We start from the raw sequence: 72,089 nt of genomic DNA, 5'->3' as shown, positions 1-72,089 counted from the left end.
CTGTTCACAATATGCCTATGAGAAATGTTGTTAATGTTCCTAGGAGAGTTAATGAACCTTCTACAATATATCATGCTTTGAATGCTTCCTTTGCTATTTGTAGAAAGGATAGGAAAATAGTTGCTAGGAAATTAGGGGCCAAATGCAAGGGAGACAAAACTTGCATTTGGGTCCCTAAGGATATTTGCACTAACCTTGTAGGACCCAACATGAGTTGGGTACCTAAGACCCAAGCCTAAATTTGCCTTGCAGGTTTATGCATCCGGGGGTTCAAGCTGGATTATCGACAGCGGATGCACAAACCATATGACGGGGGAGAAGAAGATGTTCACCTCCTACGTCAAGAATAAGGATTCCCAAGATTCAATTATATTCGGTGATGGGAATCAAGGCAAGGTAAAAGGGTTAGGTAAAATTGCAATTTCTAATGAGCACTCTATCTCTAATGTGTTTTTAGTAGAGTCTCTTGGATATAATTTGCTATCGGTTAGTCAATTATGCAATATGGGATATAACTGTCTATTTACAAATGTAGATGTGTCTGTCTTTAGAAGAAGTGATGGTTCACTAGCTTTTAAGGGTGTATTAGACGGCAAACTTTATTTAGTTGATTTTGCAAAAGAAGAGGCCGGTCTAGATGCATGCTTAATAGCTAAGACTAGCATGGGCTGGCTGTGGCATCGCCGCTTAGCACATGTGGGGATGAAGAACCTTCACAAGCTTCTAAAGGGAGAACACGTGATAGGTTTGACTAATGTGCAATTCGAAAAAGATAGACCTTGTGCAGCTTGTCAAGCAGGTAAACAAGTGGGAGGAGCACATCACAGCAAGAATGTGATGACCACCTCAAGACCTCTGGAGCTGCTGCATATGGACCTCTTCGGACCAGTCGCCTATCTGAGTATAGGGGGAAGTAAGTATGGTCTAGTTATTGTTGATGACTTTTCCCGCTTCACTTGGGTGTTCTTTTTGCAGGATAAGTCTGAAACTCAAGGAACCCTCAAGCGCTTCCTAAGGAGAGCTCAAAATGAGTTTGAGCTCAAGGTGAAGAAGATAAGGAGCGACAACGGGTCCGAGTTCAAGAACCTTCAAGTGGAGGAGTTCCTTGAGGAGGAAGGGATCAAGCACGAGTTCTCCGCTCCCTACACACCACAGCAAAATGGTGTGGTAGAGAGGAAGAACATGACGCTAATCGATATGGCGAGGACAATGCTTGGAGAATTCAAGACCCCCGAGCGTTTTTGGTCGGAAGCCGTGAACACGGCTTGCCACGCCATCAACAGGGTCTACCTTCATCGCCTCCTCAAGAAGACTTCGTATGAGCTACTAACCGGTAACAAACCCAATGTATCTTACTTTCGTGTATTTGGGAGCAAGTGCTACATTCTAGTGAAGAAGGGTAGAAAATCTAAATTTGCTCCCAAAGCTGTAGAAGGGTTTTTATTAGGTTATGACTCAAATACAAAGGCGTATAGAGTCTTCAACAAATCATCGGGTTTGGTTGAAGTCTCTAGCGACGTTGTATTTGATGAAACTAATGGCTCTCCAAGAGAGCAAGTTGTTGATTGTGATGATGTAGATGAAGAAGATGTTCCAACGGCCGCTATTCGAACCATGGCGATTGGAGAAGTTCGGCCACAGGAACAAGATGAACGAGATCAACATTCTTCCTCAACAATGATGCATCCCCCAACTCAAGACGATGAACAGGTTCATCAACAGGAGGCGTGTGATCAAGGGGGAGCACAAGATGATCATGTGATGGAGGAAGAAGCGGAACCGGCACCTCCAACCCAAGTTCGAGCGATGATTCAAAGGGATCATCCCGTCGACCAAATTCTGGGTGACATTAGCAAGGGAGTAACTACTCGGTCTTGATTAGTTAATTTTTGTGAACATTACTCCTTTGTCTCTTCTATTGAGCCTTTCAGGGTAGAAGAGGCCTTGCTAGATCCGGACTGGGTGTTGGCCATGCAAGAGGAGCTCAACAACTTCAAGAGGAATGAAGTTTGGACGCTGGTGCCTCGTCCTAAGCAAAATATTGTGGGAACCAAGTGGGTGTTCCGCAACAAACAAGACGAGCACGGAGTGGTGACAAGGAACAAGGCTCGACTTGTGGCAAAAGGTTATGCCCAAGTCGCAGGTTTGGACTTTGAGGAGACGTTTGCTCCTGTGGCTAGGCTAGAGTCCATTCGTATCTTGCTAGCATATGCTGCTCACCATTCTTTCAGGTTGTTCCAAATGGATGTGAAGAGCGCTTTCCTCAACGGGCCAATCAAGGAGGAGGTGTACGTAGAGCAACCCCCTGGCTTCGAGGATGAACGGTACCCCGACCACGTGTGTAAGCTCTCTAAGGCGCTCTATGGACTTAACCAAGCCCCAAGAGCATGGTATGAATGCCTTAGAGATTTCTTAATTGCTAATGCTTTCAAGGTTGGGAAAGCCGATCCAACTCTTTTCACTAAGACATGTGATGGTGATTTGTTTGTGTGCCAAATTTATGTCGATGACATAATATTTGGTTCTACTAATAAAAAGTCTTGTGAAGAGTTTAGCAGGGTCATGACGCAGAAATTCGAGATGTCAATGATGGGCGAGTTGAACTACTTCCTTGGGTTCCAAGTGAAGCAACTCAAGGACGGCACCTTCATCTCTCAAACGAAGTACACGCAAGACCTGCTGAAGCGGTTTGGGATGAAGGACGCCAAGCCCGCAAAGACTCCGATGGGAACCGACGGACACACCGACCTCAACAAAGGAGGTAAGTCCGTTGATCAAAAGGCATACCGGTCAATGATAGGTTCATTACTTTATTTATGTGCTAGTAGACCGGACATTATGCTTAGCGTATGCATGTGTGCTAGATTTCAATCCGATCCTAAGGAGTGTCACTTAGTGGCGGTGAAGCGAATTCTTAGATATTTGGTTGCTACGCCTTGCTTCGGGCTCTGGTATCCAAAGGGGTCTACCTTTGACTTGGTTGGATACTCAGATTCCGACTATGCTGGATGTAAGGTCGATAGAAAGAGTACATCGGGGACGTGCCAATTCTTAGGAAGGTCCCTGGTGTCGTGGAACTCTAAGAAACAAACTTCCGTTGCCCTATCCACCGCTGAGGCCGAGTATGTTGCCGCAGGACAGTGTCGCGCGCAACTACTTTGGATGAGGCAAACCCTCCGGGACTTTGGCTACAATCTGAGCAAAGTCCCACTCCTATGTGATAATGAGAGTGCTATCCGCATGGCGGAAAATCCTGTTGAACACAGCCGCACAAAGCACATTGACATCCGGCATCACTTTTTGAGAGACCACCAGCAAAAGGGAGATATCGAAGTGTTTCATGTTAGCACCGAGAACCAGCTAGCCGATATCTTTACCAAACCTCTAGAAGAGAAGACCTTTTGCAGGTTGCGTAGTGAGCTAAATGTCTTAGATTCGCGGAACTTGGATTGAATTGTAGCATACATGTGTTTATGCCTTTGATCATGTTCATTCTGCATTTTGTTGCTTATTGTGGTGCTCAAGTTGTACAAACATTCCCCGGACCTCACAAGTCCTTGTGTAAGTGATGCACATATTTAGGGGGAGTTCTGCTACAACTTGACCCTTTGAGACTAACCATATGCTTGAGTTTGGTTGTTTTAGCCTCAAAGAAGGATTGAAAGGGAACAGGTGGACTTGGACCATGAAAGACTTCCACTGCACTCCGATTAGAGGGTAACCTATTCCAAGTTCATCTCATGTACTCTTATTGCCTTTGTATTCTTATTGAAGATTTTGGTGAGGCAATGGGGTTAAAGGGCCAAGATTGATCCCGTTTTAGTGCTTGATGCCAAAGGGGGAGAAAATAAAGGCCAAAGCAATAGATGGATCAGCTACCACTTGAGAAACTTTGAAAATAGTAGAATAGAGCTTTTGGTTTGTCAAAACTCTTGCATTGTCTCTTTTGTCAAAAGTTGGCCTCTTGTGGGGAGAAGTGTTGATTAAGGGAAATAGGGGGAGTTTTTGAAATCTTTGATCAATCTCTTTTGGAATGACTCTCTTTATGCTTCAACATGTGTGTTTGACTTAGAGATAGAGATTTGAGTTTGATTTGCAAAAACAAACCAAGTGGTGGCAAAGGATGATCCATATATGCCAAAATTGAATCAAAATAAATTTGAGTTTTATTTGAAGTGATATTGCACTTGTTCTAGTTGCTTTATGTTGTGTTGGCATAAATCACCAAAAAGGGGGAGATTGAAAGGGAAATGTGCCCTTGGGCCATTTCTAAGTATTTTGGTGATTGAGTGCCAACACAAGTGCTTAAATGTGAATTTATGCTCATGGATGGACAAAGTGCAAATCAAGAGTAAAGGTATGTTTCTAAGCCTTAGTACATTGGTTTTGTGTACTAATATACTTGTCTAAGTGTTAGAAACAGAAAGAAGAAGAAAAGAAAAGAGGTGAAAAAGGCTTGGCTGTGAACAGCCAAGACTCAGCTCAGTCTGGCACACCGGACTGTCTGGTGGTGCACCGGACAGTGTCCGGTGCGCCAGGCTGACTCGGCGTGAAGTGGCCGCTCTCGGGAATTCGCCGACGGCGTACGGCTAAAATTCACCGGACTGTCCGGTGTACACCGGACTGTCCGGTGAGCCAACGGTCGGCCGGGCCAACGGTCGGCCGCGGAATCTGCGCGCGACACGTGGCCGGGCCAACGGTCGGAAGGGGGCACCGGACTGTCCGGTGTGCACCGGACATGTCCGGTGCGCCAACGGCTCCCAGATCTGCAACGGTCGGATGCGCCATTTAAGGAAAGAAATCGGGCACTGGACCGTGTCCGGTGTGCACCGGACTGTCCGGTGCACCCGACGACAGAAGGCAAGATTGGCCTTCCAGATTTGCTCTCAACGGCTCCTAGCTGCCTTGGGGCTATAAAAGGGACCCCTAGGCGCATGGAGGAAAAACCAAGCAACCTTAGAGCATTCTCGATCATCCACACTCAGTCTTTGCGCATTCGTTTGTCATTCTCAGTGATTCGAGCTCCGTTCTAGTGAGAACTTTGAGATAGTCTTTTGAGCTCGATTCTTGGCCGTGTGTGTGCGCATATTGCTGTGGATTTGTGTGTGTTGCTTCCCTCCCTTACTCCGTGCTTCTTTGTGAAATTCAATTGTAAGGGCGAAAGACTCCAAGTTGTGGAGATTCCTCGCAAACGGGAAAAGATCAAAGTAAAGAAGAACACCGTGGTATTCAAGTTGATCATTGGATCACTTGAGAGGAGTTGAGTGCAACTCTCGTCCGTTGGGACGCCACAACGTGGAATAGGCAAGTTTTGTACTTGGCCGAACCACGGGATAACCACCGTGTCATCTCTGTGATTGATTTCTTGTGGTTATTGTGTTTTGGCTCCTCTCTAGCCACTTAGCAATTATTGTGCTAACGATTAACCAAGTTTTTGTGGCTATAAGTTTAAGTTTTACAGGATCACCTATTCACCCCCCCCCTCTAGGTGCACTCAGATAGGAGATATTCTAGGAATGTTCATTATGATAGGAGTTGTAATGATTACAATTCAAATGCCATGATTGCTTCTAGTTCTTCTATTATGCATGATAGAAATATGACTAGGAAAAATGTTATGCCTAGAAGAAATGTTGTTCATGTTTCTAGCAAAGTAAACAATGAACCTTCTACGATTTATCATGCTTGCAATGCTTCATTTGCAATTTTTAGAAAGGATAGGAAAGTGATTGCTAGGAAACTAGGGGCAAAATGCAAGGGTGATAAGACTTGCATTTGGGTCCCTAAGACTATTGTGACTAACCTTGTAGGACCCAACATGAGTTGGGTACCTAAGACCCAAGCCTAAATTTGCCTTGCAGGTTTATGCATCCGGGGGCTCAAGCTGGATTATCGACAGCGGATGCACAAACCACATGACAGGGGAAAAGAGGATGTTCTCTTCCTACGTCAAGAACAAGGATCCCCAAGATTCAATCATATTCGGTGATGGGAACCAAGGCAAGGTGAAAGGCTTAGGCAAGATTGCAATCTCAAATGAGCACTCTATTTCTAATGTATTCTTAGTTGAGTCGCTTGGATATAATTTGCTATCTGTAAGTCAATTATGTAATATGGGATATAACTGTTTATTCACAAATGTAGATGTGTCTGTCTTTAGAAGAAGTGATGGTTCATTAGCTTTTAAGGGTATATTAGACGACAAACTTTATTTAGTTGATTTTGCAAAAGAGGAGGCCGGTCTAGATGCATGCTTAATTGCTAAGACTAGCATGGGCTGGCTGTGGCATCGCCGTTTAGCTCATGTAGGGATGAAGAACCTTCACAAGCTTCTAAAGGGAGAACACGTAATAGGTCTAACAAATGTTACTTTCGAAAAAGATAGACCTTGTGCAGCTTGTCAAGCAGGGAAACAGGTGGGAAGCTCTCATCATACCAAAAATGTGATGACAACATCAAGACCCCTGGAGTTACTTCATATGGACCTCTTCGGACCCGTCGCCTATTTGAGCATAGGAGGAAGTAAGTATGGTCTTGTTATAGTTGATGATGTTTCCCGCTTCACTTGGGTATTCTTTTTGTAGGATAAATCTGAAACCCAAGGTACCCTAAAGCGCTTCCTAAGGAGAGCTCAAAACGAGTTTGAGCTCAAGGTGAAGAAGATAAGGAGCGACAATGGGTCCGAATTCAAGAACCTTCAGGTGGAGGAGTATCTTGAGGAGGAAGGAATCAAGCACGAGTTCTCCGCTCCCTACACACCACAACAAAATGGTGTGGTAGAGAGGAAGAACAGGACGCTTATAGACATGGCGAGGACGATGCTTGGAGAGTTCAAGATCCCTGAGCGCTTTTGGTCGGAAGCCGTGAACACGGCTTGCCACGCCATCAACCGGGTCTACCTTCATCGCCTCCTCAAGAAGACTTCGTATGAACTACTAACCGGTAACAAACCCAATGTTTCGTATTTTCGAGTTTTTGGGAGTAAATGCTACATTCTAGTGAAGAAGGGTAGGAATTCCAAATTTGCTCCCAAAGCCGTAGAAGGGTTTTTGTTAGGTTATGACTCAAATACAAAGGCGTATAGGGTCTTCAACAAATCATCAGGTTTGGTTGAAGTCTCTAGCGACGTTGTATTTGATGAGACTAATGGCTCTCCAAGAGAGCAAGTTGTTGATCTTGATGATGTAGATGAAGAAGACGTTCCAACGGCTGCAATGCGCACCATGGCAATTGGAGATGTGAGGCCAATAGAACAAAAGGAGCAAGATCAACCTTCTTCCTCAACAATGGTGCATCCCCCAACTCAAGAAGATGAACAGGTTCATCAAGAGGAGGCATGCGATCAAGGGGGAGCACAAGATGATCAAGTAATGGAGGAAGAAGCACAACTGGCACCTCCAACTCAAGTCCGAGCGATGATTCAAAGGGATCATCCCGTCGACCAATTTTTGGGTGACATTAGCAAGGGAGTAACTACTCGATCTCGATTAGTTAATTTTTGTGAGCATTACTCCTTTGTCTCTTCTATTGAGCCTTTCAGGGTAGAGGAGGCCTTGCTAGATCCGGACTGGGTATTGGCCATGCAAGAGGAGCTCAATAACTTCAAGAGAAATGAAGTTTGGACACTGGTGCCTCGTCCCAAGCAACCCCCTGGCTTCGAGGATGAACGGTACCCCGACCACGTGTGTAAGCTCTCTAAGGCGCTCTATGGACTTAAGCAAGCCCCAAGAGCATGGTATGAATGCCTTAGAGACTTTTTAATTGCTAATGCTTTCAAGGTTGGGAAAGCCGTTCCAACTCTTTTTACTAAGACTTGTGATGGTGATCTTTTTGTGTGCCAAATTTATGTCGATGACATAATATTTGGTTCTACTAATCAAAAGTCTTGTGAAGAGTTTAGCAGGGTGATGACTCAAAAGTTTGAGATGTCGATGATGGGCGAGTTAAGCTATTTCCTTGGGTTCCAAGTGAGGCAACTCAAGGATGGGACCTTCATCTCCCAAACAAAGTACACGCAAGACTTGATCAAGAGGTTTGGGATGAAGGACGCCAAGCCCGCAAAGACTCCAATGGGAACCGACGGACACACCGACCTCAACAAAGGAGGTAAGTCCGTTGATCAAAAGGCATATCGGTCTATGATAGGGTCTTTACATTATTTATGTGCTAGTAGACCGGATATTATGCTTAGCGTATGCATGTGTGCTAGATTTCAATCCGACCCAAGGGAATGTCACTTAGTGGCGGTGAAGCGAATTCTTAGATATTTAGTAGCTACGCCTTGCTTCGGTATCTGGTATCCAAAGGGGTCTACTTTTGACTTGATTGGATATTCAGACTCCGACTATGCTGGATGTAAGGTCGATAGGAAGAGTACATCGGGGACGTGCCAATTCTTAGGAAGGTCCCTGGTGTCATGGAGTTATAAGAAACAAACTTCTGTTGCCCTATCCACTGCTGAGGCCGAGTACGTTGCCGCAGGACAGTGTTGCGCGCAACTACTTTGGATGAGGCAAACCCTCCGGGACTTTGGCTACAATCTGAGCAAAGTCCCACTCCTATGTGATAATGAGAGTGCTATCCGCATGGCGGATAATCCTGTTGAACACAGCCGCACAAAGCACATAGACATCCGGCATCACTTTTTGAGAGACCACCAACAAAAGGGAGATATCGAAGTGTTTCATGTTAGCTCCAAGAACCAGCTAGCCGATATCTTTACCAAGCCTTTAGATGAGCAGACCTTTTGCAAGTTGTGTAGTGAGCTAAATGTCTTAGATTCGCGGAACCTGGATTGATTTATAGCATACATGTGTTTATGCCTTTGATCATGTTCCTTAATGCATTTTGTTGTTTATTTATGGTGCTCAAGTTGTACAAGCACTCCCCGGACCTCACAAGTCCTTTGCAAGTGATGCACAAATGTAGGGGGAGATGTGCTACAACTTGACCCTTTGAGACTAACTGTGTGCTTGAGTTTGATTGATTTAGTCTCAAAGGAGGTTTGAAAGGGAAAAGGTGGACTTGGACCATGCAAGACTTCCACTGCACTCCGATGAAATAGTAACTTTTTACCAAGTTCATCTTTGTACTCCTATTGCCTTTTTACTCTTAGTTCAAGGTTTTGGTGAGGCAATGGGGTTAAAGGGCCAAAGTTGATCCCGTTTTGGTGCTTGATGCCAAAGGGGGAGAAAATACGGCCAAAGCAAGAAATAGATCAGCTACCACTTGTGAATTTTGAAAGTAGTAGAGTTATAGTTTTTGTTTGTCAAAATACTCGTGTTTGCCTCTTATTGTCAAAAGTTGGTCTCTTGTGGGGAGAAGGCTTTATTATGGGAAAAGGGGGAATTTTTGAATCCTTGATCAATTTCTCGTGAAATATCTCTCTTTATGTTTTAACATGTGTGTTTGACTTAGAGATAGGAAATTGAGTTTGATTTGCAAAAACAAACCAAGTGGTGGCAAAGAATGATCCATATATGTCAAATTTGAATCAAAACAATCTTGAGTTCTTATTTGAAGTGATTTTGCACTTGTTCTACTTGCTTTATGTTGTGTTGGCATAAATCACCAAAAAGGGGGAGATTGAAAGGGAAATGTGCCCTTGGGCCATTTCTAAGTATTTTGGTGATTTAGTGTCCAACACAAGTGCCTAAGTGTTTAATGGTGGACAAAGTACAAACCAAGTATAAAGGTATGTTTCTCAGACTTAGTACATTGTTTTAGAGACTAATGTATTGTGTCTAAGTGCTAGAAACAGGAAAAATCAAGTTGGAATTAAAGATGGCTTTGTTCAGCCAAAGTCAGCTCTGTCTGGGTGCACCAGACTGTCTGGTGGTGCACCGGACAGTGTCCGGTGCGCCAGGCTGGCTCAAGCGAACTTGCTGCTCTCGGGAAGTGATTAACGGCGTACGGCTAAAATTCACCAGACTGTCCGGTGAGCCAACGGTCGGCCGGGCCAACGGTCGGCCGCGCGATCCGCGCGAGACATGTGGCCGAGCCAATGGTCGGAAGGGGGCACCGGACTGTCCGGTGTGCACCGGACAGTGTCCGGTGTGCCAACGGCTCCAAAGCACCAACGGTCGGCTTTGTCAAATAAGGAAGGAGATCCGCACCGGACTGTCCGGTGTGCCAGGCGACAGAAGGCAAGAATTGCCTTCCTGGAATGCACTCAACGGCTCCTAGCTGCCTTGGGGCTATAAAAGGGACCCCTAGGCGCATGGAGGAGAACACCAAGCAACCTTTGAGCATTGTTGATCATTCACACTTCACTCTTGCGCACTAGTTCGACATTCTTAGTGATTTGAGCTCTGTTCTAGTGAGAACCTTGAGATATTGTTTTGAGCTCAAGTCTTGATCGTGTGTGTGTGTACTTGCTGTGGTTTTGAGTGTGTTGCTTCCCTCCCTTACTCTTGTGCTTCATATTGATTCTTATTGTAAGGGCGAGAGACTCCAAGTTGTGGAGATTCCTCGCAAACGGGAAAAGAGCAAAGTAAAAAGAACACCGTGGTATTCAAGTTGATCATTGGATCACTTGAGAGGAGTTGAGTGCAACTCTCGTCCGTTGGGACGCCACAACGTGGAGTAGGCAAGTTTTGTACTTGGCCGAACCACGGGATAAACCACTGTGCCATCTCTGTGTTGATCTCTTTGTGGCTATCGTGTTGTGCAAGTTCTCCTCTCTAGCCACTTGGCTTAATTGTGCTAACTCCTAATCAAGTTTTGTGGCAGTAAGTTTCAAGTTTTTACAGGATCACCTATTCACCCCCCTCTAGGTGCTCTCACCGGGCAAGGGGCATGTGACGAAGGGCATGGTGAGAAGGGGGAGATGTTTTCCTTTTTCTTACTTTCTTTTCTGTTTTTGAATTTGATTCCCCCCTTTGAATTCAAACCCAAATATGTGACACAAATTTAAATGGATAAACATCAAGCTAATGCATTTGAAGGACCGGTGAGACGACCCGAGGGGGTGAATTGGAGCCACTAAAAATTCTCATCTTGCTAGCACGTGACTTTGATCCCAAAGCTCAACCTAGAAACCCTCAGGGACTCAAAGCAATGAATCAGAGTACAATGCAAACCAATATCGTTTGACTGTACCAAAAACTTGAAGACAAGCAGGCCTAACTTCTTGTGAAAAAATCAAAGTCAAAAACACCATGAAGCAGGAGCCCAGTGCCGACCTTAGGTCTGGCAGTGCTACGCACACGGGTGACAGTGCCAGGCAAAGAAAAATGCCTAGAGCAGGCTCAAACTTTGTAGATAGTTTACACGAGGGTAAAGATGTCCATTGATGAAGTATAACCCCAACAACCTAGAAATCGAAGCGCATATTGAAAAACCTGAGAAGAATGGGGTTTTGTTGGGGTTTTCTAGAACGAACTCAAAATGAGACCGAAGGAGATCATAACCACAAATAGCACCGTCTAGGCGTAGTAGTGATCCAAATAGTAAATCTCATCCACCAACAAATCCCAATAGCACCGAAGCATTCAAGACTTGATGGTTCTCCAAAATCATCAAGAACAAATAGATGATGAACTCAAAACAAAAGACTTCAGAAAATCAGCAAGGTACAAACTGAATTTGAGGACAACCGAAAGTTGTGGGATGTAATGGTGACCCTTCCTCGGATTAAACTTGCATATCACAAACACAGTCGAGAGTTACAAAATTGTTATGGATCCCTCAACTCAACTGATGACTACCTAGAGAGAAAAGTAGGAGTTCTAAAACAAGAAGCCTAAACAAATGACAGCCAAGAGATGCTAAACTAATCAATCCTCCTCTCTATTTACTATTTCCTAAACTACCCCTATTTACAAAGAGTCTATCCACTTCGTGAGGGCAAAATAGACCAACTCCTAGGTTTTCGATCCGACGACCACACACTCCACATGAAGTTGCTTCGCCTTGACGTACCCCTCGTTGTGACGCCATGTGCCGCCACCAATTCCCTCCGGAACCGACACCGCTGAGTTTTGAGGCCCAAACTCAACAAAACTCGCCATCCATAGCACAGGGTGGTTTTGAAGCTCAACCACCAAACCGTCGTGATTATCACACCGCGTGCACGTCCCCCACATTCTGGACACGTGTCCTACCAGTCCTCGATCATGCCGGCAACATGGCTCGCTCTGCCACGTGCGAGTGCGTGTCCCAGGTTTCAACCACCATGCTAGTCACCCGGCTGCTCCGATCCATTAGCCAAGACCCAACACTCGTCCTTCGCTGTTCCTGGTGCTCCACACCTACACACCACAAATCGGCCGACATGGTTGTACATACATAATCTCACGCCTTGGTCAATCCACGACTCGACCCGGGATGCTATCCGTTGACAATCACTCATCATCAACCCAAACCACAAGGAATAAGTCAACCTTGTGTCCGTAGCATCAAATAAAAATACGAGTTCCATCATGTGATGCAACACTTGATAATTCCCTTAGGGTTATACTTATCAATTACATAACCAAAATAATTCTCCTCTCCTAAGAAAAGGAGAAAAGGGGTTATGAAGTGAGGCAAAAAGAAGGGTGACACCTAAATTTCCCTGGATAATAGAAAATAAATTCTATACCCCTAACTCAGGGTGTTACATAGGTCAAGTCTGGTGGCATGCCTAGAACCCCAACCGTAATCGCAATCAGTAGGGATGATAGTAGCAGTAGGGCTCCTTGTGTGATGGCTACATGGGCGATCGATCAAAGGTTTCCCACATTCAACCAAGATAGCATGCAGTTAAGGAATCATGGATTGCTACCACTAAATGTGCAGCGTAGCAGAAGAACACGTCGATGTAGTGGAAGTAGTTGAACGTCCTCGCATTTACGTGTCCTCAAGTTTGTTGCTAATCAACAATGCAACAACAACAACATCGACACGGTATCCACACGTGTAGGTGAGAGCACCTAGAGGGGGGTGAATAGGTGATCCTATAAAATTAAACACTAAATAGCCACAAAACTTAGTTATAGAAGTGTTAGTACGACTAAGTAGTTTTGAGGTGAGTTCTTGTGGACAAAACAATCACAGAGAAAGCAATCACAAGAGACACGCGATTTTATCTCGTGGTTCGTCCAAGTAACACTTGCCTACTTCCACGTTGTGGCGTCCCAATGGACGAGGGTTGCACTCAACCCCTTTCAAGTGATCCGATGATCAACTTGAATACCACGGTCTTTTCTTTTAGAGTATTTTCCCGTTTGCGAGGAATCTCCACAACTTGGAGTCTCTCGCCCTTACAATAGAGATCACAAAGAAGACACAGAGTAAGGTTGGGAAGAGCAACACACACAAAATCCGCAGCACAACCACGCACACAAGTCATGACTTGAGCTCGAAACACAACACACGGAGTTCGCAACTCAAATGGAGCTCAAGTCACTAACACAATGAAGCGAATGCGCGGGAGTGAAGTCTGGATGCTTTAGAATACTTAGAGAATGCTTAGGTCACTCCTCCATGCGCCTAGGGGTCCCTTTTATAGCCCCAAGGCAGCTAGGAGTCGTTGGAGGCAAACTTGGAAGGTCATCCTTGCCTTCTGTCGAGTGGCGCACCGGACAGTCCGGTGCGCGATTGCCTTCCAAATAGGGAACAGTCGACCGTTGCAGCTCCGGGCCCGTTGGCGCACCGGACACTGTCCGGTGCACATCGGACAGTCCGTTGCCCCGTGCCGACCGTTGGAGCTGCCACGCGTCGCCCGCAGATTTTGCGGCCGACTGTTGGCGCTGGCGACCGTTGGCTCACCGGACAGTCCGGTGTACCACCGGATAGTCCGGTAAATTTTAGCCGTACGCCGCTGATCCTTTTCCCGAGAGCGACGAATTCGCCGCGGATGACTCACCGGACGGTCCGGCGATTTTTAGCCGTACGCCGCCATCGAATCCCGAGAGCGGCAAGTTCACGCGGACCAGCCTGGCGCACCGGACACTGTCCGGTGCACCATCGGATAGTCCGGTGTGCCAGACCGAACTGAAATTTTGCTGCACACAGCCAAGTCTTTTGCAATTCGATTCTCTTCTTCTCAGCACTATTTCTAGCACTTAGATAACCTCATTAGTATTCAAAAACAAATATACTAAGTCTAGAAACATACCTCATGTCTTGATTTGCATTTTTCAACCTTTGGCACATTAGGTCTTAAAGAATATGTGTTGGTCATCTAATCACCAAAATACTTATAGAAATTGCCCAAGGACATATTTCCCTTTCAGTAGGGATGAAACGTTGCGACATTGGTGTGCTAGCACCGTGCATGTAATGAAAGAAATGAGGGCAGCGGCTTGAGTGCACAGAACCCTAGGGCGAGAAACGACAACAACTAGAATGATCTACTCAAACAAGTCAAATCCTTTATAAATCCTTATATGTATAGATCTTTATTTGCTAATGGGCTTTCACTCTAAAAGTTTATTAATGTTCTTATGATGATTGCATCTTAGGCATAAATTCAACCGTGTGGTCATCTAATTGCCTACGCGTCTCGTATCGGTCGTAAGTGTTCCATTTTAAATGTTTAAAAACTTATCTTAATGAAACACATATCAACAAACGTATTCTTATTTTTCAGAACCCGAAATTTCACAAACCCGAATAGATCGAACCAAATTATCCTAATAGACCGAATGCTCAGTCCTAGATTGAACATTACCCCATGCCCTATTTAGAAAGGAAAACTGAAATACTACCTGAACCCAAAGTCTCCTAATCTATACGGGTAGCATAGAATCCCCTATCTTTTTTAGATTGCTAAAACCCCCTATCTTAACAGAGCATCCGTCACGTAAAATCTAACAGGCTCATAGAGTCATAGCCAATAGGTGTTCTAAAGTTGCCACACCACCGCAAGAGTACTTTTCAATGGCTCTATTCATACTTTACATGACAGGTGCCCGTGCACATGAAGTCACCTATGGTACTAACCCTTTTTGGTCTTTGGGTTTTCTTTCCCTTAATAATTCTCCTGTTCGTAGGGTGTCAGCGACAGGCATTAGCAGACAAAGGTGACACGCTGCATCATATCAAAATGCTAATGATCTAGGCCCTCACAAAGTGGTGGCACCCGTAGCATAGCTACCTGTGCACAGTCAAGCGCTTGATTTGACTACCATACACACAGGCCGGTTTTAGAGATTTCGGCGAGGGGGTTGACAAAAAACTGTACAGGCTTGTTCGGTTACACGAATCCAAAAAGGAATTAGAGGAGTTTAAATCCACTACTAGTCATTTTTTGTTAGAAGGGGATTTAAATCCCTCCAATCCTCTTCTGAATTGGTGTAACCAAACATAGCCTACAGGGGCTATATGTAAATAACATCGAAAGGACTACAACACATAATTTTACACTTGCATACAAAGGTCTGGTTGCATAGTAGTCGATACCATATATATGCCTTCAAGTTTATAACATATGCAACTACTATTTTTAAATTTAAATAAGTTTTTAAATAAGACAAATTCTCTGAACAACTTTCTAAATAAAATCATTGGAAAAATTACATGAAGATAGACAGGAAATTAGAGATTAGGGTCTGAAAAACAAGACTAGACGAGACACAGAGCCAAGGGGCTTAGGGCCTTAGGGGCACGTACCAGCTTATAAGCCTACTTGGCGGCTTGGCATTAGCTGGCCATCTAGGATATCACGAATTTCTCCATGAGAGGGTCCCATACGCATATGACGATGACATCCACGAGAGCGCCACCACTCCCATAAAAAAGATGAGACATGAACTAGAGAAAGAGATAAATTTATTCTACTACTGAATCTAGGTTAGACTCATGCTAGTTTGGATAGGCCGTAGGCAATGGCCCTCTTGACTCTAGAGGTCAAGGGATGATGATAACAGATCGTGTAAAATAGAGGATTTACATTATAGATGATACTATTTGCAGAGTAAATTTTAAAATAGAGATAGAAGAGAATATGATAGGGTAGCTACTAAGTGGCCGCACATGCGCCCACCCTCAGCATTGGCCATGCATGCACAGCGTGTCTCTTATTCAAGTTTTAGTTTACCATAGATGAATCAGATAATGCCTTTGTCGAAAAAGATATGCATATTATTTTTCCGTCAAACTATTTTAATTTTTTTGATCAAATTTATAGGAAAACGAATCAACATTTATCATTTTAAATAAGTATATTTATAAAATAAATGTTATACTTATTTGGTATTATAAATAACTAGATATTTTTAGACTGTTTATAAAAATGTTTAGTTTGATAAATCACTCTATTTTAGATGAGTTGGTGCATAATATGTTTATTTATTAAATTTAGTCACATAAATATTTTCTTAATAGTGGTACTAGTTATTATTATCTTTTGATAAACGAACCGATAAATCAACTTATTAAAGGGCCTCTAACTGAGTTGGTTAGATCATCTGAGTAATACTCCTCATGTTCCAAGTTGAATTTTAGGCTACACTTAAAAAAGCTCCTTGTCTATCACATGGGGAAGCACAAGTCAAAGCATATGAGTTTAAGAGGAAATTGAATATTTTTTGGGTACTCCAATCATTTATTTGGTGCAAGCATGCAACCAAACTAGTGGTCGATCTAGGATTTTATTTAAGGGTATACCATTTAAATTTTTTATACATAATTTATGAAACTTATTTTATAATTATATAATAATTATAGAATTTGCATCATGATTCATTATATATATATATATATTAAGTAACACAATAAGACCTAAATTCAAGGATTAAGTTAAAATCATCCACTAAGTACAATCTAAATAGTTTAAAATTTATATCAATAGTTCTAATACAACCATAAAAGAGTATTATAGACTTATAATACCATGTTTGGATAAAAATATTGGAGCACGGAATTAGGAATTGGAATCAACTTTCCAGAATTCAATTGTTTGGTTGCACATGGAATTGAGATTTGAAATTAGAGACCCAATTCCGTGGAATTGGACTATATAACTAGAAACTCACTGTCCCAATATAGAATATCACTCCTTTGTATTGTGTGGAATTGGACCACACAATTCTAAACTCTAATTCAGTGACATCCAAACAATAAAATTGGAATTACATCTCATTTCAATACCATGCTTGGTTAGGTATTGAACTAAATTCAATTACATGTCCTCTAATATTGGCATCCAAATGAAGCATAACATTATTTTTCTTAAGGAATATAAATGTCTTGGATATATCATTTTATCAACTTTAAAGAAAATATCCATTTCAAACAAAAATGACTAGTCTATCATAAAAAAACATAACCTCTTACCTTATTCTTAATTTGCTTTTTTTACTAAAAACATATTTTTTTCTCTTTCTTATTCTCTCCCCCTGACTTCAATCAAGTAGATTATATTAGAAAAAGTATAAAAGATAGTTTGATAACTCTATTTTTGCAACGATTCTCATTTTTCTAAAAAAATGAAGTATTTTTCCAGAGAAAATGAAGACCCCTTAAAAAAACAGGGTTGCCAAACTAACCCTAAAAGAAGCGGTGTAGATATATCTGTTGTCGTATTGTATCAAGATTGTCTGTCCCGTGATGTTGTGAGTGTGTTTGGTAATTTTGTACGCGTGCACACAAAAAAATAGACTGTACAAGCAATAACAAGTATACACGAAAAATAGATTTACTAAATATGATTGATAGTATAGAATATTTTTCCATAAAGTATACCACTAGACTAAAATCTAGTAGTAGTCTTGAAAATATCATGAGCAATAACAAGCAAGCAGAACAAAACATTCACGATATGGTTCAACGTAATGTTAGTTACAAGTATACACAACTGAACAGTATTTCCAGTAACTTTCAAATGCATATCCAAATTCGATGACGGATATTTGTTTCATGCCATCGTCGTGCCGTCCAAGAAATCGCGTGGATATATAAGCAGAGCAGGCTCGTATCGTAGACACGACACATGGGTAATGGGCTCGTATCGTAGTTAACGAAATGCGATATGGCTTGTGTAGTGGGCCAATTCGTACACGTGAGACTGGACCGGACCTGCCCAAACAAGGCCCAAGAGAAATGTGCCTAGTGTTACGATCGAGCTGATGAATCCATTTCGTGATAGTGTGCTAACCATATACTCCATCTATTTTTTTATTTGTCACAATTTAGTTCAAAAATAATTATTATACGACAAATATTCGAGAATGAACATAACACTATACAGTCAATTAATCATGCAAGGCGATCATGCTGTTATTATTCGACTTGTCGTGGCACGAACGTAGGGATTAATCGAATTTAATCAATTTGCCGGCATCGCTTTCATGCACGGTGGCAGCCTTGATCACAATAGTCTACCGTGGAAGACCGGGACACTATCATAATTCGATTCTTTGCTGAATACCAAATAATTTACCGAATTTTTTTTCGTACTCGATAAAGAAGTTTTTTATTAAGTGTCAAACAAAAAAACACTCAACAAAGGGTTTGCTTGCCGAGTGTTTTATTTTTGACACTGGACAAATAGTTTCTCCGTCGGGTGTTTTATTTTTGACACTCGGCAAAGTGTTTTGTTTCCGAATGTTTTTTTTCAACACTAGACAAAGACAATTTAAAAAACACATTTTGAAGCAGTAAATTAATTCAAATGAAAAAGTTTTCAGCTACAAATTTTTATAACTCATCAAGATGTACAATTTATATTTTTGTCATTTCTTCATATGACAAAATAAAAGTAAATTTGTTCATAAAAACTGTATCTCTCTCGTATTTTATGAAACTACAGGAGAGATGTATAAGATTTGTGAATAATGTTAAAACTAATATGTGGTATGAATAAATGACCAAAAAATTAAAATAAAATTTGTATATCTTGAAAAGTTATAGAATTTTATAGTTGGTAACCTTTTGATTTGAAGTCACCTTAGCAACGAAAACTACGTCTGAATTTTAAAAATTTTAAATTCGAATTTTTAAAACGACCTCAAATGGAAAAACAACCAGAATGAAAGTTGTAGGTCTTAAAAGTTATGAAACTTTGTAGTCGACAACATTTTGGTTTAAAACCATCTTTTCTTGCAAAATTTTGTTTGAATTTTAAAATTTGAATTTTTCAAATGACCTTGGATGGAAAAACCACCAAAATAAAAGTTGTAGGTCTTGAAATGTTATGAAACTTATAATTGACATTTTTTTATTTGAAATCATGTTGCCATAGAAAAATATGTTTGAAGTTTTCAAATTTAAAATTTAAATGTTGTAAACGAAGGAATAGTGGTTAGCTTGAAATTTGAAACTATCAATATGAAAGTTATAGATCTTGAAAAGTAATACAACCTTAAAGTCGACAACATTTTCATTTAAATTTATTTAGTACCTCAAATAATAATTTAAATCTTGATTGGTTATAATACATGTGGAAAGAAACTCTACGATCATAGTAATGGTCAATAAAATCTGATATGTAATACATATATTTGGATAACAATCTACCATGTAATGAATTGAAGAATCTCAGTAACTGATAAAATTATTAATATCAACATCAAATGAGTTACCATAAAAAATATATGCAAAAGTTATATAAAACTACCGTAAATTATGATTATCCAAAAAATTATAAGAAACATATATTTTTTTGGGTCCTCTTGCTACTTGGGCCCTAGGCGGTCGCCCCTCCTGCCTAGCCCTGGTCAGGTGAGAGTCTCAGATCGGACGTGCTAACCGTCACGAATTAAAAGAAGCTAACCATTATTCCTTCGATAACTGATTGACCATTTGCCCAATCATCGAGCCAATAAAACTAGTTTGTATGTGATTCCCCTCTCCTCCCCTTAGGACTCACTTGTCAGCTTAAGTGGGGTATCCCCAACTAATGGTTTAGCTCTTCACACACACACATTCACTCCTCTCTACCCCTCTCTCTTAAGGGTAGAGTCGTAGAGAACACAAGAAAGAGAGAGAGAGAGAGAGAGAGAGAGAGAGAAGAAAAGAGAAAGAAGAGAAAGAAAACAAGAAGAATAAAGAGAACCAAGCTCCATCCCCTCAATAAGCATGGGAGTCTAAACGTAATCATTACTCTCTTTGTTCATGTCTTCTCGTGCCGATCCTCAGTCTTCGTAGCATGTCCTTCTAACTTCCTTCTGTCATCTTGTGCGCTTAGTAGGGCACCAGGAGGCTTAGGCAGGGGGCCCATAGGTCATGATTGGGCTCAGCCCTAGGGTTCATAGGTCATGAGTGGGACACAGACCTTGGACCCATAGGTCATGAGCGGGAGGCGGATAGGCTCTCTCTGAAAGGAAAATGGCCTTAAACCATTTATTATATTTTGGTGCTTGACGACCTTCACAACCATTCGGACTAACTAGTTTGCCTAGTCTCTGATTCACAGGTTCATAAGATCAACAAGTTTAGTTTCTAAGTCAGAATTAGCTCAGTTCAACCAATTAGGGATAAAACATGGAATATATGTACTACCAATAGTTCTACTCTTTAGATAAGTTCTAAATACCCCAAGGAAATTATTCAACACTTCTAGAAAGGTTGGAAAGCTCAAAATCAACATATAACTATTTTGGAGTTAGTATTGGGCAAAACAAGATATATGAGTGAAAGAATCAAAATACAAAGAGGATTGGACTAAGGCAATCAGGATGCAACACCTCAAAAGAAGACATAAAAAGAAGTAGAAAAGTCCAAGACTCAAGAACAAAAGAAGCCCAAAAGAATCTGATAGTCGCCTAGAGGGGGGTGAATAGGGCGAAACTGAAATTTACAAATATAAACACAACTACAAGTCGGGTTAGCGTTAGAAATAATAATAAGTCCGAGAGAGAGGGCGCAAAACAAATCGCAAGCAAATGAAGAGTGTGACACATAGATTTGTTTTACCGAGGTTCGGTTCTCGCAAACCTACTCCCCGTTGAGGAGGCCACAAAGGCCGGGTCTCTTTCAACCCTTCCCTCTCTCAAACGGTCCCTCGGACCGAGTGAGCTTCTCTTCTCAAATCAAAACCGGGAACAAAACTTCCCTGCAAGGGCCACCACACAATTGGTGCCTCTTGACTTGATTACAATGGAGTTTTGATCACAAGAACAAGTGAGAAAGAAAAGAAGCAATCCAAGCGCAAGAGCTCAAAGGAACACGGCAAATCTCTCTCGCTAATCACTAAAGCCTTGTGTGGAATTGGAGAGGATTTGATCTCTTTGGTGTGTCTAGAATTGAATGCCTAGCTCTTGTAAGTGGTTGAGAAGTGCAAAACTTGGATGCAATGAATGTTGGGGTGGTTGGGGTATTTATAGCCCCAACCACCAAACATGACCGTTGGTGGAGGCTGTCTGTCGTATGGAGCACCGGACAGTCCGGTGTACACCGGACATGTCCGGTGCGCCAGCCACGTCACCAAACCCGTTGGGATTCGACCGTTAGAGCTCTGACTTCTGGGCCCGCCTTGATGTCCGGTGGCGCACCGGACATGCACTGTAGAGTGTCCGGTGCGTCAGTATGGGCATGCCTGACGCCTGCGCGCTCTGGCGCGCATTAATTGCAGTTGCAGGCGACCGTTGGCGCAAAGTAGTCGTTGCCCCGCAGTTACACCGGACAGTCCGGTGTACACCGGACATGTCCGGTGAATTATAGCGGAGCAGCCGTTATGATTTCCCGAGGCTGCCAAGTTCCAGAGCCGCGTCTTCTTGGCGCACCGGACACTGTCCGGTGTACACCGGACACTCCGGTGAATTATAGTGCGCCGGCTCTGAAAATTTCCCGAGGCCGAGGAGTTCTGGGCGAAGTCCCCTGGTGCACCGGACACTGTCCGGTGCGCCACCGGACAGTCCGGTGCGCCCGACTAGGGAGCTTTTCGGGATGCCTTTAGCTCTTTAATTTGAACCCAACTTTGGTCTTTTTAATTGGCCTGTTGTGAATCTTTGACACCTGTATAACTTATACACTAGAGCAAACTAGTTAGTCCAATTATTTGTTTTGGGCAATTCAACCACCAAAATTATTTAGGAACTAGGTGTAAGCCTAAATTCCTTTCAATCTCCCCCTTTTTGGTGATTGATGCCAACACAAACCAAAGCAAATATAGAAGTGCATAATTGAACTAGTTTGCATAATGTAAGTGCAAAGGTTGCTTGGAATTGAGCCAATATAGATACTTATAAGATATGCATGGATTGTTTCTTTGTTTTTAACATTTTGGACCACGCTTGTACCACATGTTTTGTTTTTGCAAACTCTTTTGTAAATCCTTTTCAAAGTTCTTTTGCAAATAGTCAGAGGTAAATGAATACGATTTTATGAAGCATTTTCAAGATTTGAAATTTTCTCCCCCTGTTTCAAATGCTTTTCCTTTGACTAAACAAAACTCCCCCTAAATGAGATCCTCCTCTTAGTGTTCAAGAGGGTTTTGATATATCATTTTTGAAATGCTACTTTCTCCCCCTTTTGAATACAATAGGATACCAATTTGAAATTTACCAATTGAAAATCTCTAATTTTAAAATTAGGTGGTGGTGCGGTCCTTTTGCTTTGGGCTCATATTTTCTCCCCCTTTGGCATGAATCGCCAAAAATGGAATCATTAGAGCCCTCGAAGTACTTTCTTCCCCTTTGGTCATAAATAAATGAGTTAAGATTATACCAAAGACGAAGTCCTTTTGCTTTCTCCCCCAAAGATGGAGAGTGACTCGGAGCGACGGCGAAGGATGAGTTACGGAGTGGAAGCCTTTGTCTTCGCCGAAGACTCCAATTCCCTTTCACCTATGACTTGGTTTGAAATAGACTTGAAAAACACATTAGTCATAGCATATGAAAGAGACATGATCAAAGGTATATAAAAGAGCTATGTGTGCAAGTTAGCAAAAGAAATTGCGCGAATCAAGAATATTGAGCTCATGCCTAAGTTTGTTAAAAGTTTGTTCATCAAGAGGCTTGGTAAAGATATCGGCTAATTGATCTTTAGTGTTAATGTAAGAAATATCGATATCGCCCTTTTGTTGGTGATCCCTAAGAAAATGATACCGAATTGCTATGTGTTTAGTGCGGCTATGCTCGACGGGATTATCCGCCATCTTAATTGCACTCTCATTGTCACATAGCAAAGGGACTTTGGTTAATTTGTAACCGTAGTCCCGCAGGGTTTGCCTCATCCAAAGCAATTGTGCGCAACAATGGCCTGCGGCAATGTACTCGGCTTCGGCGGTGGAAAGAGCGACCGAATTTTGCTTCTTTGAAGCCCAAGACACCAAGGATCTTCCCAAGAACTGACAAGTCCCCGATGTGCTCTTCCTATTGATTTTGCACCCCGCCCAATCGGCATCCGAATAACCAATCAAATCAAATGTGGATCCCCTAGGATACCAAAGCCCAAACTTAGTAGTATAAGCCAAATATCTCAAGATTCGTTTTATGGCCGTAAGGTGAGCTTCCTTAGGGTCGGATTGGAATCTTGCACACATGCAAACGGAAAGCATAATGTCCGGTCGAGATGCACATAAATAGAGTAATGAACCTATCATCGACCGGTATACCTTTTGATCGACGGATTTACCTCCCGTGACGAGGTCGAGATGCCCATTGGTTCCCATGGGTGTCTTAATGGGTTTGACATCCTTCATTCCAAACTTGCTTAGAATATCTTGAGTGTACTTGGTTTGGCTTAGGAAGGTGCCCTCTTGGAGTTGCTTTACTTGAAATCCTAAGAAATACTTCAATTCCCTCATCATAGACATCTCGAACTTCTGTGTCATGATCCTACTAAATTCTTCACATGTAGACTCGTTAGTAGACCCAAATATAATATCATCAACATAAATTTGGCATACAAACAAGTCATTGTCAAGAGTTTTAGTGAATAGAGTAGGATCCGCTTTTCCGACTTTGAAGCCATTAGCAATAAGAAAATCTCTAAGGCATTCATACCATGCTCTTGGGGCTTGCTTGAGCCCATAAAGCGCCTTTAAGAGTTTATAAACATGGTTAGGGTACTCAGTATCTTCAAAGCCGGGAGTTGCTCAACATAGACCTCTTCCTTGATTGGTCCATTGAGGAAGGCACTTTTCACGTCCATTTGATAAAGCTTGAAGCCATGGTAAGTAGCATAGGCAAGTAATATACGAATTGACTCAAGCCTAGCTACGGGTGCATAAGTTTCACCGAAATCCAAACCTTCGACTTGGGAGTATCCCTTGGCCACAAGTCGAGCTTTGTTCCTTGTCACCACACCATGCTTGTCTTGCTTGTTGCGGAAGACCCATTTGGTTCCTACAACATTTTGGTTAGGACGTGGAACTAAATGCCATACCTCATTCCTAGTGAAATTGTTGAGCTCCTCTTGCATTGCCACCACCCAATCCGAATCTTGAAGTGCTTCCTCTACCCTGTGTGGCTCAATAGAGGAAACAAAAGAGTAATGCTCACAAAAATGTGCAACACGAGATCTAGTAGTTACCCCCTTATGAATATCGCCGAGGATGGTGTCGACGGGGTGATCTCGTTGGATTGCTTGGTGGACTCTTGGGTGTGGCGGCCTTTGTTCTTCATCCTCCTTGTCTTGATCATTTGCATCTCCCCCTTGATCATTGCCGTCATCTTGAGGTGGCTCATTTTCTTGATCTTTTACTTCATCAACTTGAGCCTCATCTTCATTTTGAGTTGGTGGAGATGCTTGCGTGGAGGAGGACGGTTGATCTTGTGCATTTGGAGGCTCTACGGATTCCTTAGGACACACATCCCTAATGGACATGTTCCTTAGTGCGATGCACGGAGCCTCTTCAATACCTATCTCATCAAGATCAACTTGCTCTATTTGAGAGCTGTTAGTCTCATCAAACACAACGTCACAAGAAACTTCAACTTGTCCAGTGGACTTGTTGAAGACTCTATATGCCCTTGTGTTTGAATCATATCCTAGTAAAAAGCCTTCTACAGTCTTAGGAGCAAATTTAGATTTTCTACCTCTTTTAACAAGAATAAAACATTTGCTACCAAAGACTCTAAAATATGAAATGTTGGGCTTTTTACCGGTTAGGAGTTCATAAGATGTCTTCTTGAGGATTCGGTGTAAATACAACCGGTTGATGGCGTAGCAGGCGGTGTTGACCGCCTCGGCCCAAAATCGATCCGAAGTCTTGTACTCATCAAGCATGGTCCTTGCCATGTCCAATAGAGTTCGATTCTTCCTCTCCACTACACCATTTTGTTGTGGCGTGTAGGGAGAAGAGAACTCATGCTTGATGCCCTCCTCCTCAAGGAAGCCCTCGATTTGAGAGTTCTTGAACTCCGTCCCGTTGTCGCTTCTAATTTTCTTGATCCTTAAGCCGAACTCGTTTTGAGCTCGTCTTAAGAATCCCTTTAAGGTTTCTTGAGTTTGAGATTTTTCCTGCAAAAAGAACACCCAAGTGAAGCGAGAATAATCATCCACTATTACAAGACAATACTTACTCCCGCCGATGCTTATGTAAGCAATCGGGCCGAATAGATCCATGTGGAGTAGCTCAAGCGGCCTGTCGGTCGTCATGATGTTCTTGTGTGGATGATGGGCACCAACTTGCTTTCCTGCTTGGCATGCGCTCCAAATCCTGTCTTTCTCAAAATGAACATTTGTTAGTCCTAAAATGTGTTCTCCCTTTAGAAGCTTGTGAAGATTCTTCATCCCAACATGGGCTAGTCGGCGGTGCCAGAGCCAACCCATGTTAGTCTTAGCAATTAAGCAAGTGTCGAGTTCAGCTCTATCAAAATCTACCAAGTATAGCTGACCCTCTAACACTCCCTTAAATGCTATTGAATCATCACTTCTTCTAAAGACAGTGACACCTACATCAGTAAAGAGACAGTTGTAGCCTATTTTGCATAATTGAGATACAGAAAGCAAATTGTAATCTAATGAATCTACAAGAAAAACATTGGAAATAGAATGGTTAGGAGATATAGCTATTTTACCAAGACCTTTGACCAAACCTTGATTTCCATCCCCGAATGTGATAGCTCGTTGGGGATCTTGGTTTTTCTCGTAGGAGGAGAACATCCTTTTCTCCCCTGTCATGTGGTTTGTGCACCCGCTATCGATGATCCAACTTGAGCCCCCGGATGCATAAACCTACAAAACAATTTTAGTTCTTGACTTTAGGTACCCAAACGGTTTTGGGTCCTTTGGCATTAGAAACAAGAACTTTGGGTACCCAAACACAAGTCTTTGACCCCTTGTGCTTGCCCCCAACAAACTTGGCAACTACTTTGCCGGATTTGTTAGGCAAAACATAAGAAGCATCAAAAGTTTTAAATGAAATGTCATGATCATTTGATGCATTAAGAGTTCTCTTCTTAGGCAACTTAGCACGGGTTGGTTGCCTAGAACTAGATGTCTCACCCTTATACATAAAAGCATGATTTGGGCCAGAGTGAGACTTCCTAGAATGAATTCTCCTAATTTTGCTCTCGGGATAACCGGCAGGGTACAAAATGTAACCCTCGTTATCCTGAGGCATGAGAGCCTTGCCCTTAACAAAGTTAGACAATCGTTTAGGAGGGGCATTAAGTTTGACATTGTCTCCCCTTTGGAAGCCAATGCCATCCTAGATGCCAGGGCGTCTCCCATTATAAAGCATGCTACGAGCAAATTTAAATTTTTCATTCTCTAAGTTATGCTCGGCAATTTTAGCATCTAATTTTGCTATATGATCATTTTGTTGTTTAATTAAAGACATGTGATCATGAATAGCATTAATATCGACATCTCTACATCTAGTACAAATAGATACATGCTCAACTATAGATGTAGATGGTTTGCAAGATTTTAATTCAACAACCTTAGCATGTAACATATCATTCTTAGTTCTAAGGTCGGAAATTTTAGCATTGCAAACATCAAAATTTTTAGCCTTAGCAAGCAATTTTTCATTTTCAATCCTAAGGCTAGTAAGAGAAGTGTTCAATTCTTCAATTCTAGCAAGTAAATCATCATCATTATTTCTAGAATTGGTAATTGAAACATTACAAACATGAGAATCAACCTTAGCTAACAAATTGGCATTTTCATTTCTAAGGTTGTCTATTGTCTCATGGCAAGTGCTTAGCTCACTAGATAATTTTTCACATTTCTCAATTTCTAGAGCATAAGCATTTTTAACCTTAACATGTTTCTTATTTTCCTTAATTAGGAAGTCCTCTTGAGAATCCAAAAGGTCATCCTTTCCATGAATAGCACTAATTAATTCATTTAATTTTTCCTTTTGTTCCATATTAAGGTTGGCAAAAAGGGTACGCAAGTTATCTTCCTCATCACTAGCATTATCATCACTAGAGGACTCATATCTAGTGGAGGATTTAGATTTAACCTTCTTCTTTTTGCCGTCCTTTGCCATGAGACACTTGTGGCCGACGTTGGGGAAGAGGAGTCCCTTGGTGACGGCGATGTTGGCGGCGTCCTCGTCGTCGGAGGAGTCGATGGAGCTCTCGTCGGAGTCCCACTCGCGGCACACGTGGGCATCGCCGCCCCTCTTCTTGTGGTACCTCTTCTTTTCTCTCCTCTTGCCCTTCTTGTCGTTATCCCTGTCACTGTCACTTGATAATGGACATTTAGCAATAAAGTGACCGGGCTTACCACACTTGTAGCAAACCTTCTTGGAACGGGATTTGTAATCCTTCCCCTTCCGTTGCTTGAGGATTTGGCGAAAGCTTTTGATGATCAAAGCCATCTCCTCGTTGTCGAGCTTTGAAGCGTCGATTGGTTGTCTACTTGGTGTAGACTCCTCCTTCTTCTCCTCCGTCGCTTTGAAAGCCACCGGTTGTGCTTCGGACGTGGAGGGATCATCAAGCTCGTTGATCTTCTTTGAGCCCTTGATCATACATTCAAAGCTTACAAAATTCCTGATAACTTCCTCGGGAGTCATTAGTGTGTATCTAGGATTACCACGAATTAATTGAACTTGAGTGGGGTTAAGGAAGATGAGTGATCTAAGAATAACCTTAACCACCTCGTGGTCATCCCATTTCTTGCTCCCGAGGTTGCGCACTTGGTTCACCAAGGTTTTGAGCCGGTTGTACATATCTTGTGGCTCCTCCCCTTGGCGAAGACGAAAGCGACCGAGCTCCCCCTCGATCGTTTCCCGCTTGGTGATCTTGGTGAGTTCATCACCCTCGTGCGCGGTCTTGAGTAGATCCCAAATCTCCTTTGCATTCTTCAACCCTTGCACCTTGTTATATTCCTCTCTACTTAGAGAGGCGAGGAGTATGGTTGTGGCTTGGGAGTTGAAGTGCTTGATTTGGGTCACCTCATCCTCATCATAGTCTTCATCCCCTACGGATGGTACCTGTGCACCAAACTCAACAACATCCCATATGCTTTTGTGGAGTGAGGTTAGATGAAATCGCATTAAATCACTCCACCTAGCGTAATCTTCACCATCAAATGTTGGTGGTTTGCCTAATGGGACGGAAAGTAAAGGTGTATGTTTAGAAATGCGAGGGTAGCGTAGGGGGATCTTACTATACTTCTTGCGCTCTTGGCGCTTAGAAGTGACGGATGCCGCGTCGGAGCCGGAGGTGGAGGTTGATGAAGAATCGGTCTCGTAGTAGACCACTTTCCTCATCCTCTTTTTCTTGTCCCCACTCCGTTGCGGCTTGTGGGAGGAAGATTTCTCCTTCTTCTCTTTGTGTGAAGAAGATTTCTTCTCCTTCCCTTTGGAGGAGTCCTTCTTCTTCTCCTTCCCTTTGGAGGAGTCTTTCTTTTCCTTCCTCTTGGTGCGGGACTCTTCCGATGAAGTGCTCCCGTGGCTTGTAGTGGGCTTTTCGCCGGTCTCCATCTCCTTCTTGGCGTGATCTCCCGACATCACTTCGAGCGGTTAGGCTCTAATGAAGCACCGGGCTTTGATACCAATTGATAGTCGCCTAGAGGGGGGGTGAATAGGGCGAAACTGAAATTTACAAATATAAACACAACTACAAGCCGGGTTAGCGTTAGAAATAATAATAAGTCCGAGAGAGAGGGCGCAAAACAAATCGCAAGCAAATGAAGAGTGTGACACACGGATTTGTTTTACCGAGGTTCGGTTCTCGCAAACCTACTCCCCGTTGAGGAGGCCACAAAGGCCGGGTCTCTTTCAACCCTTCCCTCTCTCAAACGGTCCCTCGGACCGAGTGAGCTTCTCTTCTCAAATCAAAACCGGGAACAAAACTTCCCTGCAAGGGCCACCACACAATTGGTGCCTCTTGCCTTGATTACAATGGAGTTTTGATCACAAGAACAAGTGAGAAAGAAAAGAAGCAATCCAAGCGCAAGAGCTCAAAGGAACACGACAAATCTCTCTCGCTAATCACTAAAGCCTTGTGTGGAATTGGAGAGGATTTGATCTCTTTGGTGTGTCTAGAATTGAATGCCTAGCTCTTGTAAGTGGTTGAGAAGTGCAAAACTTGGATGCAATGAATGTTGGGGTGGTTGGGGTATTTATAGCCCCAACCACCAAACATGACCGTTGGTGGAGGCTGTCTGTCGTATGGTGCACCGGACAGTCCGGTGTACACCGGACATGTCTGGTGCGCCAGCCACGTCACCAAACCCGTTGGGATTCGACCGTTGGAGCTCTGACTTCTGGGCCCGCCTTGATGTCCGGTGGCGCACCGGACATGCACTGTAGAGTGTCCGGTGCGCCAGTATGGGCATGCCTGACGCCTGCGCGCTCTGGCGCGCATTAATTGCAGTTGCAGGCGACCGTTGGCGCGAAGTAGCCGTTGCCCCGCAGTTACACCGGACAGTCCGGTGTACACCGGACATGTCCGGTGAATTATAGCGGAGCAGCCGTTATGATTTCCCGAGGCTGCCAAGTTCCAGAGCCGCGTCTTCTTGGCGCACCGGACACTGTCCGGTGTACACCGGACAGTCCGGTGAATTATAGCGCGCCGGCTCTGGAAATTTCCCGAGGCCGAGGAGTTCTGGGCGAAGTCCCCTGGTGCACCGGACACTGTCCGGTGCGCCACCGGACAGTCCGGTGCGCCAGACCAGGGAGCTTTTCGGGATGCCTTTAGCTCTTTAATTTGAACCCAACTTTGGTCTTTTTAATTGGCCTGTTGTGAACCTTTGACACCTGTATAACTTATACACTAGAGCAAACTAGTTAGTCCAATTATTTGTGTTGGGCAATTCAACCACCAAAATTATTTAGGAACTAGGTGTAAGCCTAATTCCTTTCAGAATCAGAGAAGAAATCCAAGAAAAGGGCAGTCAGCCAGCACCTGGTGGCGCACCGGACATTGAACAGTAATTGTCTGATGTGCACCAGACTGTCCGAGGGAACAACCAGACAGTCTGCACAGAGAGGCCCACGACGGGCGCTCTCGGGTTGTGGCACCGGACTGTTCGGTGTGCCCGTCGACAGAAAGTTGTTGCTTTCTGTCCAACGACTATATGGGGGGTTGGAGCCTATAAATACCACCCCAACAGGCCACTTCAAGGTGTGGGAGTCCAAGCAACATATCAAGATATATAATAGACATATCCAAGCCCTCCCAACCACCTCCATTCATTGAAACATCTCATACACAAGAGTTGGGCCACATCAAAGCCTCACAAGTGCCACAAAAGAAAGATCAAGCAAGAAAGAGCTACTCGTGTGTGTTTAGCGATAGTGCCTTGTGAGAATCATTGAGAGAAAGTGTGTGCTACATCTTGTGATCATTTGAGCGTGGAGTTTTCACTCCCATTCATTGTAAAGCTAGCAAGAGCCCCTTATCTTTGTGGTTGGCCTTGCGGAGACTTTGGTCTTTTGTTGACAAAGAAGAAGGAACACTATCCGGTCTTGGTGACCATTGGAGAGAGGGAAAGGGTTGAAAAAGACTCGTTCTTAGTGGACTCCTCAACAGGGATTAGGTTCTTAGTGAACCGAACCTCGGTAAATCAAATAACCGGTGTCACTTATGTTTATTGCTTGTGATTTATTTGTCTTCTCCTCTCTAAGTTCTCTTGCACTATTCTTTGTTGATATTATTTTGTGTTGCTATAAGTCAAATTCTCATATATAGAAGCAATGCCTTGCAAGAAAGAACTTGTGTTATTCCTCTTCTTATCTAAGCCCTCTTGCTTTATTCTTCATAGATATTTTAGTTGTATTGCTTTTTGTTAATTCCGCATTCTTTGAAAGCAATACCTTTGCAAGCAAAGGACTTAGTTTTATACTCTGATAATTGTTCATCTTGTTCTAATCGCTAATCGAGGGATCAAGTCCGGGTTTAAAGTTATAATTTTCAGGTTTCGCCTATTCACCCCCTCTAGGCGACTTTCACTCTCCTACTCCGTGGCTTGGTGCTAGGTGTAGTTAATGCGGTGTGTGCGGTATTAACGGCGAGAGCAGTCCTATGGCCGAACGCAGAATCCACTCAAGTGGTTCCTTATCGATTTGTTTGGCTCTCCGACCGGTCTTCATCTTGTCCGACCCCTAGGCTCAGCGCACGGGGGTCATCCGGGGGCGGTCTCACCGGGTAGGTCTCTCCCCATTCCTGCTCTGACTTGTGGCCCCTTAGGAGGGCCCTAGTATCTGATCCCCAACACCTAGCTTCACCTACCAAATAAGATGCCAAATTCTAGTTTACAATACCCCAACACATGATCTAAACACTCTTTCATTGTCACTGTACACTCCTAGGGAACATCACCCACAAACCCTAGCTTCACACTCAGGAACACAAAGAACATATAAGCCACATAGGTACTATTGATGTTCCCACATACCATCTTAAAGAAAACTAGTATGTCCATAGGATCACTCAAAGATGGTGTAAAAGAAGTGCACAACTCAGACCATTCTAGTGAATCGTCCGAACTTTGCATGGATCATCTAGGGAAGCACCAAACTGACTACAAGAATATCAAGTATCGATAAAAAAACACCCCATTCATGTTTGCACCCCCCAAACCATCAACCTATGCCCTCGACCATCAAAAAATATTCAAGAATATTTTTTCTATAGATCCTCCATCCCCAAACCTAATCACTCTAGCACATGTTGAGATACCTCCAAGTATAACACTTATTCACCACTTGTTCCATCCAAAGAGCTCTCTATCTTCAGTTTATAACATTATCACTCAATTTCATTTATCTGTTTGAGGCATATCAACTCCAACTCATTCGATGATCTCTTGAAGGATATCCTATGTTGTGAGATAAGTGTATGAGTTGTCATGATCACACCCTCGATCACTAGGACTTCGTGATAGGTAGAGACCACTACTAATAAAGATGCTATTGAATACCCATGTGCATATATCCATTAAATGTTACTGTATAATCAAATAGATCTTACTAATAAAGCTAGATCAAGTCAACTAGATAAAGAGATCCCTTTACACAAACAAATGGGTATAAGACATTTAATATGTTTAATCTATTAAAACTAGTAGAAGCTGAGTGTGAGTGAGCACTCACTATCATGTTTGTGTATTCTTTAGTGGGTTTCACCCAATAGTTTTAAAATTGTAATTGGGTTGTATTTACCTAGCCCAATAGTTTCACCCAATATCTTTAATCGAACATGATGTGAGCTTCAACCCAAATGAGGGTAAGGTCATTGTGAGTGTTAGATCTTGAGTCACATAGCTCATGAGTAGTTAAGGACTATCCTCTGAGATAGTAAGCTTGAGTAACCATGTGTATATATCATACATCTCATATAGGAGTGGTAGGTTGAGTAGTTAGTGGTAACTTGCGAATCATGTGGATTCGTCCCTGAATGGAATTCGTGGCAGGTCAAAATGGAGCAATTAGGCTCACTAGCATACCATTCATGTATTAAAAAGACACATTAAAAATGTCAAAGCCTCGAGGCAAGCCTTACTCGGGCATGGGTATGGAGGCTCGTCCTTCGTCTCCATGTGGGTATAGTTGTACACCTCTGTAGAGTTTTCTTTGGAGGCTTCAAGTCTTTGGATATAATCTTTTTGTCCTCCTTGGTCTCAGCAGGGTAATATTGTACACTGGATATTTATATAACAATAAGTCCTCCAAGTGTAATTATACTCATCTGTTGTTAAGTTTTTTATATGTACTTTAGACTTGGTGACCACCCGTGCCGAGCTTGGGTGAAGTCAACGATTTAGCAGGTGATGGAATGGACATCCCCAAAGTTACAAGTACTCTAATGGTTATAAATTTATTATAAGAGTACAATTAGAGTGACATGTTAATAGACATAGTTAGTTGAATCTTCACCTTGTAACTTGTAATCTCTATTTTATAATGTAATTATGATGTGAGGTTCCTCAATGAATATAACGTATGATCTTTAAGTCATATGTATCGTGATGATGGGTTTGTAGACTGAATTTCTCCAACTTGGTCCTATGAGTATAACTCACACGAGTGGGGGATTTTGGTAGCAACACATTAAGAATCTTTCTCACTACATCCGGTTATGAGTTTTGTGTGAGTCCCAAGTCATTTACTTCCTCTACTAGAATATTGAGTTGTGAGCACATTTGCATTTTTATTAGGAAGCATTTCAAAATAATTTAACTTTCTCATAGTAATATGATATCCCTCCTTACGCTCAATCTTAGTTCCTTCATGTAATGCACAAATATCCGACCATAAGCACGGTTATTTTTGTGATTTCTTACTCTATTGAAAACATCCTTGCAAAGGCCCCTAAAAAGAGTGGCCTTTGCATTCCATTTCTCATAATTAACTTCATCGCCCAAGAGATTTGCGGGATCTCTAGGTTGGGGGAACCCTTGGGTGGTGGCATGATAGACTCCAACGTCTATGGCCTCTAAGTAAGCTTCCATATGAATTTTCCAATATGGAAAATTATCACCATAAAATGGAGGAGGTTCATCCCCACCGGACATCGTTACTCTAGCGGTTAAGCTAATTGAGGTGCAACACGGTTCTGATACCAATTGAAAGGATCATGATGCCCAAGAGGGGAGGGTGAATTGGGCTTCTCTAAACTTTTTTGCAAAAGATTAATCCCTAAACAAGAGCCCAACTTTAAGCAACTACTTTGCTAAAACACAAGAGCCAGGAAACAATAAGCAAACCCTAAGTCATCATGGCAAATACTAGGAATGCAAATACACAAAGTAAATTGCTCAAAGTAAATGTGAAATGTAAAGTACAAGAAAACAACTCCGAATTGTTCCCGAGGTATTGGAGAGTCGAGACTCTCCACTAGTCCTTATTGGAGCACCCGCGCAAGGGTATCTCTCCCCCTTAGTCCTTGCAAGGACTAAGTGCTCACTATGAGGTCATCCATTGCCTCTTTGGTGCGGTGGATCCATCACGACCGCATACAATCTCTGAGTCAGGTCACCAACAAATCCTCTGCGGTGGTCACCGAGCTCTAATCACCATCGAGCCATCTAGGTGATGCTGATCACCAAGAGTAATAAGCTATAGACTGTCACTTGACGAAGAGAAGCCTAATGCATGCAGTGTGTTCTCTAGGTGTCTCTCATGTGCACTAATGGGGTTCTAACATGAGATTTTGACTTTGCTAATCACCTCACTATGCTTTGTGGACTTGCAAAGTTTTAGCAATGAATGCTTGTTAGTTGGGGTAGCAAGACAGTGGATGTGGCTGTTGGAAGGGGTATAAATAGCCCAACCAACCCAAACTAGCCGTTACTGGTGTGTTCTGGACGTGGTCGCACCGGAGAGTCAGGTGCACCACCAGTGCACATCCAACGGCTAGTTCTGACAAGTAGCCATTGCGCAGAGCCACACCAGACAGGTGGATAGTGCACAATGGCATGTCTGGTGCATACCGGATAGTCTGGTGTCTCTGGCAAACCGAACCAACTCTGTAGGGTCCCTGGTCGGCTGTTCGATGGACCACCTGACAGTCCAATGCATAGCAAATAGTCTAGTGCCCCTCGAGTAGCTACACTTCTTTTCTCCTAAGTGTTTTTCTAAACCGTTTTCAACTCCAATTTTTGTGAGAGCTTTTGAGTGACACCTAGACCTTGTTTTGAGAGTGTGTGTGCACCGACACTATGCTAGACATCTCTTGGTCAAACTACTCATTCACAATCCATCTTTATAGTATGGCTAAAGTAAAAAAACAAAAGTCCTAACTCTATACTAAGTGTCCCACAACTCCTTTAACACTTAGGATATGAAGACCTTCATATTTTGATTCGCTTTTCCAGCCATTGCTTCAAGTTCCATCTGAGGGATTGTTTTCACCTGTTGGAACACAATTTCCTGCATTCGTGGCCTAACTTACCATATGCTCTACAAAACACATGTTAGTCACAATATTCTTACGTTGTCATTAATCAATAAAACCAATCAGGGGCCTATATGCTTTCAATCTCTATGAAAGACGATGATGCAACACCTATCATTTGAGCCCATGCAGTGGCAGCCCTGAGGGTGGGGTGGAGGGGCCATCGCCCCGGGCCCCCAATTATATAGGGCCCCGAATCTAGTTATATATTCAGTAATTAGACTATCAGACATAATAGCTTAATAGTGAAATGTCGAATAATTAGCCGCCACGAAGCGTTCACAACCCGGTCGTATTTAAACATATTTAAAAAATTAAGATAATACCATAATATGTATATTTTTATTTATTTGTTGCTTGGTATGCATATTTTTAGATGTGTCTTGAGTTTATATATTGATACCATTTTTATATAACAATAGTTTGATGGGCCTCTATTTTAAATTTACCGTGGGCCTCTAAAACCTCTGGTCCGCCGTTGAGCCCATGCTGTCGTCACACATGCTTCTCGTGGAGTACTCCATGCATGTTCTGGCAGGGACAGAGCTAGAAAAGTTTTTGGGAGGGAATGAACTAAACCACTACAATATATAAGCCCCTTCTAAATTATATAGTGTACATTTTAAATTTTAGGGAAGGCTTCAGTGGAACTCCATGGGCTCGGGAGCGGTAGGGGCTTGAGCCTCGCCCGCCGCACAGCTATCTCCATCACTGTGTGCTGGAGTAAGCCTGACTGCAACCATGATACTCGAGTCTAATGTAGTCGACATAGCCCTCCACGTCACAACGTGTCGTCCTCTTGTCGGCAGTGGCATGTTGTCGAACCGTGTCGTCCAAGTGACCAGGTCAGTGCCTCCCGCGCGGCTATCATGTTGTCATGGTCATACAGAATCCATAGTTGATAGTTGTTTCATTGTCCAAACAACTTCTATATTTCTCACAACTGTCAACTCACAACAGTTTTCTCACAAGTTATGATTAAAATTGGATTTTCAGGAATCTATAGCCGAACCAGATAGACTTTAATGGCCTTACTAGAAGGTCTCAATTTAATACCCCATACTTAAACTTTGAGGGTTTATCTTATATATATATAGTTTCCTTGTCACACCCAGGTTTTAGGGGCACCTAGACCCGGGCGCGAACATAATCACCAGGTGTGCTGGGACAAAGTCTTACACATATGATGAATCATGGTACATAAACGAATGTCACATCTTTACTATATAAAAGGAGTTCTGTACAAAATAAATAAACAATTACATCATATAAAGACAACGATCTAGCAACCCAAAGTTGACCGGGAGACGACGACCTAGACCTCTCACGAACACATCGCAGCATCTTCCAGACGCCTCATCCTGTGGTACCTGTTCTTGACCTGTGGGGGGTGTGAGACAGCAAGGGTGAGCTCACATATGTTATCGCTCAACAAGTTGTGGAGAATAATGTGCATGAACCCGCCAAAGGTGTGAGCTCATGTGAAGTGTAAGGCTGATCAATAATAGGGGTTAAAGCTGAGCATTGCTTTTAATAAGTTGGTCAAATTTTATTAGCAGTTACTAAATGTAAGTAAATACCAAACCATAATAATAGAACAAAATTAATAATAAATCCTATGCAATGCAAGTGACAAATTGAATTTAGTTTTATAATTTAATCATGCGAGAGTCCTGAGCTGTTCATGACCACGAGCACGGCTAGTATACCAGTTTTATACACTGCAGAGGTTGTACTATTTACCCACAAGACATTTTACCCATCTGCCAAGGGGTCATGAGTCCCATACACCTCTACCAAGGAAGCGAGGCAGGGTAACACTGCGAGGCCTTTACCTAGTTCCACTAGCTTCCAAAAACCCGCTACAGTTTATGGGAAGAGCAATGCAGGAATCCCTCGTCTGACCGCCATCGCAGCAAAATCAACTCGAGAACCTCCCTACACGCCTACTCCCCTACTGCCCTTGCCCCTTTCGGGTAAGGTAGTCTTCCACTAGCTCTCCTAGTTAGTCAGGCAATGGCATCCCATTCTACCCTTGTGGTGGCACGTGTTTCTCAAGTTAAGTTCCATGTTCCAATTAACAATAATGATCTTAACATGAACATAAATAAAATAACAGAATAATTGGAACATGGATATAATGTAATACTAAACCCAAAACCATAGAGTAATTGCAAAACTACCCAAATGATTCAGGGGTGAACAAGGTAAAAAGATAAGCAGACTAGGGCAACCTATTAGGTCCCATCAAAATTAAACCTATACATTGATAAGTGATAATAAAGAACATTATGTTGGGGCGAAGGCAAAGACGCCACCCTTCGCTCGAGGCCTTCGCTACAGTCGCTGGTCTGACAGAGACAAAACGGGCAGGGACACCCTTCGCTCGATTCGGCACCAGACGAAGGCCTGCGACGGCGTCATCCCACAGTGACGCCTCGCCCAGCTCAGAGGCCCACGTGCGATCCGGCCCATTGTAACGGGCCCTACGTGGCCGCCGCGTGTTACGGGCCTAATTTGTAAAGGCATCCCTGTAATTACAGTCTGTAACCCTGCTTTATGGGAATATTCTGGGGATAACCTAGGTAGCTGAGGGCACATGCGTCCTTAACACAAGGCGCTGGGCGCTCAGGTACCTATAAATACCCCCGCACAGTGCCCGTGAGAGGCCAGATTAACAGAGCCATTGCCCACACGCGCGAGAACCCTGCTTACGTCATTGTTCACCCTCGTTGGATCCCCTTGCAACTGAGAGCAAGTTCCAACATTTGGCGCCCACCGTTCGTGCTACGAGAAAACCACCCACGATGGCACCCAAGAGAGCTAACCCGAAGGCTGACGAGGCTGCGAAGGCAGCACTGCTCGCCGCAAGAAAGGGCAAGGCCCTCGCCCTCACCCAATCCACCCACCAAAAGGCCACTGAAGACAACGTTCCCCGCACCTGCGAAGACGACACTCTCCGCACCTGCGGCCCTAAAAGACAATCGCAGCCAACCTCAGGCTTCGCCCCACTGGAGGGCGCGGACCTCACCGAGGATGGTGAAGTCCTCGGCGTCTCAGCGGAAGAACAGCTACAGCTGCGCGCCCTGCGCCTCAAGAACCGCAATCTCCAGAGGCAGAAGGAGATACTCGAGGCCAAGCGCCAGCGCGTGTCCGCACTAGCCAAAGTGCGGCAAATGATACGCGACGAAGAGCAGAAGGCCCAGGACCTCGAGCGGGAGATCGCGCTGATGCAGCGCGAAGGCCACCTTGGCCTGCAGCAAGGGCCACCCCTCCAGCAGCGCGCACAACTGGAAGACACGCGCGAAGGCCACCTCGGCCTACAGCAAGGGCCACCCCTCCAGCACCACGCACAACCGGAAGACCCGCGTTTCCCCCAGCGCGATCACACCTTCCCGCACGCCGCGCCATTCCAAGGGGTCAACTATCTCGACGAGCGAAGTCCCCTGGCGCCACACTTGCAAGTGACGCCTTGGCCAGCTAACTTCCGGGCAGGGACCTATCCCAAGTACAACGGCAGCACCGACCCGGCGCAATACATAATGAGTTATCAGGTCGCCGTTGCATCTTCCGGAGGGGACGACGCCACAATGGCGAAGTCTTTCATCATCGCCCTAGAGGGCCCAGCTCTAACCTGGTTCACCAGGTTGCCTCCGCTGTCCATTGATTCCTGGAGAAGCCTCAGGGACAAGTTCCTGCTCAACTTCCAAGGGTACCGCCCAGACACCGACGCATTGGTCGAACTCTCGCTCTGCAAGCAGCTGGAAAAGGAGACTCTGCGGGAGTATTACCGCAAATTTTTAACACTCAAGTCACAGCTGCCCTCAGTCGATGATCAGATCGCTATCCACTACGCTATCAGTGGCCTTCGCGCCGGCGTCCTTTACAGCCACTGCATCAGAGATCCGCCCAAGAACCTCCAGGAATTATATCAGCTGTTTGAAAAGTACGCCAAATCCGAAGAGCTCCACCAGCGCAAGGTTGAGTCCCAAAGGAAGCCAAAAGATGCTCCACAGTCCAGCCGCACGTGGACGAGGACTCCGCAGCCGGACTCCGGTCGAGACGGCCGCAATCAACAGCAAGTGCACAACATCGCCAACCAGCACCCCGCTGCTGACGCCCCTCATCGCCAGGAGTATCCCCCCCAGGGCCGCGGAAATGGAACTCGCGGTAGGGGTCGGGGGCGGGCGCAGCCGCCGCGCCGATTCTACTGCCTCTACCATGGCGAAGACTGCGCCCACCAAACCAAAGACTGCCCAGAAACGAAGGCCACCAGAGACAGGATGGCACGGGCGCAGCCTGCCGACAACCCCAGAGTTGTCGCACACACTTACCAGCAACCCCCTCCACCATATATCCACGCCCCCGCCCCGCATCCACCGCACCACGCTTACCAACACCATCCGGAAGTACAAATCGTACCTCCACCACCCCCACCACCACACCAGCAACATCAAAACATCCCCCATGCTCCAAAGCAGGAAGACTTCGCCGATCAGCCATATCGCGGAGTCATTCACATGATAACTGGGGGGTCCAGCACTGACTTCGACACAAAAAGGCAGAAGCGGGACCACTACCGCAGCATTAACCATGTCGCCGTCACCGGCCCAGTCGTGCAGACAAAGTGGTCCCACATACCGCTAACCTTCGACGCACGGGACATAGACCTGCGCAGCGCCCCCCACTGCGACGCCATGGTTATCAATTGCAGTGTGGCAGGCTGGGACCTGCACAAAGTCCTAGTTGACAATGGCAGTCAGGCGGACATCATTTTTCTCCATGCCTTCGATCACATGGGCATAAGCCACAGCCTGCTCAAGCCTTCGGACAACCCGTTGTATGGCTTTGGCGGCAAAGGCACCTTTCCTGTCGGCAAAATAGAGTTGCCCCTCTCCTTCGGTGTAGCACCCAATGCACGAAGTGAGCAAGTGACATTTGATATTGTGGATATGGTATATCCATACAACGCCATCATGGGCCGGGGCTCCATCAATAAGTTCGAAGCCGCCATTCACGAACTGTACCTATGTATGAAGATCCCAGGTCCGTTAGGCGTTATTACGGTCTACGGCAACCAACAGACGGCGCGCAACATAGAGCGGGACTTCGTGCCCGGTCAGAGAAACGTGCACTGCCTCACGGCCCAGCGCGAGGTCCCCGCGCCCGCCAGCTCAACCGACAAACAGCACGACAAGGCACAGCTGCAGAGCAACGACGGGACAAAGACTGTCCCCCTCGATCAGGCCACGCCCAAGCAGACAGTCACTATCAGCGAAGACCTCACTTCGCATGAAGAGGAGAAGCTCCTCTGCTGCCTTTCAAAGAACAAAGATGTCTTCGCCTGGTCAGCCCTCGATCTGGTCGGGGTCAGCCGTTCCATAATTGAGCACAGCTTGGGAATCGACCCTTCGGTAAGGCCGAAAAAACAGCGGCTTCGCAAGATGTCCGACGAGAAGACAGAGGCCGCCAAGGCAGAAGTGCACCGCCTCCTGGAAGCCAAATTCATCGAGCCGGTGGCTTACCCCACGTGGCTCTCCAATGTAGTGATGGTGCAGAAAAAGAGCGGGAAGTGGCGAATGTGCATCGACTTCACCAGTCTCAATAAGGCATGCCCAAAGGACAATTTCCCGTTGCCACGAATCGACAAAATAGTCGATAGCGCGGCCGGATGCGAAGTCATGTCACTCCTCGATTGCTTCTCCGGTTACCACCAGATATACATGAAGGAGGAAGACAAGGCTAGCACCAGCTTTATAACACCCTTCGGCACATATTGCTTCATCAGGATGCCGGAGGGACTCAAGAACGCCGGGTCCACCTTATCCAGGCTTACCAAGACAGTGCTCAACGGGCAAGTTGGCAGAAATATATTCACATATGTGGACGACATTGTCGTCGCCAGCAAGAGCAAGGCGGACCATCTCACTGACCTCGCCGAGACGTTCGCGAACATGCGAGACGCACGACTCCGCCTAAACCAGGAAAAGTGTGTCTTCGGCGTTCGCCAAGGCAAAATATTGGGCTACCTGGTATCGCACCGCGGCATCGAGGCCAACCCAACCAAGATTCAGGCCATCATAAACATGACGCCTCCGCAGTCCGCCAGAGACGTCCAGCGCCTGACAGGCAGATTGGCCGCTCTCAACAGATTCATCTCCAGGTCCACCGAGCGAAGTCTCCCCTTCCTCAAAACACTTCGTGGTGTAAAAGACTTCGCCTGGGGACCAGAGCAGGCGGCGGCCTTTGCTTCATTAAAATAGTACCTGACAGAGTTGGCCGTCCTGACAAGTCCCGACTCCTCGCTCCCCCTGTTGCTCTACGTTGCAGCTTCGCCGCACGCGGTCAGCGCGGCACTAGTGCAGGAGCAAACAGTCGAGGGCGTGGTCAGGCAGTGCCCCATTTACTATGTCTCTGAAGTGCTGACACCATCCAAGTGCAACATGACAGAGCTGGAGAAGATTGCCTACGCAGTCGTTATGTCTTCGCGCAAATTGCGCCATTACTTCGAAGCATTCAAGGTCCGAATCACCTCAGACAGGGGACTCGGCGAGTTATTCAGAAACCCGGAGGCATCGGTGAGGATTGCCAAGTGGGCGGCCGAACTCTCCGGCTACCACATCAGCTTCGAGCCCAGGACAGCCATCAAGTCGCAAGTCCTGGCAGACTTCGTCGTCGACTGGACTGGGCCAACAACGCAGCCAGACCCGTCCGCAGAGAAGGTTTGGACGATCCATTGCGACGGCGCATGGTGCCATGCGGGGGCAGGCGCCGCTGCAGTCATCACCTCACCAGTCGGGGTCAAGCACAGATATGCAGCACGCCTCAGCTTCGCTCTGGAATCCGACAGATGCACAAATAATATAGCAGAATACGAAGCAGTCATCCTCGGCCTCCGCAAGCTAAGAGCCCTCGGAGTCACCACCTGCATCATCAAAACAGACTCCAAGGTAGTTGCCGGCCAAGTCGAGAAAGACTATGCAGCAAAGGACCCCGCGCTTATGCAATACCTCACGACCATCCGAAGCCTCGAGAGACAATTCAAGGGATTCACCTTGCAGCATGTGGATTGGGCCAAGAATGAAGAGGCTGACGCATTAGCCAAGGCCGCCGCCAGGGGCGAGTCCTTGCCCTCCGACGTATTCTTTCATGTCATCGGCACGCCAGCCGTCCGGAGCCCCGAAGGGCTCCAAATAACTAATGACAGCGAGGGCCACCGCATAGTCAACCTCATCATGACCGAGGACTGGCGGGCACCAATAACCCTGTTCCTACAGGGGTACTATCATCCAACCGACATCAGCGAGGCCAAGCGCCTCAGACATCGAAGCCGAGACTTCGCACTGATTGAAGGCCAACTCTACAAGAAAGGGGTCAGTCAGCCAATGCTTAAGTGCGTCACCGAAACCGAAGGCATCCAGATCCTACGCGAAGTCCACAGTGGCACGTGCGGCTCGCACGCAGGGCCAAGGGCCCTAGCTGGTAAGGTGATCCGCCAAGGCTTTTACTGGCCCGTGCGCCGCAAATCGGGTCACAAGGTCCTGCGAAGCCTGCCAGAAGTTTTCTCCTCGGTCAGGCAGCCCCTCGCAGTATACAAAGCTGATCGCCCACACATGGCCTCTCCAGCGCTGGGGCCTGGACATTGTCGGACCCCTGCCCACCGCTCAGGGGAACCTTAAGTTCGCCTTCGTCGCTGTCGAGTACTTCACCAAATGGATCGAGGCAAGGGCTGTTTCCACAATAACATCAAAAACTGCCCAGAAATTCTTTTGGCAAAACATCGTTTGCCGCTTCGGAGTACCGTCCGAACTAACAGTTGACAACGGCAAGCAGTTTGACAGCCAAGACTTCAAGGATTTTTGCTTCTCCATTGGCACCAAGCTTGCCTTCGCCTCAGTCTATCATCCGCAGTCCAACGGAGTCGTGGAACGTGCCAATGGGAAAATCTTCACAGCTGTCAAAAAGATGCTCCTCGATGAAAAAAAGGTAGATGGACCGATTTGTTACCCGAGGCAGTCTGGGCACTAAACACGACTGAGTGCAGGGCGACCGGATTTACTCCTTTCCGCCTTCTATACGGATCGGAGGCCATGACCCCACAAGAAATAAAACATGGGTCCCCACGAACAGTTCCGTCAGCCGTCCCCGACGTGGACGAGCCAACTTCAAAGGATCTCATTGACGGAGACCGAGTCTTCGCCCTACAGGCCCTAAACAAATACCAAGCCCAGACAAAAGCATGGCGCGACCACGCAGTCATCCCGAGGGAATTCAGCGAAGGGGACCTCGTACTCGTCCGAACAGCTCGGACAGAGTCCAGGGGCAAGCTGGAGCCCAAGTGGGAGGGCCCCTTCATAGTCAAGACGAAAGCTTCCCCCAGCGCTTACAGGCTCACAACGCCAAACGGCGAAGACCTGGAGCACTCCTGGAACATCGACAACCTCCGCAAATTTTTTGTTTGACTCATCAGGGCTGATTTCGCCCTTGTAATTCGCAAAAACAATCTTATACCGTCCCGCACTCTTTTCCTCCCGGGGGGTGAGGTTTTTAACGAGGCGGAGCCATGTAATATATGTGTGAAAAATCCCCCGCAAAAACAGGCGTCGAAAAAAGACAGTGACAACGGTCTTCGACATTCGACCAATTCGAGGTCACCGCGAGGCTCAGCGCTAGCCACCCTCGCGTGCGACAAATCCGCGCAGAAGTCGCCTAAGGGTGCAGCCGGACTAGCACAACAAGTGCGAAAAAACCAAAGTCTACCGCGAAGACTATCCGCGCAGAAGTCGCCTAAGGGTGCAGCCGGACCAGCACAACATGTGCGAAAAAACCGAAGTCTACCGCGAAGACTATCCGCGCAGAAGTCGCCTAAGGGTGCAACCGGACCAGCACAACAAGTGCGAAAAAACCGAAGTCTACCGCGAAGACTATCCACGCAGAAGTCGCCTAAGGGTGCAGCCGGACTAGCACAACAAGTGCGAAAAAACCGAAGTCTACCGCGAAGACTATCCGCGCAGAAGTCGCCTAAGGGTGCAGCCGGACCAGCACAACAAGTGCGAAAAAACCGAAGTCTACCGCGAAGACTATCCGTGCAGAAGTCGCCTAAGGGTGCAGCCGGACTAGCACAACAAGTGCGAAAAAACCGAAGTCTACCGCGAAGACTATCCGCGCAGAAGTCGCCTAAGGGTGCAGCCGGACCAGCACAACAAGTGCAAAGAAACCGAAGTCTACCACGTAGATTATCCGTGCAGAAGCCGCCTAAGGGTGCAGCCGGACTAGCACAACAAAAGCAAAAACGACAAACTGTCCGCGCCAAGACCGACTATATGCGCATCAGCACAGCATAACAAAAACACACCAGACCAAGTACACAACGCCTTCGCAGACATAGCCAAGTGTGCGGGGGCACACAACCTCATCATACAAGCCTTTACACATATACAAGCGAGGGCACCACACTCTACACCGGCTCAATCTTAGGAATAATTCCCATCTCCCTATAATTAAACAACATTATCCTAAGCTCCTCACCCGCAAAAAGACTTCGCAATTCCCCTTCACCTGTACTCACGGCGGCCGACAAAGACAATAGTTCCTGCCGGCCAGCCCTACTCACACGAAGCCGACCTCCCTCCGCTTCACTCACTCTACGCTTCGCAACCGCCCTTCGTCGTCGGCGCCCAGTACTAGGACCAGGCACATCTTCTGTGTCCGCAGCGTGCGGTGAAGCCTCCGCCGCAGCCACATCCAAGGCCGCAAAGTAGTCCAAGTCCTCCTCTGACGACTCCTCAGTCCACTCAACCGAGCTCCCAGAGTCAGCAAAATCAGAAAACTCAGACGCAGAACCATCACATTTATTACCACCATCCACGGTCGAAGCCGCCAAAAATTTAGTAGTGGCGGTTGCGTGCGCAGGCCCAAAATCTTGAACCTGCGCAGCAACCAAAATTCAGCAACATATCCAAAATTCCCTAACTATCTACACCCACTACGCCACCTGCGAAGACCCTGCCGTTGCGGGAGCCTCTGCCGTTGCCTCCGTCGTTGCCTCCACTGTCGCCTCCGCCGCCACCGTCGCAGGATCTTCACCACTCGGCGCAGCGGCTGCGGGGGCATCAGGCGCGCCTTCGGCGGTCTCGGGGGGCAGGTCTCCGACGGCCGCAGCAGTTGCGAGGGCATCCGGAGCGCCTTCCGCGGTCTCCGGGGGCGGCTCCAGGGCAGCCCCGGACACGGCCTCCGCCGGGATCGGCTCCGGGTCAGGCAACGCGCTGTTCAACGCCCCGAAGTCATCCACCCTCTCGCCACGCGCCGCCTAAGACACAACACACAAATTCAGCAAACCCACACATAGCCCACATCCAGCAAACGCCAAACAAACGCCAAACATTACCTGAGCCCTCGCCGTCTCGGCCCGCTCCCTGACCACCTCGCGACCGTGCGGACCCCACATCCGGTCGTAGATGGCTCCGGCGGAGTCCTTCACTATGGGGTCCTCAACCTTGTAGATATCTCGCTCAAAATCTTCATCGGCTTGGTCGAAGACCTCGAAGTGCTGGCACCCTTCGCGGGAGAGCGCGTTCATCGCCCCCTCGCAGGTGACCAGGGAGGCATATGACATAAACCCCTCCACGATAGTGGGGAGAGCCTGCAACTCCTCCTGCACCCACTCCAGGCAGCGAAGTCCGGGCTCCCGGTCCGGCACTTCGAAGTCACCGGTCCGCGTGCCCAGCTCATGGTATGAATCCATAAGCTGTTTGCGCGTCCGCTCCGCCTCCGCACGCGACGCGGCCTCGGCCCTCTCCACACGGCTCTCCAGGGCGGTGAGCCGCTCCTGCAGCTGCTCGGCGCGCTCCCTGGCAAGATTGCCCTCCGCCCACGCCAGATTGGCCTCCGCCTGCGCAGCCTGCGCCTGGGCGAGGGCCTCGTTGGTCTCCCTCCTCTCCCCAACCAGTTGGCGTCGGAGGTCAGCCTTCTCCCTCTCCAGTGCGGCCACCTTGTCCGCCAGCTTGCGGCACTTACTGTCGGCGGACGATTTTTCACGGACGGCGTCAGCATGTTGCGTCCGAAGTCTCTCGACTTCGGCAGACACAACTGTCGTGAGGGCCCCCGACGCTGTGCGGTTGGCGAAGTCAGCCACCTGCAGGACACACGTAAGACCACGACCCCAGCAAAGCCGCAAAAAAAACAAAAAAAAACCGAAGTCTAGCTCAACGGACCTGACTTAGTGCCTCCGTCACCTCCTTCAGCCGGCGGGACACAGCGCCCGCCTCATCCCTGACAGCCGCGAGGGCCAACATCTCGCCTCCGGCGCTAAGAGCCCCGCCCTTCGCCTTCGGCACTACGGCAGCCATCGTGGTCGCCGCGGCAGGCGCAACTATAGCAAGTTGGCCTTCGTCCGACCCTGCGACGTATCAACGAATAAATATATAAAAAAAGAGAGAGCCAACGACTTACCACCAAGATAGTCATCCACACTAATATCGGTGACGAAGTCGGCGACGCGCTTGCCAGCCGACGACAACACTCGGGCAGCCTTCGCGCCCTCCGGCACTCTGCTGGACGGCGGCATAGCCTTCGTCGATTTGGAACCACCGGCGCCCGCCGCTGTCTCCGGCGCCTTGCTAGATGCAGGGACGCCCGACTTCGCCGCCAGCGGCGGCTTGCCTCCGCCGGGGGCCGCAGCCCCCCGCTGCCTCTTCGGCCTGGCTTCAACGAGCCTGACAACCGCCTGGCGCTTTTGTGCAGCTCCCTGGCGATCCTTGTCCATCACTGCCGACACAACAGCAGCAATATTCCGCCCGTAAGGAAAAACTCTCCATTCACGAACCATGCGAGATGTAAAAAAGTCTTCGCCGGCCGCACGGGGGATAGGAACATTCCTAGGCCACCAACCCCCGGTAACCCTCAGCATCCGCGCCGAAGACTCCCGGAGCTCGGGCAAAGACATCCTTCCCCCCGGGGCCGCGCATGTCCGCATCAACTCTCTAGCAAAACCATCGGAAACCCCAAGTCCTCCCATAGCAGTACCTAATTTCCTCTTTTTAGAGGATGGGGCGGCCGCCGGCGCAGGGACGTTTCCAGTCTCCACCACCGGCTTCTTCCCACGGCGGTCCACATCGTCTTGGCCGGGATAGCCGTCATACGGCAATTGATTCAATTCAAAAACCCTGTTCAAATGGTCATTCGACCCGCGGATATCCCAGCTGCGCTGGACCTCTGTCCTCGGCACGTAACGACCAACGAGCCGCACCGCCCCATCCTCCGCCTCACGCACAAAGGCGGCCGGATCACAGTTTTGCAGATTCAGCGTGAAGGCAGGACTTCGCACCATCTTCCCACCATGGGAAGGCATCTGGCGAGGGCACACTTTGCCCAACGCCCAGCCATGCGCCAAGGGCCATACCCCGTACGCCACAAATTCTTCAACCAAATCGCGCCCACTGCTTAGGCCGGCGGCGCACCGAAGGGCCCCTTCGTCCGCATCATCCTCCGCCACCTCAAAGGGCGGGTATGCTGAGTAGAAATGAGAACACATCTCGGACACGGGGAGCCCCTCATGGTCTTCGACGGTACCCTCCGCGACGTAAAACCAAAATTCATTCCAGTTGCCCCACTTGTTGCGGGCGCAAGGAACCAACTCGACTACCTGCATCGTGGTCTTGTCGGTCTTCGGCGTAAACGTACAGGACCCAAACTGGGCAACTTCGTCTCCAATCATCCTCTTCTGCCAGTGCAGGCAATAGTACTTTGCAAAGACTTCGACTGATGGCTGTCCGCCGTACGAAGTCGTCGCCCAGACATACTTCGACAGAGCCACCACGGCGTTCGGTGTCAGCTGATGTATCTGAACGTTAAACCTGCGCAAGATTTCGCCAACAAATCGGTGCACAGGCAGGCGGAGACCGGCAGCGAAGAACGCCTCGAACACAACCAACTCCCCCTCCGGCTCGGGGACTTCCTCCGTCCCCGGGACACGAGCAACTCCGCCGCCGAAGTAACCCAACCGCTGCATATCTTGCACGCGGACCGACGATATCTGCGACACGCCAAAATCCATAGAATCGCCGGCGCGCAACTCCTCCGCCATCAAACTACTCAGCGTCTCCTCAGACGAGGCGTTGGCCGGCGGCGAAGCGTCGGCCGGCGGCGTAGCGGCAGCGGAAGAAGAGGAGGTCGGCATCGCAACGTACCGTCGGCGGCGGCGGGTGGTCTGCTTCACTCGAGCCAGATCTCCGGCGAACAAGAGCACGGCGGGCAGACGAGCAATAAGACGGTGAAAAAGGCGGCTAGGGTTTTCACGGAGCGCGGAAAGTGAAGTTCAAAAAGCACCGACCCCGCCCCCTTTTATAGACAGGGCGCGGCTCTTCGGGAAACCCGCAATCCAACAGGGCGCGGCGCTTCGGGAAACCCGCAATCCAACAGTACGCTGTCAATCAACGGTCATGTCAAAACCCCCCGTGGAACCACTTCGAGCGAGGGCAGCGTCTCCGCCATCTAGCGACGTCTTCGGCACCAGGTGACTTTGTCGAACTGGTCCCTCGGAGGGCAAATGTTGGGGCGAAGGCAAAGACACCACCCTTCGCTCGAGGCCTTCGCTACAGTCGCTGGTCTGACAGAGACAAAACGGGCAGGGACACCCTTCGCTCGATTCGGCACCAGACGAAGGCCTGCGACGGCGTCATCCCACAGTGACGCCTCGCCCAGCTCAGAGGCCCACGTGCGATCCGGCCCATTGTAACGGGCCCTGCGTGGCCGCCGCGTGTTATGGGCCTAATTTGTAAAGGCATCCCTGTAATTACAGTCTGTAACCCTGTTTATGGGAATATTCTGGGGATAACCTAGGTAGCTGAGGGCACATACGTCCTTAACACAAGGCGCTGGGCGCTCAGGTACCTATAAATACCCCCACACAGTGCCCGTGAGAGGCCAGATTAACAGAGCCATTGCCCACACGCGCGAGAACCCTGCTTACGTCATTGTTCACCCTCGTTGGATCCCCTTGCAACTGAGAGCAAGTTCCAACACATTATTGGGTAATAAAAGTGGTCAAGGGCACAACTTGCCTTCAACGAGCTCATGCTCAGCAGTCTCCACCTGCTGAACTCCCTGGATCCTTAGTGGTTGGCTCGTCTACTCGCAACAATACAAAAAAACATGGTATAGCATAAATTAATATTACGTCATACAGTAGAACAGAATGCATGATAATATTCTACGCTGTGTAACGAGATCGTAGGAACAAGAATCATTAAATTTGGAGTTACGATTATCAAGTTATGAATTTCTGAAGTTATTAAACACTTAGAATAGATTAATTCAAATGAACAATTTTAATTCAAGTTTCATGGTTAAACAGTGTTACTAGTTGATAGACAACATTGAAACAAAATTAATGCCACTGGAATGAATTAAAAAGGAGTTAAAATGGATTTTCTATGAATTAAACTAGGTTTTGGAATTGTTTTTATACTAAATATCCATTTTCTATATTTATTTACTTATTTTCCTTGTTTCGTGGACTACACGCACAATACAAAGAAGCTTGGGGGCTAACATATAAAAATATCTCAGACTCAGATTTAACCCGCGGTGGACGGTGGGTTCTATTTCTACTAAGCACAGGGACCCATTTGTAAAAGGGCTCGGCGAAGAGGTATCGGTGGAGATGGACCGTTGGATCTAAAATGCATGGTCCAGATTATATCAGTCGACGACAAACTTCATTATAACCCAGAGACGTCCGATCGAGTCTCTACGGTCACGATTTAAAACAACTAAGTTCTGATCTCAACCGTCCCAAACAATTTAGACGGCTCGGATGAAGCAGTCGAACCGGATTTCTTCGATTTGATCTAGTCCGTCCATCTATCGATCCACGGCCAGCAATCTCCGTCAACTACCATGCTCTCAAGATGGCGGCGTCAGCGCTAGTCACGACGGCCACCATTGCCGACACACGCCGCCTAGTGATTTCGTGCCTAAAACTTTTATCTGAAGGGCGCTTCGCTAAGTAGAAGAGCGGGGAAATCCCTAGGAGCAAACTCACCGAAGACGGCGGCCGAGACGATGCTGGCCACAACGAGGGGTGATACCGCGGCGGGGGAGGAGCGCCGACGAGAAATTGCCCATACGCGAGGCGATTTCAGACACCCGCAGCACCCGGATTGACTACCGCGACCCTAGGCGGTGCTCCACGACACTTCAACGGAGCTCAATCGTCGAGGAACTTCGGTTGGACTGGCGCCGTTATCTCCCTCCCGCACGGTGGCGTCATCAATTTGTGTGGCGCGGCATGGGCAGGTGAAGCTGTTAGGTCTCGAGGGGAGTTGGTCCCGGCACCCTTTTATCCCGGTCAGCGGAGGATGGCGCATACCCGCATGCACCGCGTGCAACGGCCCCTCCCGAGTCTCCCGGCATCACCGCGAGTCCGCGAACCATGGCGAGAAGAAAGGCGGAGAGTCTGTCCACGCGGGTCCACGAGTCGGTGACGACAACGGCACAAGGGCACCCAGTGGCTGACCGCTCTGGCCCACGTGTCGGCGATCCGCCAGAACAGCGCGCGCGGGAGGGCACACTGTCGTTTGGGCCCGCGAGCAGTGGCAGACAAGCGTGGGCGCGGTCGCTGGTTTCCCCGGGGCCGCCGGTCAGAGAGCGGAAAGAGAGCACGGCTGCCCGGTGGCCCCACATGTCGGCACGCCCACGGTGCAGGATTGGGTCGCGCAACGGAAAATGGGAAATGGGCCCAAAGTGAGGGAATGATGCCGAGGCGCATAGTTTCTTTTTTTCTTTTCTTTTCTGTTTTGCTTTTCTTTTTATTTTTGAATCTCAAATTTTGAATCTCAGTTTTGTTGTGAATTTTGTACTTAGATTAAATGTACAATTTAAAATACCTGTATGGAAAGGACACATTTATTTATATACTTATTTACTTTATATTGTATAATATTTTTCTTCTCCTTCTCTTTTCTATATTCCATTTCTTTTATATTTTGTATTTTCATTTTGAATTCAAATTCAAATTTTGAATTAAATGCAAACAGAGTTCAAATTTAAAGTATATTTAAGTGCCCAAAAAACTCCAACTTGTTATACATGGTTTATTTTATTTTATATATTCATTATTTACTTAGTCAAATGAGATATTCCCATATTATTCCCTTTTTAATTTACAAAATTCGAATTCCAATCCAAGATAAAGTTTAAGAATTCAAATTTAATACACACTCAAAGTCAATCATGATGCAATAGATATCTATTTATTTTAATTTATTTGTTTGTTTGGTAAGTGTTTGAAATATGAAACACACTCATATCGTTCCTTTCTTTTTAGGAAAGTAGCATTTTGAATATGGGATAAGAATTAAAAGTTATTTCAAAAATATATATTTGTTATCTATTTATGTGTTAGACTTAAAAGAAGATCTAGTTCCGACTTGAGTCTTCTAAATTTATTATTCACGTAAATAAATGCTTATGGTGCATCATTTAATGAAATGAATAATCATTTAGTTGAATACTTTTCTATTACTTCTTTTCTAAAACTAATTCTTGGTTTCAAAATTCAGTCCTCAATTTTCAAAACTCAAATATAATTTTGAGATATCTGAATTTACTATTTTTTTTCTTTATTTTTTTTTTCTTATACAGATTTTGGGCATTACATTTCTACGTTCATCTCTATCAGGAATCCTCAGTTTCAAAACCCCTATTTTCTATTTTTCTCTCTTTCCTCGTTTACTCTAAGCATTCTATGTATTTGACCAGACATATAAGTTCAGAAAATGTCACAAGTTCATACAAATGGCTCATGCAGACCCGTTAATTTAATTTCGATTTAAGAAGGCAAACAACGTACTGTCCCAAGGCCAAATAGTCTCGTCGTCACAACCTTAGATTCAAAAACAAAGTTCATCACATGAATCTATAAGATTCCGTTTGTTTCGTTGGAATTGAATTCCATTTTAATAATTATAATTTAGAAAAAACTAATTAAGTTTATATATTTATATATGTAATATATTTGTATATTATCTTAAATCATATGAGAGAGATAATTATATACTATATTTATTTTATAGCGGTGCAAGTAAAAGAGTATATTATAAGTTGAACATCGGAAAAAAAAAAAACATGTAAAGCTCATTGGAATTACTAATGGACCAGAAGTGGCTTGACAAGGTCCTCACGAAACGCATCAGCACGTCGCATCCACACAAAGATTTTGGAAGTGCGCGCGGTCCGTTTCGCGGATGCCGCAGCCAGATTAGATTCACGCGCGCGCCCGTGCATGCAGGGTGCTGTGCAGTGCATCCTCTGGAGGCTGGAGCTAGCTAGCTGCGACGGCGAAGTGACGACGACGACGGCCCCGCGCAGGCTGCCCTCCCATTGACTCACGGACGGGGTGATCGGATTCAGATGAGTCCCCCCGTCTCCCAGCCCCAGGTCGGCAGAGGTGAAGGACAGGCGGTCGGTGTCTCGCCTTTGTCCGCGAGCTGCACAAGTTGCCGGCGGCAATCAACTTGCGGTCGCCGACCGATCAACTTGTCGGACGAGGTTGGGACTTGGATCACCACCGGGCGACTTCCGCAGACCGAGCGTGCGCTTTAGCGCTACATTCTATGGCGTCTAGAAAAGAGTCTTAAAACGGGAATAATTTTTCAGGGATCTAAAAGTGATTTTTTTAAAGAAAAATCTTTAGTCCTTTTTTTGAAAAAATCACGTTTGGACCCTTCAAAAAACTATTTCTGTTTTTAGACCCTTTGCTCGGCACCATAAGGGCTTGTTCGGTTATTCCCAATACACATGAATTGGATGGGATTGGAAAAAATTGAGAAGAAGTTTGACTTGTTTGGGATTGAAACCCATCCAATCCCGCTCAATCCACATGGATTAAGAGCTAACCGAACAAGCCCTAAATCGTGACGCTGAAGTAATACCGCTCGCCGTTACAGTCTATGACGCCGAGGTTTTAGCGTCGCTGGCATGCGCAAATCAAACTGGCGCTGACGTGGCCGAGCTCGGCGCTAAGATCCATAGCGCCGAGCTCGCCTGCGGGTGCTCCATCCTTAGATCTCGTGACTGCGACCAAATCCTCACCATACTGTGCGAGCAGTGACCTACTGACCTTGTAGTACATGCACTGTTAATGACGTAGGTTGAGTCTACAGCTAGCTAGTGTGCTAGTGCTTCATATTAGTATTATATAACTAAATATTAATATATATAGTATATAACTAAATATTAATATAGTGACTAAATATAAGCCATCAATATAACTATTGAAGACCAACTTGAAATTCAATATTAATATTGTATATAATTAGTTCTATAAGTTTTACATATTTTTTATAACTTTTGATAATTTAATTGTACGACGTTTGCAAAAAAATGATTTTACAATTGTTTTCGTCTCTACAGTGCACATTGAATGGAAGCATATTGAACAGGGAGTCTATCCCTATGCACAATTGAATGGAAGCACATGCTCCGCGCCCCCACCGGCAAAATAATCTTTTCCTACTAACATGTAGGCCAGAGAGATAGCCTGCGCATACACGCTTAGAGCATCTCCAAGAGACTAGCTAAATGACTCGTCAAGCTAAATTTTGGCTATTCAACAGTAAAATAACTTTTCAACAGATTAGCTATTTGACTCGCCAAGCTATATGACTCTCTAAATTAGCTCTCTCACTAGCTAAATTTGGCTAGTCATCTGACTAGCAAAACTAAATAGATAGACTGTTGGAGTGAAATGCTATATATAGAGTGTAACCATTATGAAAAATTAAATAGAGAGTTAAATAGAGAGCTAAAAATAAAGTGTCTCTTGGATATGCTCTTAGTAGTTAGTATCGTTTGATGCATTTGTTTATTTAGTCACTCGCTAACACAGTAACCAGCTATAGACTCAGCATACATCATGAATAGTACATGTATCACATCAGAGATAGCCTGCGTGATTGTTTTCTAAAAACCTAATGCGTCCCAAGTCCCAACCTATACAGGAGGTTTTGGGTGTTGCTCTCCTTATCATCGTCATGCCGATGTTAGAGATGGAGGAGCACAAGATCATACAACACTGAGGACTCATGCAGCACCGAGGCAAAGCTAGGTTAAAACCATGAGTTGGACATTCTTGTTAAGAAAAAAATATACAACAAACTCCAACAATAAAAAATTATTATTAAAGAAATTGGACAATAAACTCCAACATAGAGTAGATGTGACCGCAGCCATGACGCCGTCTTAGTTTAGCGTTGTAGCCATATAGCCTTTGTAGTATGGAGGCTATGACAACGTCCCTCTAATCAGGCTGCCATACCGTCATGTTGCTACAAAGTCCATAGTCGGGACTAGTTTTAATTAACCTCTTTTAGTTTTTTATAGCTGCCGCCTCACTCAAATTAGTACCCTATACTTTAAATTTTAGGGTCTCTGTTTTTTTATGTCTTGTTTTGTAACTCTAGGAGGGATCCTGAATTTCAAAACCCTTTTTTTCTAATTCTCTTTCTCTCTCTCTTCTCCTTTACTTATACATTCTCTGTATTTGACCTGACATATAAATTCAGAAACACGTTACAAGTTCGTACAGATGACTAGCATTCCAACAAATCAATCGACGTGGATTTCGATTCCAATCTAAGAGCAACTCCAAGAAAATGCTAAAAAGCCTCAAAACGATCTTTTAGGAGAAAAAAGAAAAATCTTCTCTCCAACGGACTGCCAATACTTCCTCAAATTTTTCGTCTCCCCTGTATCAGCATGCCGGCTGTAGGGGGCATCCCACGGCCGCAGCGATGCCCTCTACAACGCCCCCTACGCGTCGGCCTCCTTCTCTCTCCCCCAGATCTAGCGTGTCACTGTTCATCACCCTAAACACTGTGCTGTGGGTCCACGAGTAATTGTTAGTAGATAAAAATTGATAGTTGATATAGAAAATAATATTTTATAGTTGTAGTGGGGTATAGGAGAGTATTTATGGGGAACCGTTGCGGGAGATTAAAAAATAGGGAGAAAAATAGGGGGAAAAGTGATATAGGGAGAAAAATTTAGGAGTAACGGTTGCGGATAGCCCGATGACTGTACGTGGGGGGAGAGGAGACGAGACGAGGCAGGAATTCGTGGCAGCTCTCGTCGTCGTCGTCGCTTTCATTCGGTTCTTCCATTCAGGCCCAACTGCTATCCCTCACCCTCTCAACTCCGGCGAGCGAAAGGTACAGGCACAAAAATCGCGTGCAGTCCGTATCTCCTCCTAGTGGGATAAATCTTCTCATGCTTTTCACGTCGCAAATATATATATATAATACTACTACTCTTGGAGGAAAACAAAACAAAGCTCGGTTGGATATCTAAATGGATACGGTGCCTTTTTCTAGTAGTCTCGCTCGTGCTGCTGTGTGACAGACAGACAGCCAAGATGAGTACGGACCTTTCAGACAGTGCCACGTCCTTGTTCTTGGCACGGTCGAGTACTTCCACGGTGCGGTGCTACAGGACACACATTTCATCCGCAGCGGTTCACGCTATCCAGTCCCCTATGTCGCGGTACTCTTCTCTCTCAGACTATCCGCAACCGTTCCCCCTAAATTTTTCCCCCTAAATATTACTATGCAGTCACGTCAGCAAGATTCTCTCCCCTATATTCACTCGTCCCGCAACCGTTCCCCCTAAATTTCCCCTATATATCCCTCTACTCATTAAATATACATTTCCATATAACTAACATAACCAACTTCATTTTCTATTTTTTATATGTTTTCATGCGTTCGGTATTGTGCGCTCCTATTACAAAAATGAAAAAAAAATATTATTTGTTTGTTTTCAAATACGGAAAAGACGTAATACAAGTTTTAAGTTTAAAAAAATTTCGTAATGCCACACTTTACTTGTTCATACTACTCCGTCATAACAATTTCACAAAAGTATTTGTACGCAATATGACATAACCGCGCTTATGCTTGAATCATACTCGTTTAGTCTTACACAGGAAGCCACGCTTGTCTTCGACCGAAAGCCACGTTTGACTTACGTTGTAAGCCAAGGTTGCCTTCGGACGTAAGCCAGTAGCTTGTCCCTGAAGCCAAGTTTCTCTCGTCTATATATATGCAATGTTTGTCTTCAAATATGTACTTGCATCTATCACTTGTTCCACAACAAAACCATTGCTCCAAATGTCTCCAAGTCGTAGGCATCATGATTCGGATTCAAGTGACAGTGACGACGAAACACTGATACTTGTTAATCTGCTCACCCTCAACATTGAGGCTAGACGCCAACACCGACGACGGTCCGGGTTACCTCGCCGCGTTATTCGCAGGGATCATTTTGCTGGAGAAAACCTTATCCAGCATCACTACTTCGGGCCGAACCCGGTGTATCCATCGCACGTGTTTCGTAGAAGGTACGCACATCATGTATTTCTAAGAGGTTGTGATAATTCCATAGTATTTACCACGATCCTTTGTTATTTTGTTTAGGTTTCGCATGAGTAGGCCTCTGTTTCTCCGTATTTTGCAAGGACTTCAACAGCAGGATACATACTTTACACAAAGGGTTGACGCAACAGGCATGCTAGGACTCGGTCCCCTACAAAAAGTATGTGCGGCACTTCGCATACTTGCATATGGTTTACCTTCTGATGCGGTAGACGAGTACATTCAAATCGGGGAGTCTACAGCTAGAGAATGTCTTCATCATTTTTGTCGCGCAATCATACAATATTTTAGTGCCTGGTATCTACGGACTCCTAATGAAGCAGACATAGCACGTATCATGCACAGTAGCGAGTCAAGGGGTTTTCCTGGAATGTTGGGTTCCATAGATTGCATGCATTGGGAGTGGCGGAACTGTCCTACAGCCTGGCGTGGTCAGTTTTGTGGTCGAAATGGTAGAGCGTCCATGATACTTGAGGCGGTAGCAACTTATGATCTATGGATTTGGCATGCTTTTTTTGGCATGCCAGGTACAAACAATGACGTTAACGTGCTGCACCGATCACGAGTCTTTGACCCTTTGACAACTGGTCGAATGCCACCTGTGAATTACACAGTAAATGGGCATGCTTACAACTTCGGATATTACTTAGCTGATGGTATTTACCCGAACTGGCCTACTTTTGTGAAAGCTATCAGACACCCGTATGAGGAAAAGAAAGTTTATTTCACACAAATGCAAGAGAGTTGCCGAAAAGATATTGAGCGTGCTTTCGGAGTTCTTCAAGCACGGTGGGCGGTGCTCCGTGGTCCAGCATATGGGTGGGATCGCAACCGTTTAACAGAGATAATCACAGCTTGCATCATCATGCACAATATGATTGTGGAAGACGAAGGCCCTTTGGCTGCTAATACTGATTTCGGAGATAACACTTCCGGCATAGACGCATCTCAAATAATTGGAGAAGGAAGGGCAGAATGGGTCATTAACCACTTTGATATTCGTCGTCAAGATAGGTCTTGCTCCCTCCAAAATGATCTTGTCGAGCATTTGTGGGCTCGACGTGGCACCATGTAAACGTGTCGTTTCATTAGTACTTTGTTTTAACTTCCAAATTAGCTATTGTAATTCACTGTCTTGTCTTAGTACTTTGTTTGAACTTCCAAATCAGCTATTGTAATTCACTGTCTTCTCTTACTTATGTGTGTTGCATAAATAACGAGAAATTTATGATTCCTGTTTGCCCTACCTACAAACGTATGTTTTACTAACACAATAAGTTTCAACCATGTGGACCATAAAATTGTAAAGCACAACATTAATATGATTGTGTACGAATTGACGCAAAGACTCCAATTCAATACAAACTTCAATAATGGTTCAAAACAAATCCATGACATACATATGCTTCAAATAATTATGTAACATGGTTCCACGCCTGGGCACAATTATTGTCTACTACAACATTAGACGACATAACATAGAGCTATGATGTCCTCCACGATTTATGGTTCGAACTTAAAAACAATGTTGTCAACAAAGATATCACATAACAACTGTCCACGCCAGGATTGATGTAGACGCCATGTCAGACAACGTTAAAAATTACTCAAACTTAAAAATAAACTGCTGCAACTTCTTTTTCTGTTCCTTCATGAGAATCCAAACTTCTGGATCAACATCTTCCTCTTTCGTTGAACACAGCATCTCTAATCGTGATTGGGCCGATTGGAGTTCTTGAAGTTTCAATTCCCTTTGTCTAATTATCACTTTCTGGGCTTCCAATTCCAGCCTCTTTTTCTCAAATTCCTTGTCTTCTTCTGTGCTCTTCTCTTTCTTTTCACATTTTTCAATAGACCTCTGAATTTGTTTTTCTGTCATTTCTTGCAAACGGCTTAAGTACTCTGTAGAAGAGGAAGATGCACCTTTCTTTCTCTCAGATTTACTGTAATCACGACCTCTCGGACGTTTGCCTGTCAACCCAGCAGAACCACTATCAGTTTCAAGTGGGTCACCAGATGGATTACCTGAAGATCCAATAGATTTTGCATTTAAGCCTCGGAACGAATGTCCTGCACATATACTCTCCCATTTGGGTTCACCCTTAAGTTTATGCCAGCAATGCATAAAATGGAATGGTTTCTGTTCGTCGTGTGCAAACAATGTTGCCGCCTTTGAAGTCTGCACAAATATTAGATGATTTAGACAATTGTAGTAACAAGTATGCACTACTAAATAATTAACTAGATATCAAGTGTATATGATTTAGACAAATGTAGTAACAACTATGCAGTACTAAATACCTTATCGTCATCAGTTAAGCCACTTTGGTTCTCCCTTAATACTCTTGCGTAGTAGCCTGAGAACTTACTCACATCAGCTCTAATCTTGTCCCATCTGCTGCTTAGTGCTCTGTTAACTCTACAAGGGTACTGGCCCCTTTGTTCGTTGTACCTTTTTTCAATTCGAGCCCAAAGCCCCTCCCTTCTTTGTCCAGTGTGCACAATTGGGTCACTGCTTATTTGCAACCATGTTGTGCAAAGGAGAAGGTCTTCAGGAGCTGTAAAGTTTTGTTCCTTCGACTTCTTATTTTTCAAAACAGGTGCTGCATTTTTTTCTGGACTATTGATGTCCTGAACACTATGTTCAGCATCTGACTCAAGGTTGACAGGTAAGGAAGGTATATTATTTGAACCCTGCAATGGTGTACTGGTATTTGAAGGAGGATAGGAGTCAGCAAAAGGAGGATGGTCCACTGATCCGAGAGGATTCCTGACAAAGTTGAGGTAATGGTTCCAATAAACTGCAGACTGTGAGGCAGGAATCATGGTTGATTGGGAAGTAGAATTTGCAGTCTGCATGGGAGCCCACATTGTAGTTGGACCTTGGCCAGGATTAGGAAAATTTATGTTGGCCATCATGTTGTAATCCATTGGAGGCTGCTGCATGTAGCCCGTAGGCCATAAAGGGGGTTGAGGGGGAAATTGCTGCGTACTTGCTGTGTTTGACATCGGCTGAGAAGATGTCGCATTGTTTGCTTGCTCCATTCTAGTATATGTCCACATGCCATAGATGTAGTAAAATATTTTAAACTCAAAGAAATGGACAGTACTATGAAAACATTATAACAGATCAAGCATGTCAACGAGGACAATATTATGTAAAGGTCCGCATGAACTGTCTGAGTAGCAACACCAGCACATAAACACAACAGAGTCAACAAAATACACATAAAGACCTGACATAATTGTAGCTTATGATGAGTTCGTTTGCCTTAGACTTAGACATTGTTCCCAACAGTTATTGTGGATTACAAGCACAGATCCTAACAGTTTCCGTCCTTGCGCGACTACTAAGACGTCCAAAAGGATGACATCTACGTCGAACTGGAATACATGCCTAATATATATTCCAGTAGCTGTTACGAGTCGACCTATCTGAGTCGCTGAAGTACCATTCATCAGACACATCAGGGCAGTAGAACTCCTCTTCATCAACAGATGGTTCAGTAACTGTTGGAGGGGTCGATGGAGATGTAGGCTCAACACTTATGTCATCGCCATCGTACTTAACAATTTCTGGAAATGCTTGCACTTTTGCCTCTAAGGCATCTTGTTGCAGCAATTCTAGCTTATCTTTGATGGCATACAAGGTTCTAGCTAATATCTCTTCATCATGCATGTGATCTAAAGCATGATCAACTAAACCACCCAATGTTTTTGTGGCATCCTCGGCACAGTCCACAAGGACTTTCAGCAAAGCCTTCATGTTATCTTCTTTCGAGGATGCCATGATCAAATGTGCTGCAAACAATTAATAAAAGAAGTAACAAACTGGATAGCCTTACAAACCAGAAAGGCATCATGGATTTATTAAGTTGCAAAAAACTACAACAAATAATGTAGGTACAGACATGTAACAAAAGCGAAGCAAATATGCTTAATTCTGCAGTACGTGGAAAGACAGAAATATGTGACATAATATTGGTGTTTGGTAACAAGCATATATCAGACAATAAAAGGTCTAGAGGTATTGTACAATTAAGCTTTAAGCTGATTACGTACACTTTGTGTAAGACATATCTATACTGGAACATTTGGTATAGAACAGTATAAAGTGGGTGACATTTAGTGCATAAGTATGCTTTCAAAAATAGATGGTGTCCTCCTTCAAAACTGGAACCAAAGATACATGAGGCAAACTTCATATATTGTTGAGAGGCTTTCATGTGTCAGTAATATGAAGACAAGTAAAAATTTGTATCATGAATTCATCAACTTTATGAAATAAGAAACTTATATATCACAATTCACCGCTAACAATTGCTCACGAAGCTGAATAACGAATTAAGTCACTGTTAAATAAATTAAATTGGACAACTTTGAAAACATGAAGAGCATAATAAGCAATTTACAGAGTAAATGGACAAGTCATGATTTGTTTACAACAATAGGGACAGAAAAGTCAGTACTATTTGCACTTGATGTGCTTTAGCTGTAAAACGAATTGTTGCGTCGGTATTTTTAAAACTTGTACATTTAAATAATACGCTCTAGCAGCAAACATACTCTTGTGTTAAGAACATGACATGTGGGAGACAAAATAAATGATGTCCTCAAATGTTGCATACGAATATGACATAGAAGTTCCTAGAAATGTGATATTTGTAATACTAGTAGTAACCATATAATTATGCTGCTAAGACAAGAACAGAAACTAAAATAATGTGGCCCCCAATGTATGGTCCGTATTGATTTGCTTGTCGTCTTAATCACCGTAAACGGATCTATCGTCCAACAGATTAATATAGAGTTCTTTGCTGACGCCGTCGGTTAGTGTTCATGAAACCCTAACCTAAAGACGAAATGTAAGGTTAGTTTGGCGGCCACATCGTACTGGAATCGGTTCATTCACATTAGTTCGGTCAACTACGGAACTGAAACATAAAAATTTCCAACAAAAAGTTACAAACAAGTCACTGAGAAGAGGGGGAACACCATGTTCGTACCTGATGAGCTCAAGATCCGGGCCGCAACAACAAGATTCGAACCGATGAACTCTGGATCTAAGCGAGCCCTCGATGGTCGGAGAAGAAATCCACTGATGGCGAGACGTACCGGCAAAACGGAGTGGGATTTGTGGGCGCTTGCGCTTCCGAGGCGAACGGACTTCACTCGTCAGCAACAGGACGTGGTCGTCGTCGGCGCCGACCTCCACCGGCTCGGAATCGGCCTTGCGCCGCCAGATCCGCCGTCGCGTCGCCCCTTCTCGCCCCCGTTGCCAAGAGCCGTCTAGAGGAAGAGAAGTCGACCTGGAACTTTCCGCCGTCTGGCGCGGACGTTGGCTTCGGCGACAAGAGCGCGTAGCGGAGGCAACAGTAGTCCCCTTCATCTGGCGTGAGAGAGAAGGGGAGCGCGACGGAGAGCTGCCCGTAGGGCTTGCCGCTGCGCGCGTGGGGGGCGAACTGTAGCCGCTACACTGTGAACAGTCCTAGGGGAGGGGAGGGGAAGGGGGTCGCGCTGCAGGTAGTCTCACTTGTTCTCGCGTTCCTCTACCCCCCTTCGTACGGACGACGCTCTCCCACACACGCAAAGCAAGCGTGAACGAGAAATAGGGAAAGGGAGCACTGATGTGGAGAATTGAAACCCTGCTATCCGCAAGCGTTACCCCTAAATTTTCTCTCTATATCACTTTTTTAGTTCACATCATCAACATTCCACCCCTATTTTTTCATCTCCCGCAGTGGTTCCCCCTAAATACTCCCCCTATACCCCACTACAACTATAAAATACCATTTTCTATATCTATTATCAATTTTTTTATCTACTAACAATTACTCATGGACCCACATCACAGTGTTTGGGGATGAACAGTGACACACTATATCTGGCGGGAGAGAGAAGGGGGTCGGCGCTTAGAGGGCGCTGCAGGGGGCAGCGCTGCGGCCATAGAGTGCCCCCTGCAGGCACCATGCAAGGGGAGGGGGATGCCCAACGTCCACCGCTGCGCACAGCCTAAATGTCAGATCGTGCACCCGAACCATGAACACCAAACTTGTTACAAACCAAATGAACATTGAACTTCGTATGGTACTGCTAAGAACGGGACAAGGGTGAACGAAGGGGGTAGAAGGGAATCAAACCGGTAGATGTGGAGATCGGAAGAAGTAGATCGGTGGACGGGAGTGTTATAAATGAATACGACACAAAAGGGATCAATCACAGAGAAGACACAGATTTAACGTGAAAAAACCCTCTAAAGCGAAGGGGAAAAAACCACGGGCGCCGGCCAGCAACTTCTCCCTATTTTCGGGTGGTTACAGATCACAGGAGATTTACAATTGAGATAATTATCTCCTTCGGCTTACAAAGATATTTATAGAGGTGAAACCCTAAAATGAGTAGGGAAACGACGGGCCGGAGCGCAGCGATGCCAACTTGGCCGCCTTCTTCAGAATTTGGATCACAAACTCAACAGGGAGCTCGAGTTCTGGATCGACGAACGCCTGGCCAGGGAAGGAGCCTCGTTGAATCGCCAGCGGACACGGTTGAACGACGGCGATGAAGTCGGCCAGTGGGAGCTTCGATCTAGCCTCCTCGGTCGTTGAATCCGTTTGCGCAGCTCTTCTCGCGTGAGGCCCCACGAATCTGGTCGCCTGCCCCCTTCACCGCACGGGGAGGTCGGTCGCTGGCCTCCACTTCCGTGGACGGCGACAAAGGAGCCGCACTGAGCAACTCGGCACCTTCGGATTCTTCGCGTGTGGGAGTGGAGGGAGGGAGAGTGGCTCCTGGCAACGGTAGCGTCTCCCGTCCCTCCCTCTCCATGTAGAGTGAGAGAGAAGCTACGCGAGCGGGGGAGGACGAGGGAGCGTGCACCGGTGAACGCTTGGAGTTGGAACTATTGCCGCCACAGATGGCGTGGAGTGCGGGAAGAGTGAACCATTGTTAACAGTCTTAGAGATGGCTACGGTGCAGGACGGGGCAGAGGAACATACCCTCGTCCCCGCCCTATTTAGCTTAATTGGACAAACTCATCCTCGTCCTTGTGGATCATGTTCCCCATTTGTGGCCCCATGAGGTAGTTCTCTAGAGTCCCTGGACAGACCTAGTGTTGGCGTCGGTGCTTGAACAGACTTGGTGTTGGAGTCCCTACCTCCCTGAACAGGCCTGGTGTTGGCCAAGGTCTAGGGGCGGGGGCGACTGGCTAGGGGGGCTAGGGGCTAGGAGCAGGGGACCGTGGTTGGGGATTGACCAGTTGTGGGTAGGCTAGCTGGCGACTAGTATCTAGGAGCTAGGTCCTGGCTTGGGGTTATCGGCTCTAGACTAGGGAGTTGGGGTCGATGGCTAGGGGTGGGGGTGGGGGTGAGGGCGACAAACGAGGGATGAGGGTGGATGGCTAGGGGGCCTGAGACTGGTAGGCGGAGACCCGCGGCTGGGGCTTGACTTGTTGTCGGTAGGGCGGACGACAACTAGGATCTAGGAGCTAGGGCCTAGCATGGGGTGGTAAGCTCTCTACTAGGTAGCTAAGACCGGTGGCTAGGGGTGGGGGATGGGGGTGAGGGCGACCGGCGAGGGATGGGGATGGACGGCTAGGGTGACCTGGGGCTGGGAGGCGAGAACTCGTGGCTTGGGATTGACTAGTTCTGGGTAGGGCGGGTGGCAACTAGGATCTAGGAGCTAGGGCCTAGCTTGATGTGGTTAGCTCTCTACTGAGGAGTTGGGGTTGGTGGGTAGGGTTGGGGCTAGAGGTGGGGGCTAGGGTGAGGGCGACATGCGAGGGATGGGGGCGGACGACTAGGGGGCTGGGACTAGGAGGCGAGAACCCGTGGCTAGGGACTAACTAGTTCTGGGTAGGGCGGGTGGCAACTAGGATCTAAGAGCTAGGGCTTAGCTTGGGGTGGTGAAAGGGAAATAGGGTCAAACCTTTTCCTAAATGATTTTGGTGGTTGAATTGCCCAACACAAATAATTGGACTAACTAGTTTGCTCTAGATTATAAGTTCTACAGGTGCCAAAGGTTCAACACAAACCAATAAAAATTCAAAGAAAGGGTTCAAATAAAAAGAGCAAAAGACAACCGAAGGCAGCCACGGTCTGGCGCACCGGACAGTGTCCGGTGTGCCAGGGAGATCGACTCTGAACTTGCCACATTCGGGAATTTGGGAAGCCACTCCGCTATAATTCACCGGACTGTCTGGTATAGCACCAGACTGTCCGGTGTGCCATGCGGAGCAACAGCTATTGCGCCAATGGTCGTCTGCAAAAGCAACAGTGAACAGTGCGCGACTGCACGCGCAGAGTCAGAGTAGGCGCAAAAAGCCGCACCAGACAATGAACAGTGACTGTTCGGTGCACCACCGAACTGTCCGGTGGTCAGAGCTCCAACGATCGAACCCTAACGGTTGGGTGACGTGGCTGGCGCACCGGACAGTGTCCGGTGGCGTACCGGACTATCCGGTGCGCCATTCGACAGCAGCCTTCCCCAACGGCCACTTTGGTGGTTGGGGCTATAAATACCCCCAACCACCAACACTTCAAGGCATCCAAGTTTTCAGCCAACACATTCAATACAAGAGCTAGTGCATTCAATACAAGACACAATTAGAGTTAATCAAAATCTCTCCAAGTCCCAATTCCACTCAAAGCAATTAGTGACTAGAAAAGAGAGTTTTGACGTGTTCATTTGAGCTCTTGCGCTTGGATCGCTTTTCTTCTTCCTCTATTCTTGCTTCCAAGTTCTTTGTAATCAAAGCAAGAGACACCAATTGTGTGGTGGTCCTTGTGGGGAATAAGTGTTCCAATATATTGAGAAGAGAAGCTCACTCGGTCTAGGTGACCGTTTGAGAGAGGGAAAGGGTTGAAAGAGACCCAGTCTTTGTGACCACCTCAACGGGGAGTAGGTTTGCAAGAACCGAACCTCAGTAAAACAAATCACTGTGTCAACCGCCTTATTTGCTTGTGATTTGTTTTCGCCCTCTCTTTCGGACTCGATTATATTTCTAACGCTAACCCCGGCTTGTAGTTGTGCTTAAACTTTATAAATTTCAGATTTGCCTATTCACCCCCCTCTAGGCGACTTTCAATTGGTATCGGAGCCCGGTACTTCATTAGAGCCTAACCGCTCGAAGTTATGTCGGGAGCTCACGCCAAGAAGGAGATGGTGACCGGCGAGAAGCCTGCCACAAGCCACGGGAAAGCTCCATCGAGAGAGTCCGGCAGCAAGAAGAGGGAGGAACCACCTCCCCGCGTCAAGTCGCACCGGAGTGGCGACAAGAAGAAGAAAATGAAGAAAGTGGTCTACTACGAGACCAATTCTTCATCGCCTTCCACCTCCGGCTCCGACACGCCGTCTGTCACTTCTAAGCGCCATGAGCGCAAGAAGTTTAGTAAGATCCCCTTACGCTATCCTCGCATTTCCAAACGCACTCCTTTACTTTTCGTCCCACTAGGCAAACCACTGGTTTTTGACTGTGAAGATTATTGTATGTGGAGTGATAAAATGAGGCACCATCTAACCTCACTCCACGCTAGCATTTGGGACATTGTTGAATTTGGTGCGCAGGAACCATCCGTGGGGGATGAAGGCTATGACTCCCAAGCCACTACTATACTCCTTACCTCTCTAAGTCGAGAGGAGTATAATAAGGTGCAAGGGTTGAATAGTGCCAAAGAGATTTGGGACGTATTCAAGACCGCGCACAAAGGAGATGAGGTGACCAAGATCACCAAGCGGGAAACGATCGAGGGGGAGCTCAGTCGCTTCATGCTTCATCAAGGGGAGGAGCCACAAGCGATGTACAACCGGCTCAAAACCTTGGTGAACCAAGTGTGCAACCTCGGGAGCACCAAATGGGATGACCATGAAATGGTCAAGGTTATTCTTAAATCACTCGTTTTTCTTAACCCTACTCAAGTTCAATTAATTCGTGGTGATCCTAGATATAAACTAATGTCTCCCGAGGAAGTGATAGGAAAGTTTGTGAGCTTTGAATTGATGATCAAAGGCTTCAAGAAAATCATCGAGCAAGGCGCCTCCTCCACACCCGAGATGCAACCCGTCGCATTCAAGGCGACGGAGGAGAAGAAAGAAGAGTCTACATCAAGTAGACTCCCAATTGACGCCTCCAAGCTCGACAATGAGGAGATGGCGCTCATCATCAAGAGCTTCCGCCAAATCCTCAAGCAAAGGAGGGGGAAGGATTACAAACCCCGCTCCAAGAAGGTTTGCTAAAAATGTGGTAAGCCCGGTCATTTTATCGCTAATTGTCCTTTGTCTAGTGATAGTGATAGGGATAATGACAAGAGGGGAAAGAAGAAAGAAAAGAAGAAGTATTACAAGAAGAAGGGCGGCGATGCCCATGTTTGTCGGGAGTGGGACTCCGACGAGAGCTCCACCGACTCCTCCGACGAGGACGCCGCCAACATCGCCATAAACAAGGGTCTTCTCTTCCCCAACGTCAGTCACAAGTGCCTCATGGCAAAGGACGGCAAAAAGAAGAAGGTAAAACCTAGAGCTTCCACTAAATATGCAACATCTAGTAATGAGGCTAGCTCTAGTGATGATGAGGATGATTTGCTCACCCTTTTTGCCAACTTAAACATGCAACAAAAAGAAAAATTAAATGAATTGATTAGTTCTATTCATGAGAAGGATGAACTCTTGGATAGCCAAGAGGACTTCCATATTAAAGAAAATAAGAAGCATGTTAAAGTTAAAAATGCTTATGCTCAGGAAGTAGAAAAATGCGAAAAAATAAATAGTGAGCTAAGCACTTGTCATGATATTATTTCCAATCTTAGAGATGAGAATGCTAAATTAATTGCTAAGGTTGAGAAATTAGATGTTTGTGATGATTCAATTGTTAATCTTAGAAATGATAATGCTAGTTTAATTGCTAAGATTGACAAGTTGAATACATCTCTCTCTAGCCTTAAAATTGAGAATGAAAAATTAATTGCTAAGGCTAAAGACTTAAATGCTTGCAATGTTTCTATTTCCAATCTTAGAGATGAGAATGCTATTTTACATGCTAAGATTGATGAATTAAATGCTTGCAAACCCTCTACATCTAGTGTTGATCATGTTACTATTTGTACTAGATGTAGAGATATTAATGTTGATGCTATTCATGATCACCTAGCTTTAATTAAACAACAAAATGATCACATAGCTCAACGTGTGCTAAGATTAATGAGCATGACTTAGAAAATGAAAATTTTAAATTTGCTAGAAGCATGCTCTATAGTGGGAGATGCCCTGGCATTAAGGATGGCATTGGCTTCCAAAAGGGAGACAATGTCAAGCTTAATGCCCCTAAGAAATTGTCTAATTTTGTTAAGGGTAAGGCTCCCATGGTTCAGGATAACGAGGGTTATATTTTATACCCTGCCGGTTATCCCGAACACAAAATTAGGAGAATTCATCTTAGGAAGTCTCACTCTGGCTCTCATCATACTTTTATGTATAAGAGTGAGGCATCTAGCTCTAGACAATCAACCCATGTTAAATTGCCTAAAAACAAATCTCCTATTGCATCAAATGAACATAACATTTCATTTAAGACTTTGATGCATCATATGTTTTAACTAACAAATCAGGCAAAATAGTTGCCAAATATGTTGGGGGCAAACACAAGGGGTCAAAGACTTGTGTTTGGGTACCCAAGGTGCTTGTTTCTAATGTGAAAGGACCCAAGACCGTTTGGGTACCTAAGAACAAGGCCTAAATTTGTTTTGTAGGTTTATGCATCCGGGGGCTCAAGTTGGATAATTGATAGCGGGTGCACAAACCACATGACTGGTGAGAAAAGGATGTTCTCCTCCTATGAGATAAACCATGATCCCCAAAGAGCTATCACATTCGGGGATGGAAATCAAGGTTTGGTCAAAGGACTTGGTAAAATTGCTATATCTCCTGACCATTCTATTTCCAATGTTTTTCTTATAGATTCTTTAGATTATAACTTGCTTTCAGCTTCTCAATTATGCAAAATGGGTTACAACTGTCTTTTTACGGATATAGGTGTTACTGTCTTTAGAAGAAGTGATGATTCAGTAGCATTTAAGGGAGTATTAGAGGGTCACCTATACTTAGTTGATTTTAATAGAGCTGAACTCGATACTTCCTTAATTGCTAAAACTAACATGAGTTGGCTCTAGCACCACCGATTAATCCACGTTGGAATGAAGAATCTTCACAAGCTTCTAAAGGGAGAGCACATTTTGGGACTAACAAATGTTCATTTTGAGAAAGACAGGGTTTGTAGCGCATGTCAAGCAGGGAAGCAAGTTGGTGTTCATCATCCACACAAGAACGTCATGACGACTAACAGGCTGCTTGAGCTACTCCACATGGACCTATTCGGCCTAATAGCTTACATAAGCATCGACGGAAGTAAGTATTGTCTTGTTATTGTGGATGATTATTCTCGCTTCACTTGGGTGTTCTTTTTGTAGGAAAAATCATAAACCCAAGAGACCTTAAAAGGATTCTTGAGACGGGCTCAAAACAATTTCGGCTTAAGGATCAAAAAGATTAGAAGCGACAACGGGACGGAGTTCAAGAACTCACAAATAGAAGGCTTTCTTGAGGATGAGGGCATCAAGCATGAGTTCTCTTCTCCCTACACGCCACAACAAAATGGTGTAGTGGAGAGGAAGAATATAACTCTACTTGACATGGTGAGGACCATGCTTGATGAGTACAAGACTTCGGACCGGTTTCGGGCGGAAGCAATCAACATCGCTTGCTACGCCATCAACCGTCTCTACCTACACCGAATCCTCAAGAAGACATCTTATGAACTCCTAACCGGTAAAAAGTCCAATGTTTCATATTTTAGAGTCTTTGGTAGCAAATGCTTTATTCTTGTTAAAAGAGGTAGAAAATCTAAATTTGCTCCTAAGGCTGTAGAAGGCTTTTTTACTTGGTTATGACTCAAACACAAGGGCATATAGAGTCTTTAGCAAGTCCACTGGACTAGTTGAAGTCTCTTGTGACATTGTGTTTGATGAGACTAATGGCTCTCAAGTAGAGCAAGTTGATCTTGATGAGCTAGATGATGAAGAAGCTCCGTGCGTCGCGCTAAGGAACATGTCCATTGGGGATGTGTGTCCTAAGGAATCCGAAGAGCCTCCACAAGCACAAGATCAACCATTATCTTCAAATCAAGCATCTCCACCAACCCAAGATGAGGATCAAGCTCAAGATGATGAAAATGAAGATCAAGAGGAGGACAATAATCAAGGGGGAGATGCTAATGATCAAGACAAGGAAGATGATGAGGGTCCAAGACCGCCACACCCAAGAGTCCACCAAGCAATACAACGAGATCACCCCGTGACCACTATCCTCGGCGATATTCAAAAGGGGGTAACCACTCGATCTCGTGTTGCTCATTTTTGTGAACATTACTCCTTTGTGTCTTCTATTGAGCCATACAGGGTGGAAGACGCATTAAGGGATTCAGATTGGGTGCTGGCAATGCAAGAGGAACTCAACAACTTCATGAGGAATGAGGTATGGCATTTAGTTCCACGTCATAACCAAAATGTTGTAGGAACCAAGTGGGTCTTCCGCAACAAACAAGATGAGCATGGTGTGGTGACAAGGAACAAAGCCCGACTTGTGGTCAAGGGATATTCACAAGCCGAAGGTTTGGATTTCGGTGAAACCTATGCACTCGTAGCTAGGCTTGAGTCAATTCGAATATTACTTGCCTATGCTACTTACCATGGCTTTAAGCTTTACCAAATGGACGTGAAGAGTGCCTTTCTCAATGGACCAATCAAGGAGGAGGTCTATGTTGAGCAACCTCCCGGCTTTGAAGATAGTGAGTATCCTAACCATGTCTATAAACTCTCTAAGGCGCTTTATGGGCTCAAACAAGCCCTAAGAGCATGGTATGAATGCCTAAGAGATTTTCTTATCGCTAATGGTTTTAAAGTCGGAAAAGCCGATCCTACTCTCTTTACTAAAACAATTGCAAATGATTTGTTTGTGTGCCAAATTTATGTTGATGATATCATATTTGGGTCTACCAACAAATCTACTTGTGAAGAGTTTAGTAGGATAATGGTACAAAAATTCGAGATGTCTATGATGGGGGAGTTGAAGTATTTTCTAGGATTTCATGTCAAGCAACTCCAAGAGGGCACCTTCATTAGCCAAACGAAGTACATTCAAGACATACTCACCAAGTTTGGGATGAAGGATGCCAAGCCCATCAAGACACCCATGGGAACCAATGGGCATCTCGACCTCGACACGGGAGGTAAATCCGTAGATCAAAAGGTATACCGGTCGATGATAGGATCTTTACTCTATTTATGTGCATCTCGACCGGATATTATGCTTTCCGTATGCATGTGTGCAAGATTCCAAGTCGATCCTAAGGAAGTTTACCTTAGGGCCGTGGAGCGAATCTTGAGATATTTAGTTCATACTCCTAAGTTTGGCCTTTGGTACCCCAGGGGATCCACTTTTGATTTAATTGGTTATTCAGATGTTGATTGGGCAGGGTGTAAAATTGATAGAAAGAGCACATCATGGACTTGTCAGTTCTTGGGAAGATCCCTGGTGTCTTGGGCTTCTAAGAAACAAAATTTTGTAGTTCTTTCTACCGCCGAAGCCGAGTATATTGCCGCAGGCCATTGTTGAGCGCAATTACTTTGGATGAGACAAACCCTTAGGGACTATGGTTACAAATTGACCAAAGTCCCTCTCCTATGTGATAATGAGAGTGCAATCTGCATGGCAGATAATCCCGTTGAGCACAGCCGCACTAAGCACATAGCCATTCAGTATCACTTTTTGAGGGATCACCAATAAAGGGGGGATATCGAGATTGCATATGTTAGCACCAAAGAACAATTAGCCGATATCTTTACCAAGCCACTAGATGAGAAAACTTTTACCAAACTTAGGCATGAGTTAAACATTCTTGATTCTAGAAATTTTGATTGATACTTTGCACACATAGCTTATTCATATACCTTTGATCATATCTCTTTCATGTGCTATGACTAATGTGTTTTTCAAGTGTATTTCATGCTAAGTCATAGATTTAAAGGGAAATGGAGTCTTCGGCGAAGACAAGGCTTCCACTCCACTCCATCGAATTATTCATCATTCACCGTCGCTCAACACCGCTCTACAATTTGGTATAATCTTCATTCCTATATTATTTACCAAAGGGGGAGAAGGTTTGAAAAAGGGCTTATATTTCACTCACAAGTATCCGTTTTTGGCGATTCATGCCAAAGGGGGAGAAAGTATTAGCCCAAAGCAAAAGGACCGCACCACCACCAATTTCAAAAATTTGTAGTCTTTCTATTTGTATTAAAGAAGTTTTTCAATTGATATCTTATTTTTGATATTATTTCAAATTGGTATGACCTCTTTCAAAATTCATATCTAAAACCCTCTTGAACACTAAGAGGAGAATTTCATTGAGGGGGAGTTTTGTTTAGTCAAAGGAAAAGCATTTGAA

At 45.5% G+C, this 72,089-nt stretch overlaps 1 protein-coding gene across 1 annotated transcript; it reads left to right on the top strand.

Annotated features, from left to right (window-relative positions):
* The first annotated feature begins 56,299 nt into the window (after positions 1-56,299).
* Positions 56,300-57,782, top strand: LOC103654792 (protein ALP1-like). Its single transcript, XM_008681610.4, has 2 exons — positions 56,300-56,568; positions 56,645-57,782. The coding sequence occupies exons 1-2, from the start codon at positions 56,339-56,341 to the stop codon at positions 57,675-57,677; spliced, it is 1,263 nt and encodes a 420-aa protein (XP_008679832.1). The 5' UTR covers positions 56,300-56,338; the 3' UTR covers positions 57,678-57,782.
* Positions 57,783-72,089: the final 14,307 nt, after the last annotated feature.

The sequence above is a fragment of the Zea mays genome, chromosome 4 (assembly GCF_902167145.1).
Source record: "Zea mays cultivar B73 chromosome 4, Zm-B73-REFERENCE-NAM-5.0, whole genome shotgun sequence".
Taxonomy (NCBI): domain Eukaryota; kingdom Viridiplantae; phylum Streptophyta; class Magnoliopsida; order Poales; family Poaceae; genus Zea; species Zea mays.
This window is presented reverse-complemented; position numbering and strand designations above follow the sequence as displayed.

What these genes read in the sequence shown, in the direction of transcription:
- LOC103654792 (XM_008681610.4), top strand. Translation starts at nt 56,339, where the DNA reads ATGTCTCCAAGTCGTAGGCATCATGATTCGGATTCAAGTGACAGTGAC. An exon ending in TCGCACGTGTTTCGTAGAAG is followed by an intron (nt 56,569 to 56,644) that starts GTACGCACATCA and finishes TATTTTGTTTAG; the next exon opens with GTTTCGCATGAGTAGGCCTC.